The sequence below is a fragment of the Aulostomus chinensis genome, chromosome 16 (assembly GCF_037954235.1).
Source record: "Aulostomus chinensis isolate RoL2024-O1b breed Wild chromosome 16, RoL_Achi_v1.0, whole genome shotgun sequence".
Taxonomy (NCBI): domain Eukaryota; kingdom Metazoa; phylum Chordata; class Actinopteri; order Syngnathiformes; family Aulostomidae; genus Aulostomus; species Aulostomus chinensis.
The window spans coordinates 17,186,386-17,247,333 of NC_141335.1; the positions used below are offsets into that span (position 1 = coordinate 17,186,386).

Sequence of the window (60,948 nt, forward strand, 5' to 3'; positions counted from 1 at the left end):
ATCATTGTTTTTTCCTCTGGACTATTTCATAAATTTCTATTGCTCAAATTAGTCTTAAATTTTAATAAATAAATAAATATATATATATATATATATATATATGTGTGTGTGTATATATATATATATATATATATATACTGTATATATATACTGTATATATATATATATACGCCCACATTCCTAGCTCTCTGTAATGCTTCATTTTGAATTAGCTTCCATATTAGTTCATTGATACTTTTGTATTGGGTCTATGTGGACCTTATGCTTTAGTATCTGTACGCAAGTACTCTTTTGCGCATTTATATACAAATGCACTACTATGGCTGTGTTGAATTTTTTTGTATACTTAACAATGGTGTCTGAAACTAAGAAACTATTTTTGGACATGAAGCAAAAAAAAAAGGTCACTTAGCAAAATAAAGGAAAAATAACTGAATTGTAAAGATTAGGTAGGTTGAGGAAAAATACAAACATTTAGGAAGATCTTCACCGGTTAATTTCTTTTTTCAACCTTGAATACCAACTTAGACATAAACAATGAAGTACATGAAAAATCTTTACATAAATTATTGTGTCTGTATTTTTCTGTCTTGATATATAACTAGGCTGCACAGTGGTGCAGTGGTTAGCACTGTGGCCTCACAGCAAGAAGGTTCCGGGTTCGAGTCCCGGCTCGGGCACGGGATCTTTCTGTGTGGAGTTTGCATGTTCTCCACGTGCCTACTTGGGTTCTCTCCGGGTACTCCGGCTTCCTCCCACCGTCCAAAGACATGCAATTTGGGGACTAGGCTGATTGGATTCTCTAAATTAACTGTAGGTATGCCTGTGAGAGTGAATGGTTGTTCGTCTCTGTATGTTAGCACACAGTCCTGCGATGGACTGGCGACCTGTCCAGGGTGTACCCCGCCTCTCGCCTGTAGATGCTGGGATAGGCTCCAGCCCCCCCGTGACCCTTACTCGTAAGGAATAAGCGGAAGATGATGATGGATGGATGGATATATAACTATAAGAAAAATCAGCATGGTAGTGCGGTGGTTAGCACTGTTGCCTCACAGCAAGAAGGTTCTGGGTTTGAGTCCCGGCTTGAGCACGGGATCTTTCTGTGTGGAGTTTGCATGTTCTCCCTGAGCCTGTGTGGGTTCTCTCCGGCTACTCCGGCTTCCTCCCACAGTCCAAAGACATGCAAATGGAAGCTAAGCTAATTGAATACTCTAAATTGACTGTATATGGCTGTTAGTGTGAATGGTTGTCTGTCTATATCTGGCCCTCGATGGGTCACCCCGCCTCTCGACTGAAGGCTGCTGGAATAGGCTGTAGCCCCCCCACGACCCTTAACAGGATAAGCGGTAGAAAATTGATGGATGGATGGAAAAGCTGTATATTTTTTGTGTGTATATTCTATGCATGTACTGATGTATTTCCTGGTGGATATCCACACTGTAACAACTTACATACTGTTTATTGTTACATTTATGTAACATTGTCCCTAAAAGTATATTTATGTATTCATATTTTATATGGCTCTGTGTTTTCACTTTGTAGTTCTATTTATGTACTCCATTAGAGGTTGATGGGCCTTAGCTGTGTATCAGGTGTACAGTCGTGTGTTCATTAAAGGTGGCAACCCACTGATTTTGCAAGTCAGAGACATGCACCTTTGCTTCAAACGTCACCAAATAATAAGTTCCTTTAATGGGAGCTTACGTGTGTGTTGATCTGTACCTCTCTTCACTTCATGCGCAACCTTGTCAAAGACCAAACAAAACAGCTGAAGTAAAATAAACCTCCAAGAAAACTTGTAGAAAGGAGATAGGGGAACTCATACAAAAACTAGAAAGTAACATTGAGATGGCCCTCATACCCATGCCTGTCAGTTTGTGTCACAGTTCGGTAGATGTTGCAAGTCATGACACCAACAATATTTGGAACACATAAAGGAGCAGACTAATGTGTGAACTGTGCTGCACAAAAGTTACTTCCTTTGCCCAACAGGTGGCACTAGAAAACAGGCACTGACCACTCATTATTTTACTGTACATCATATGAAGACAGCACAGTGCAATTTTGATGTCAGTCTGATGATGTTTGCTACATCAGGTCAATTTCCTGTCACCACCAGGTGGCACTATGACTAAGGGTCAGTTTTGACCTGTAGATGTCTTTAAGGGGGGATGTTTAGCAAATATGAAGTTTGAAAAAGATCCAACCATGTGGGGAAAAGTCTAAAGAGTTGCAGTTTCAAATTCATAGGGGTGCCATGATCAGATACTGTGATGAAGCCTAAAAAGCTTTCCGATTTTAGAACAAGTTTCACAGTCTTTTAAATTTGTAAGAAATACTGCTACAAGTCACACCCTTGCTGTTACTCTATTGGCAGTAATCTGAAGCTTCCAGCTATCTCTGGGAACTGATACTAAGTATTTGAGTAAAGGGAATTGTTGTCATTTTGATAGCCTATGCATTTTTAGACTAATGTGAAAGGGTGATTACCAGCTGGGCAAGGTGGGAAAGTGGCCCAATTTCCCTACATTCGGACTGCCCTAACCACTGACACACTTTGGGAAATCTGGTGTCTCTGTCTTTGAGGCCCTACGTCACATAGTGCAGTATAAAATAATAGACCTCAAAGTTACATTTGCAAGTTACAGAAAAATGTTTCTGTCCCTGCATTTAGACTGATATCAGTTAGGCACATCACTTACTCATCAACTCACATTTACATTTTTTTTCTTTCATATTGGTAGTCCTGTGGACTGCTCGTTGTGTCAACCAATTTGAGATTCACCAGAATGGCCAGCTTTTAGAGCCTTGTCACCTAACACTGGCAGTGCTTTCATTCTTATTCTTTAGTTCCTCTTCTTAATAAAAATACATATTTTTCAGTTAAAAATCATACACCTCTATGACTTTTCTTTAACTTCTTTCAGCTTTCCCACTCCAACTTCTCTCTTCTTTTTCTTCATCAATTTGACACCTCCATGGAAAAATGTAATTTCATTTTCTGTCAGACTGCAACTTCATCCTCAACAATACTTTCAGTATTCTCAAGTTCAAATGTGCACACATTATGTGAGAGCCAATATGGGCAATGAAGGTATTCTACACAGGTCTTTTTATGTGAAAAACTATTAAACTGAATGCAAGCAACTTCTGTTTTTGTTGCTCAAAAATAGTGGGGTTTGCTTAAACCTAAAAGTCTAAAATATGGTAATAATACAATTAAGCTACCAAACAGCAACCCTATATATCTCTTCAATCCTGATGGACAATAGTGCAGCAGACAAATATAAAGCTGCAGGGAGGAAGAGATGAGAGTGTTTGTAGACACAGGGCTAGTGGGAGAGAAGGAGGGCGGTGAGTGCCTCGTGTGACTGCAGAGAGAGAGAGGTAGAGAGAGAGAGACAGACAGGGAGAGAGAGAGAGAGAGAGAGAGAGAGAGAGAGGGCGGGCTGTCCATTCTACAGTGAACCTGTCACACACAATATTTAGCATGAAGTCAGCACCCCCCCCCCCCCCCCTCCACCTCCCTATACTCTGTGTGGAGATCAAGCCTCACTCCTCGACAGCCCTCATGTCTGACAGCCACTGTGTCAAGACGAAGGAGAGGAACACGTACACAGACTGATGCTTTTGTGACTTTTTGATGAACAGGTTAACTTTTTGTCCATGTCACCAGCAAACCTGAGGCCAGGACACACATTAACCGGCATTGAAGCTCTTCGCCTCTTCCACGGATTAATTTAACCACACCGGGATCTGATGTAAGTGCCAAAAACCTCTCTCTCTCTCTCTCTCTCTCTCTCTCTCTCTCTCTCTCTCTCTCTCTCTCTCTCTGTCTCTGTCTCTTTAGCTCTCCTTTTGTCTTTCGCAAGAATTACCATGGGGCTTTAAAGTTGACAAAATGTCTACATATTAAAAAAAGGGGCTCCGTTGCCATTCCACATAGTAAAATTTGCCTGTTTAAGGCCCAGGATACGAAGCCAATTTCCTATAGAATAAAAAGAAAACCTGATCTGGTTGTTGCTGGCAACGATGAGCAGCAACGCATCAAACTATTAGACTTGTAGTAGTTTGTTTGCACCCTGACTGCAGAGAAAAATAAATTGGCCGTCATCACAAATTATCCTTATACGACTTTAACTGAAACACACACACACACACACACACACACACACACACACACACACACACACACTCACACACACACATATATATATATGTATATATATATAAATGCCAGATTTAGGGGCTTAGAGGCTCCCGTTATGTTTAGATTTCATTAATTTACTTAGTTTTAAAAGCAGCTTGAGTTTCTGAATCTCAGTCCTTTCTAGTTCGTGATCGTGCTGTATCTAGTGTTTGATGAGACCATAAATAAGACTGAACAGAGGAGCGCTCATAGTTAAAATATTTAGAGGACGAAAATATTTGGGGATGTGGGGAAAATTGATAGGTAGCAGGTGGCTGCCGGGCCACAAGAGACAGAAGAACAATCCCCCCCCTCACACACACACACACACACACACACACACACACACACACACACACACACACACACACACACACACACACACACACACACACACACACACACACCAACCCTCCCATAATGTGGGCTATTTGTACATTATGTTTGTAAATTAGAGGATCGAGGATGTTTTCAGTGTGTATTTTTTGAAACGGTATTTAAAAAAGAAAACACAAATTAAACGAGCAAACATAATAGGGTAGTAAAGTACCTTCAGGCTCAGGCCCTAATAAAAGAACAAATACGTCATTATTCCAGAGCTTTCATAAGGCCTCTAAAAAATTCTCACGGAATTCAAGGAAAATCTTCGTTGAAAACAGATGTCAAAAACATTTTTTCATATTCCTAGGTTTGTCCACCTGTAGCAATAGACCGAACCAACGCACCTGCAATTCCCTCTGTATAGACTATGAGTAGCTCACTCAATATTTTATCAGATGAATGCAAAAATAAAAGCACGGCAAATTGGAAAATTTGGGATTATGAGCAGAGGAGTTCATTATTTTTTTCCACTTGAACACATTTTACAAAACAACAAACGAAATATCCATATATTATTGTATGTACATGTGTGTTTTACCAAAAGATTCGACTTTTCTAAACGCTCTCACGCTGGATTTTATTTGAGATGATAGCTGAATCTCTGTGTTGGATTTTCTCAAACAAACCTTGACAAGTAGACTCTTTTGCATGTGTTCCCAGATCAGGACATATGAAAATAAAATTTGTTTAATTGTTGTTCACGTTTGGCCTCAGGGTACCATGTAAATATTTGTATTGGTAGTTATAATCCAGCCATGGAGGGGAGGGGAGGGGGGGCAAGTCTGAGGGCCACGGCCTGCTCAATTGAAAGGAAAATACAATTATGGATGGGTCAGAAAAACAACAACAACAACAATAACAAAAACAGCAATAATAATAATAATAATAATAATAATAATAATAATGCGTTATTGTTGTTATTATTATTGTCATTATTATTATTATTATTATTATTATTATTATTATTATTATTATTATAGTATGACTAGACCAAATGGCTTAAATGTGTTCATTGTGCAGCACGAACAATGATTTAGTACAAGTCGTATGCTTTATTTTTTTTAATTCTATCTTTTTTGTGGCTTTAAAACGAACAGGCAAAAGTTACAATATTTCTATTGGCTAATGGCATGGCTTACACCTTGACTGTGACATTGATAATTTAAAAAAAAATCAATTATCCCATCAACTCGACTTTACTATCTTAAAAAAACAGCAAGCTTGACTTGTGATATCACTAATAGCCTAAATCAAATGGTCTCCCATTGTTGTTTTACCTTTTTTGACAGAGCAAATTCAATGAAATATATTTTGCCAATACCAAAAATGCTCGTTGTGGGAGGGCTCATGTGTTCATCATCACCGTGGACTGCCATTGGCTTGCCCAGCCAATTATTTGACCGAGGTCTTAACATGGAGGCTGTGATTGTGCAGCAGGACTGGCTCGGCCTCATTCGTTCAGTCATATGCAAATTGCTGTTTTAGGAGAGCAGAAATTAACATCTACAAACATTGGACTGAAATTCCATCTGCCGCCTCTTCGAGGAGGCCCTTAATAAGTTCTCAGACAGCAAAGTGACACACATCTTAATCAACTCTTAATCCTGGGAATTAATTCTCGACGCGTATATGAATAATTCGCGGGCTAATGCCTGCGGTCCATGGATATACAAGCAGTCTGCTGCTCGGACGGCCAGATGGACACGGCAATCTCCCGAAAAGTTAGAGGATTTTTACTTCAGTTCTTTTTATTTTTATTATCATCACCAGATGATATCATATTTTAGTGAGAATGGTATCAAAGGCTACTGCTTAGGCCAAGCACTCAAGTTTATGCAAAGTTTTTACTTTAATTTGGTGCTTGATTTGCGTCTATTTCTGAACACCCCCCAACACACACGCACACACACACACACACACACACACACACACACACACACACACACACACACACACACACACATCCTTGTACTTATATCTTTGTGAGGACTTTCATTGGCGTTATACATTCCTTAGCCCCTCACTCTAAACCTAACCATCTCAACTGACTGCCTGATCCTTACCTTGACCCAAAACCAAACCAGAACCCAATTCTAACCTCAACCGTAAAACCAAGTCTTGACCTTCAAACAGCCCTTTGAAGATGTGAGGACCAGCTAAAATGTCCTCACTTTCCAAAAATGTCCTCACTCTGTTGGTTAAATACGTATTCTAGTCCTCAATATGTAGCGAGTACAAGAAAACACACACACACACACACACACACACACACACACACACACACACACACACACACACACACACACACACACCACTCTGGTAGTGTCACACACAAATACCGGTTGGGTCTTTAGCTTTATCTAAATTAGGAGGTTTCAGCAGGAAATGTCATAGCCCCTTTTGTAGATAGAGGGGATGCAAATTAACTCTAGTTGATATGCGATTTTCATAAACCTCCTTCAGAAGTTAGGTGAGGCCGGGATTTACCCACACAGAAGGAAATCCACAATCTCATCATTATAGGAGGCCTACTGTCAGTTCCTGAGCACCCACCATGCTTGTTAACTCAGTGATAGCTTGTTGGCCATATTGAGCTTAAAGGGAGGGGAGGAGGGCTCTGGATTTTGGAAATATTATCATGTGGCGCCCCTGATGTATGTGTAGCAGGGTGAGGAGGGGTAGGTATGGCGGTGGTGGTGGAGTAGATTGGTGTGCGTGTGTTTTGGGGGGGGGGGGGTGGGTAGGGTGGTGGTGGTACTGACACCTTGTTCTGGACAAAATGACTGGCTTGCATCACTGGCACGCCCTGCGCTGCCAAGCCAGCCAGCCTCTCAGCACCACATTGACACTAGTGTGTGTCCATCCATCATTGCCAGGGCAGATATAGCTCACTGGATGGGCTCGCATTCAAATTTTTGACCAAAATACTGGACCTTACTGATACTAAACCTTGGCTTCACATTCAAAACAGCTCAGGTTTCCTATGTCAGCCACTGACTGAATTCAGCCAGCAGTAAAATGACTACTTTCATAGAGAGTCTCTTTGATTTGAAAATACAGAGAAATGATTAAACACAAAAGTCAGGGCTCTACTATCCAATTTTGTGAGAAAAACAAACATAAACTGCCCGTGTGCTAGATTATTTAGCTATTTAGCTATTTTGCTGCACATATTTTCTGAGTTTTGTTTTCAACAAAGGAAAGGCCTCATCCAAAAGGAAATAAATCCGTTTTGCCTTATCTTAAAAAAGCCAAAACAACCTTGCAGCAAAGGTCATAGAATGCAATGAGATGTCTTTGCCAGAAAAGTAATTTGCTGATCTTATTTATGATGGAATGAACCGAGTCAAATGTTTCAAACAGATGTGAGTAGTCACGTTGGGCATAAAAACCGAAAAGTTTATTTATAAACAACACTAGATACAGCACAATCACAAACTAGAAAGCATTGAGATTCAGAAAATCAAGCAGATATTAAAACGAAGCAAATTAATGAGATCTAAACAAAACAGGAGCCGCTAAATCGGCATTCTCTCTCTCTCTCTCTCTCTCTCTCTCTCTCTCTGTCTCTCTCTCTCTCTCTCTCTCTATATATATGTACACACATATATAAAACTATCTATTTTTGAGTAATTTGGACAACCCAAAAGGGACAAAATGAAACCATATTTATGTGGTTATATCAACATGGCAAAAATTGGGCTCCCTGACCTAAAAGTCAACTTTCACCCACAAATCCATATCAGAGGTTCATTTATCCAAAGCCACAACAGGGAGGCAGTACGCTTACTGAGGTAATCTCTCTACTGGGAGACTTGACCTTATGCTCAGTCTCACATCTTTTTTCCCAGGGATGCAACGACAGCCTCTGGGAACACCAAAATACTCATTTTCCTGTCTTCTAATCTTTGAAAAAAGGCTCTGATCATTCTCACGGATGCTGAACAGAAAACAGATGCAAGTCTCTTTTCAAAGTCTTGGCAAATGTTTGCAGTGTTATGGGGTGACAAATAATAAATTGCTCAGGCAGCATTTTTAAGATGTGAAGTACTGTTTGTCTAGACAGCAGCAAGACAAAAGGATGCTGGCAGATGTGTTCGATGGAAGATGTTTGCTGTATAATAGATATTCATTGGTAATAGGTTGCTGCATTGTTAACCGGCACATTTAGATTGGTTGGAGGGCAGCATTATGCTCTGTTCCGTGAGTCTCAGAAGGAGATTAAAATTAAAACTTAGAAGTTAAAAACGTATGTATGGTGAAATTGAAATCGTTAGTCCAAGAAGAGGATAATTGAAAGCTGGAGCTCATAAAAACTGCTTCTACTGCTTTTAATGACTTTTGCTTTCGTGGTTGAGACACGTAGAATGATTTTCCAAAATTGCTAAATTGCTTTAAGTCTGCAATTTCTACAACATAAAATAAAGTTTACATTTTTGTAACCCAAAGAAAAATGGCAAAAACACAAAATATAAGGAAAGAATCTCATTAACTCTGGCCTTATTTACTGTGTTATACATACAAATAAATAATAGAAATAATCTAAATAAAGAAGGCTTCTCTGTAAGAATTCTTTTGCCTTGGGCACAGTCCTGTACTTTTAGACCATCTTTGCTTATCTCTTTTTATTAACTCACACTTTCAGATATCTACTTTTCAGTGAGACAGATATTTTTTCCATATTTAATTCCACTTAAATTATATACCTTTCTTTCTATGTGTGTGTGTGTGCGTGTGTGCGTTTAAGTTCAAGAAGGAGTTAACAGCCTTGTCAGCTCTAAAAGTAGACTGGCTGGAACAGTTTAGTGTATACACTTACGTTCAAAGCGCGCCGGGGAAAATAATGGCATTTCAACAACTTCAAATGGTGACAATGAGTCTGGTTCAATAGAGCAACCACGTTGTAATATGTTGTTGGTTGGGTTGGGGTAGTGTTGTTGTTTTCGATACCATGCTATGAGTCCTGCCCTCCCCATGAGGCTGCAAATTTAACTCTAGCAGAAGTCACATGTGACTAGCACACAAAGGACTGGTATGGTGGCTAACAGGCCACATGGTAACAGTGGGAGAGCTCATTCTCCCGAGGTGAGGAGCGGGAGCAGGGACTTACAAACACACATGCGCACGCGCACACAAACACACACACACACACATACACACACACACACACACACACACACACACACACACACAAATACATCATCTGCCAAAATAACTATACTTGCTGCCTTTTAGTATAAAACCCGTAACCACACTCCTGATATAGGCAACACAGAGAGGCTGTCAGTGTCCAAACAGTCAACAGGGATGGTTTAATCCCACCTCAAACTCAATGTTTGATTTGCAGGGATGGGGTTATCTCCCTTTTAAATCTTTGATGACACAGATTCGCTGGAGTTGAAGCAGCCTTAAGACTTTCCTTTAAACCATCAGACTTAACACTTTCTCACTGATGTCTGAAAACAAATGAAAAAGTAGGGTAAACAACACTATCAGGTTGAGTCCAGGGGACCCTGACCCTCACTTAAAGCCTCCTTTTTTCTTTTTCCTTTTTAAAGCTGGAAAGAATTCGAATGGGATTCACATTCAAGTATGACCATTTAAATTACTGATTTCTAAGAAAATATGAATTCATCAACTGAGGCTTCTTTTTCTTGAAAGAATCAGGATGCATTATTTGGTCAAATAAGATACATATAAAGCTTATTTCTTACATTACAGCGAGTGAGGTCATACATCATCCTAAATTTCTCTCAGTTTGGTGGTGCCCCCCCCCCCCCCCCCCACACACACACACACACACATTTGAAGGTGTTAACTGCTCTCAGATAAATAAACCATCAGTTATTTTTGGTCTCCATTGAGCAACAGTTCTCACCAACTTGCAATTTGGATTGGAAATGTGAGCATGTATTTTACAGCAGTGATTATATCACTCCACATGCAGCCCAAAATAGAGGATAATTTATGGCTGGTCCTGTTACCTGATTATGTCATGCTCCCACAAAAGGGTTCAGGATTACAACCACAGCCAGAGGTAGGAATGGAAAGACTGAAGTGGAGACAGACAAATAAAAAAAATACAAAAAAAACCAACATTAAATTGTGTCTATGTTGATTTGAAGGAATGATTTGCAGAAAAAAAAATTCCTGATTAATAGTCAACAGTGGTCCAAATGATGTGGGCTTGAGGTTTGTTGATTCGGGTCACCTAATTAAAAAAACAAAACAAAACAAATCATATATTTGGAGCCAAAATACATCATTGTTTAAAACTGGTAAGATACTAACAAATAGCTCACAAATGATTGTGCTGCTGATCCACAAAGTTTTAAAGTGAATGAAAGATTTAAAAAAGAATCACCTGAAAATTTTGAATTTTTGTATGTCCTCACAAGTTCATCAATTTAGCATTAATTAAAATGATTCATATATTTTAAGCATCCTGATGAGGCATGGCAACACACTATCAATCTTTGAAATGTTATTGGAAGCATAGACACAACATCATCTATGTCAACTCTCTCTGAAACCTTGAATTTGTATTTTCAAAATGGGAAACACTGAAAGCATGAGAAGGGAGAGGGATATTCTTGAAATATGATGATGATACTAGAATAATGGTGGCTTCAGTGAAAATCCAAGACTGTCGTTTTGCTCTTACAGCGGCTCTGAGGCCCATGATGATTTATTACTGCTAAGGTGGATGTGTGTGTCTGTTAGCACTGACGTGTGTTTGTCTGCATATCCCTTTGCAGAGCCTGGTTATGGATTTTAACCTCCTGACCGACAGTGAAGCCCGAAGCCCGGCGCTGTCGCTCTCCGACTCCGGGACCCCGCAGCATGACCAGGGATGTAAAGGCCAGGACAACAGCGGTTAGTGGCACTCCAACATCGTGTAGCCTATATTTACAACCTCTCTGGAGTAGTGCTATATCCTACTCCCTTGGTGAAGTCCACGTGATCGTGAGAATGAAAATGAAATGCAGAAAAATTATGAAATGAATACCTTTTCACAGCCAGGCTAAGAGTATGAATCTGTTATAACTATTATTATTATAATTATTATTTCTAAATGTTTTCTTATTCTGTGTAATAGCCTACTTTCGTTTTAAATAAACTGTAATTATTTTTTAATTAATATCCGATCAAACACGGAGACTTCTGAAATCATGAACGGGCTTCCAAGTCGGACTAATTCAGTTCACCGGCGGGTTTTAATTTTTTTTTAATCTCAATCGGTTTATTAATAAAAAGAAAACATGCCATTAACCCAATGTTCCTGAGCTTGTATTGTACTTTGAGAGGATTTAAACGCATCCAGACTTACGTGAGTCAGCAGCTCAATCATTATGGAATCAAAGCCTCTTTAATTGGAGTATGCTGGCGCTGTCTTTACTAAATACACTGTCGGGCTCAGGTGAGGCGCTGTAATAACATATAAGTCATTCTAAGCTACTTTGAATATGGAAATGATTTGCAAAAGACCCAAGGCTATTTCTCCTGAGAGTATCCGAATCCCAGCGCGGCGGCTTGATCTGATCCAGCCCGGATTTAATTCATGAAATAGCGTATCTCATCAAGATGATCTGGTAAATAATTGGAATGATGATCATCATAGACTGCTTTTATTCATCTTATTTTATAACCCCAAAATGAAGATAATTGTCTTGCGCTGTTCTGTTAGTTTTTATATGCGGATTTCTCTCCCTTCTAAAATATAAATGCAGACAAAACAATAACTAAGGGTTTATTTTTAGGTGTGTATTTTCCTTTTTTCGTTGACATCCGCTGACATGAGTTGTTGCGCCGTTGTGAAAGAAATGTGAGCGTGCAGGCGTTTATCATTGCTGAATAATGATAAATGTTCACCTTGATTTCCTCCACATTTCTGCTTGACCCATTCAGGTCCACATTAGCCTGCGAAAAAGAAGCCTATTACATATCAACTGCATGAACTTAAATGATGTTGCCCCCCTCCGTTGCTTTAACATTCGGGGGAAACAAGTTCTGACACTTCATTCAATTTTCGCAGTAAATAAAATTTACTCTGGAATATCCAATACTATCTAATCTATGTCAATTTTCCAGTGACTGAAATAATTTATTCAAGTAGTTTCAGGCTGCAAAAGAGACTCGAATACAACACTCTGTTACTTTCATGTGGTGTATAGTGATGGCTATGGTACGTCTTTACCATACATAATTAGTCAAATTAAAAAACAAAAAAATATTCATTTCCATTTACTTCATAATTAATTTCTTCTTAAATTGATACATCTGTAATGTTCAGTTTTAACTAATGTAATTGAAAAAAAGAGAGGCATGGAATGGTATACCTCTTCAGAATAGTAACCTAGACCTCAGAGACATAATTTTGACCCAAACAATGACAGATAAGGGAAAAAGATATGGTTCCCACTGTGCCTGCATCGGATGATCATACCAAGATTTTTTTGTTTGGTTTAAATTCTCAAAGAAAAAAAGTTGGTAACAGCATTCAGAGCAATCAGATTCCTGAGTCTTTTTCTTTATTGGAGTTAATTTTATACACTTTTTTTCTTACCTTATTATTTATTAAGTTGGCCACATTTGATTAACAGCCTTCATGAGGCACCTACTAAAATATAAATCAAAGTACTTGGGACTTTGTTATAAGCGTCTCATTATTCCCTGCGATGTTTTAACCTCATGTGAATTGACAACTAATTTGACATCGTAGTCATTTCTATGTTGGGGAAGGACAGTGACCATTAAAATACTTTTTGGGATTTATTTGTTGTTAGGAAAGAATTAAAAAAATACATCTGATAGAGAAGTATGTATTTTTTCCTAAAATGAATGAATGAAAAAACAAAAAAATTAATACATAAATAACTTTGTAAATGATCTTATAGTGCGTGTGCAATACAAATGTCATTACTGTCTGTGCCTGTTTCCTTTCACCTGGCCTCAAACTTATCTCAGCCATGTATTTGTCTAAATTGAGTGGTGTGTATGTGTTTATGTGTGTCTAACATAATCTAATTGCTTAAGTATGTGTGATTTGATGTCCAGTTCTAACAAATTGTCAAATACATATTACTTTGGACAGAAATATGGAGTAACAATGTTTTCACGGATCAACCTACTCTACCAGAGGAGGAGGAGTTGTCTGGCTAGGTCAGTTTTTAAGAATTGTTTCACTCATTCATTTGATATTCTGAGAGGGCCAATGACAGATATGTTGAAGATATTGAAATAAGACTAAAATGGCATAAGAGATTCAAATAAACAGAGTAGAGTTTTTAAAATTACATAAACATACAATATATTTCAGGTGTGCCTGTCTTACAAAAAGAAAAACACAAGGAATGTGTTGGTGAATGGTGAAATGGTAAAATTGTTTCAATAGTAAAGTTACGTGAGTTCATCCATCCAATCATTCATTTTCTACCGCTTGTCCTCTTAAGGGTCATGGGGGGGTGGGGCCTATCCCAGCTGCCTTCAGGTGAAAGGCAGGGTTCATCCTGGACTGGTTGCCAGTCCATGGCAGGGCCAACACATGCAGACAACCATTCACACTCACAGCCCCGCTTACGGTCAATTTAGAGTATCCAATTAATGGAAAAATTTTGTTCCACTATCAGTTGCCTCAGTTTCTTATAGTTCATAGTTCTTTATTCAAGTTCATAGGCATAATTTTTTGTCCATTTGAAGGTTTTTAGCAAAACACACAACAAAAATTGGCATTTATCTGTTATCTAGGTTATAATATTGTTCCCAGAGTTTTACATTCAATACACAATTTTGAATAATTTTCGTTTTAGTCTTTTATCTAACAAAATATAGATAAATATATGTCTCAGCCTTTATATCACAATGAAGTTCCTGGAAGATTTTTATGTCGGAAAAGCAAATCTATAAAAAGTGAGAGAATAAGACAATAACCTCAGTATAGTCACATCTTGATCTGACTGTTGTTTTCACATTTGCTTGCACTGATAAATTTGAGTAACACAAATAGGAGAACAGTGTCAAAGAAACACTGTTGCACAATTGTCCCCAATGAGATTTTTTAAAAACAAGATTTGCATGAAACACCTTTTTCTTAAAAAAAAAAACATTTGTTGACCTTTATTCTCCTTTATGATGAACACATTCCTTACATCTGGACTTGGTTACACTAAAGAAGAATATGGCTGCCACACCTTACCACAAAGATGACGCCTGTGCCACAGGCAAAGTACTAAGCTTTCTATCTAACTCCCATAACTGAGCAACCCGAATTTGTCTCTGCATAAATAGCTTTCTCTTTGAAAACAAGATGAAGCTCTTGCACAAAATGACTTTAATCTGACCACTAAGAACAAGTAGAGTTTTAAGAAAAATGTATGAATGCTTGAAATGTATCTTTTAAAAATATAGACAGAATTTTTTTGTTTTTAATATGTAATCATGCTCTGAACTTTGCTGTTCTTCCTGAAAACTTGTGTGATTAAAAGTCTCTAGTTGTTTTGCAGATTAAGCCAGTGCGTGCAGCTGACCTGGAACAGCTCTGTTTTGTCGGCACATTATCAGTCAGATTGCTCCTATTGTTGGTCAGCGCATTGCACTAAAAAAGGGCTGCCCTTTCCTTTGTATTATGTTATGGACTTTGGCCTTAAGTGACAGCTTACGCAGTGTCAGTTTACTGCCAGATAACAGCCTCAGCCTGGTCCTTATTGGTTTTGACGGTGGCCCTGCAGAGCCTCTTTTTAAAGCCTGCTGATCATTTCGAACTGCTCCCAGCGAGTTAAACCCTTACCAAACAGAGCCCAACCTGCCCCAGTCACAAAAGCCTGATCCGCAGGATTAGCTGGCCAACTAATTTCACTTCTTTCTGTGAGGTCCTCAAATTGTGGGAGTCAAATCTGGCAGAGAGGAGCCCTGGCAGACATAACATGGATGTGTGGTCTTTTAAACATGCTGTGCTGGGGGCCAAACGCAATCACTCAGTGCTTCTGCACATCTTTGAATATACTGCAGTGTTTGGAAGCAGTCTTCCTTGGCTCTGTCACATACGCTTGTAATTTTCCAGGATGAGGGATGGAGAGATTTCAGATTATGATTGATCTGAGAGTATTGTCTGGGGAGTTGTACTGGTAATTTTGCTTCTCTGTGGATGGTTCAGCAAATTCAGTTCCACAGCATTTAGATGAAATGGTATAGGAGCTTTGAAATGCTTCTTATATGACTTTTCCAAATTCAGTACATGTGTGTTTGTGTGTGTGTGTGTGTGTGTGTGTGTGTGTGTGTGTGCGTGTGTTTGTATGTGCTTGATTTTTGTTATCTGTTGGAGAACTTTTCTGTTATAAACATTAATTAAAAAAAATTAGGACCAAGTCTTCATTGGGATCATCATTGGGATCATTATCATTTTACATTTTGGCAATTTATCTTTTATTAAGGGTCTGATTACCCCCCCCCCCCCCCACCGCCTATGTCATATTCTCATTCTCACCAAAAATCCTAATATGTAATATTTTAATGTGCTATCACAGGACACTGTCCCATTTCCAAATGATTTGTGCCAAAATTTAGAGTTGACTTATGGGCCTTATACAATAATTACAGAATCAGGGTTATTGTCACCTAACATTATTATAATACATACAAATAACTGGGTACTTTAAGAAAATAAAGTAATAAATAAACGTGGGCAAAAATTGGTACTGTAGTGTAGATATAGTTTGATGCCTAAGCCAAGAAAAAAATTGCAATGGAATTTTGGAAGAAATGACAAAAAAATATTTCTAATGGAGATTATAAATGAATGACAGAAATTATCTGGAGCACATCTTTTTAATGGAAAAAAGCGAGACAGTTTGTGTGGCATACTTAAAGAATATAACACATTGGTTAAATATACAAGGGTTTTTGTTTTTATTTTAAGATGATCGGAACATATTTCAGTGTTATAAGAAAATCAATATTGTTTTTTATTTTTTGATAATCCCTGCTTTAAGGGTCATACCATGATCATTTGTTAAGGCAAATAAATTCTCTCGGACCTCAGAACCACAGAAGGTGGGGTGGCTTTGCTTTGTGAAAAATAATTGACTAGACCATCCATCCATCCATTTTCTTCTGCTTACTCCTGTTAAGGGTGCGGGGGGCTGGAGCCTATGCCAGAAGTGACAGGTGAGAGGCAGGGTACACCCTGGACAGGTCGCTAGTCCATCACATATAGACAGACAGATAACCATTCACACTCATAGTCATACCTATGGTCAATATAGAGTATCCAATTAGCCTAGTGGACAGTTTGGACGGTGGGAAGAAGCCAGAGTATCCAGAGAGAACCCACGCAGACACAGGGAGAACATGCAAACTCAACACAGAAAGATCCTGTGGCTGAGGTGGGACTCGAACCCGGAACCTTATTGCTGTGAGGCAACAGTGCTAACCACTGCACCACTGTGCTGCCTGGCTATTAGACCATATAAAATGAATTTGTTAATACAAATTACAGCATCACTGAACATTATTAACTGAAAGATGACACCACCAATGGTATTATGTGTGTTTTCTCCCCTGTCCTGTCGTCATTCTTCCCTGTTTTTACCACATAGCATGGCTAGCGCCAGGATTTTTTCTCTCTCAGAGCTAGGCTAAAGGGGGGCTTGTGCAACATGTGCAATGCTGAGAAAGTAGTTGATTTTATGAATTCAGAAGAGTTTATTGGGTGGTTGAATCACAGTCGTGCAAACAGAAAATGCTATGGTGGCCCCTTAAGTTGTGGTTCTTCTGTATATCTCAATCTTTATTTTTTTACCATCAAATTGTTTTGTGTTCCTTACCTTCCCCTTAATTAAGAACTTTAATTCTGTCTACTGTACAAGCCCGCACTCTTGCCAATTTTGATTTGAACCATTGTGTCATTTATGGGGGGGGGGGGGTTACACAATCCTCAACTGAAGTCATACACATATGCAAAGCTGTTTTTGCCCCTATGTCCCAACCAAAGCTTTGGCGGTAACAATACAGGTGGGTCAGCAATAAAAACTGTTGCTTTGATCTATGACGATATAAGATATAGCCTTGGGCAGCACAAGCTACATCTATCACTAAGCTTTAACATGGAAATGTATGAATGAGATGTCACTCTAATTGTAAAGAAAAATCAAGCACTTTTTGGTTTGAACTGCAGTCACCCACATTGTATAGGGAACTTTTTTACTTTTTAAAACAGCTTGGTGACTTACGACAAGAGACCATCATCTTTAAATTATGCGTTAGTGTCTGAGCCAACAGTTGAGAGCATAACTCAACATCTATCTATCTATCTATCTATCTATCTTAGGTAGCTATAAAAATGTATCCTTTCATTTCATATAATTCTTGTTATTAACATCAAAACGATTGTCAATGACCAATTTTTTAAAGTTCAGGAATGGCCTTTTACTGTCTTAGTCTGTTGATGCAATGATTATTTCTCTCAACTTTCTGTACAACCTTGGCTGTATGTCTTTTAATTCTAATAAAATCATGTTTTCCATCTATGTGTTTTCAGACACAGAGAAATCCCACCAGAACCAGCTTGATGAGTCCAGCGCTGACGATGGCTCATTGAAGAAGAAACAACGGCGGCAGAGGACTCACTTCACCAGCCAACAGCTCCAAGAGCTAGAGGCCACGTTCCAGAGGAACCGCTACCCTGATATGAGCACCAGAGAGGAGATTGCAGTGTGGACCAATCTCACGGAGGCAAGGGTCAGGGTGGGTACAAACTCTTTTCCATTGTGCGAGAGGGTACAAAATTGTACTTTTCTATCAGCAATTGATTTCAGTGATGAGTTCTTGCATTTTTGTTCAAGGTATAGTGCTTGTTCAGAATAAATGAATGAATAAAGGACTGCAGATTAGTAGATTGTGGCTGTATATTAATTAAAACATAAGAAATGTATTTCTGTTGGATGGTTTGTGTGGTATGCTGGTAACTGCTTGCTATACATTTCAGTCATCTTCTAGACTGCTGACCTAGCACCACCATTTCATAAAGTAAATTGTAAATCTGCTTGTTCATTGGGAACAGTATCTTCTGCTTTCAAAATTTTAAATAAGCAAGTAGATAAGAAAGTAAGTCAATAAATAAATAAATAAATCATGAATTGGTTCAATTGAATGCTCATGAATAAGTCCCGATCTGGAATTGGCTATAGCTAGTATGTTCTTAGTTTTTTAAGTGTTTGTGGATACAGCGGGATACAGATGATATGGATTAATTCAGATGATGTGGTTATAGTTTGTAAATGGACATTTTTGGGCATTTTACTCTTGTTTTGTCGCTGTGGCTGTTGTCAGCCATCAGTCACTATTAGCGTACAGTTAAATATACTTGGTTGGCTCTTTCAGCATTCTGTTGATACAGCAGTGAAAAAAACATCTTTGTGAGCCCGAAACACTAATTATATTTGTAAGTACGTCAAAGGCAAAACTCTCTTCCTGGGAGAAGTATTGCTTTAATCAAGAGAAAGAAACTATGTTGAGATGTTAAGTGAGAATAAGAAAAATGGGTGAGTTTAGAAGAATTTTAAAACATGATACAATCACAGATTATAATTCAGTCTCTTTTTGTACTGTTTACACTCTGGTTTCCTCTAGGAAATGTGTAAGATAGTAACACAATGGCCTGAAGCATTTATGCCTAATTATTTATTATTATAAGGAATTTATCTGTGTAAGCATGTCAACATGACAAAACCCTGCTCATTCGTTCATTCTTTCTTCTTTGTCAACAATTACACAGAGAGATGGACAAAACATTTACAGGTCAAATGCTCCTCATGGGTGGGACTCATTCACTTTTGGCCATTCAATTAGCAATCTTCTAGCGCCACTCTCAGGAAGATCTCCATGGCTCTACAGCGAGCACCACCACCAGCAGCTTTTCTTCTTCAAACTAGTGACTCTTTATGTAAAAGTTCCTTGTAAGCACTATATAACAATTTAATAAATGGGATACATACAGTTATAACACTTCATCATAGTTGTAGTGTTTAATGATACATGTCTGATGAGAACAACAACTACAAAAACTATGTCTTCATATTGTGTCATTTCTGCATAGTGTTGTATGAACCACAAATAAATTGTTTATATACTGTTTATAGATGGTACCAGGGGCTGCATGGCTTGAAGGTGAGTGGCCATCCACCAACTGAAGGGTCCCTTCCCTTAGTCCTGATGGAATTTATCTTAGAAGATGTGAAATTGATTTCTGTAGGATTATCGGGAGACAAGTGTGGTGCTACATGCAAAAGGATTCAACTGTACTTACACTCAGCAATGGATTAAGCAATGGCATATTACTGATATGGGGCTACTGTACCTCAGTGAAAATAAAATGTTCTGTTAGATTAACAAAAGACAGTTTATTTGATTATATGCCCCTTTTGCCTTATTTTTTTTAATGCAGGCAAAATAAACATGGACAACCTGATGAAAGCAATGTATATTTTCTGAAGATATTCCCCCCAGCAGAAACAAAAGTGGTGTGTCCCCTCATTTACATGAGACACAGTTCACATTTACATGAAGCACAGCAACATTCTCCATTGATGATTCAAATCTTGAAACACACCTGAATGAAGCAGCTGTCCTTTTCATCTGATATGTAATGTTTGTCGTATTGGTTTTGTTGGTTCTTTGCAAATTTGCTCAAAAGTTTAGAAAGTCTGCTCTCAGTAACTCTCAGTGTGTCACTGAAAGGTCCAAGCAGCATGTTTTGTTGGACATTTATGGACCAAAACAATTAACTGCAGGTCAAAAATTAGTAGGACAGAGGAAACATTCCCAAGTGGAAAACAATGAATAATTTGATATTATTTAGTGTTGTTTTCTGGATTTCGGGTGCTTTTTTGGAACGGGGCGTGGAGGGTGTCGATCATATAATACATATACATATAAGCATATGTAATCTAATCCATCCATTGTCTTCCACTTATTCCTGTTAAGAGTTGCGGGGGGGCTGGAGCCTATCCCAGCAGCAACAGGTGAGAGGCAGGGTTCACCCTGGACAGGTTGCCAGTCCATCGCAGGGCCAACATATAGAGACAAACAACCATTCACACTCACATTCATACCTACGGAGAACATGCAAACTTCACACAGAAAGATCCCGTGCCCTAACCAGGAACCTTCTTGCTGTGAAGCGACAGTGCTAACCACTGCACCACCATGCCGCCTGTAATCTGTAATCTAATCAATTTCTCATATTAAATTTATCATCTGTTTTGAATTATGATCATCCCATGATAAAGCAAACAGAAGGAAACACATTTTCAAATGACCATTAACTAATTTTCATAATAAATCGCGACTCAACACTCTTCCAACAATAATAATTTTGTCGCTTGTACTTGTTCTATGCAATTTCTGATCATCAGAATGTGGTTTTTTGATTCAGAAACTACTGAAAAACTTTTTTAAAAGGATTTTCAGTTGAAATTTTGGATAGCAATAACATTCATTAATTTTTCAGAATTGTTCTATTGACTATGTAAGATGTTTACATGTGAGAGTGAAATGTCAAATTTTCAGCAGTGTGGTCACCCCTGCTGGTATGGCCATTGCAGCTATATGGGGCAGGAGGACATACATTCTGGTGGGTGACAATGCAATTGCTGGCCTTCCTGACAAGCAGGGTTGGCTCATAATGTAATAAAATCATGAGCGCATAACATAATAACGTCTTTGCGCATAATGTAATAATGTAACAATTTATTACATTATGAGCTCAATTATGTAGCACCTCATAATGTAACATTGGCTTATACTGTGAGAAAAGTGTTGCATTATCACCATTTTTTACATTTGCCATTCCTGCAGGTTGAAAGGTCATGCTTTCACCTCTGCAAAACGTGGTGGAGCATTAAGTCCATAATGACCACACCGGCACACTGACTACTTAGAATTCACTTACAGGCAGAGGCCTGTGTTTGACGATGATTTGTACATAGGTGGCACTACAGTACTAGGGTGGATAAGGGAACAGGGAGGGGGACTGTAGTTCATGTAGTTTCAGAGCACAGCAAGAAGGTTCCAGGTTCGAGCCCCAGGTCGGGCATGGGATCTTTCTGTGTAGAGTTTGCATGTTCTCCCTGTGCCTGCGTGGGTTCTCTCCGGTACTCCGGCTTCCTCCCACAGTCCAAAGACATCAAGAGGGGACGAGGTTAATCCATACTCTAAATTGACCATAGGCGTGGCTGTGAGAGCCAATGGTTGTCTGTCTATATGTGTTGGCCCTGCCATGGCGACCTGTCCAGGATGAACCCCACCTCTCACCTGAAAGCTGCTGGGATAGGCTCGACCCCCCCACCGCCCTTAATAGGATAAGTGGTAGAAAATGGATGGATGGATGGATGGATGGAAAATGCTATTAAACTTTACATTATTACTCATTACATTTACAGTATGAGCTGTGATTACAATATAAACGGTTATTACATTATGAGTTGGTACACACTCCATACAGACTGTTTACATTGCTGCAACCATGGCCTGCGCAGACAGGGCTGGTCAATGCTACTCCAAGACCAGAAGCCTCCCTGTCTCAAAAAATTTCACCCTCGGTTATAGAATCTGTTTCTAGAGGTTAAGTGGCCAGATCAAATGTTCAAAAAAAATAATGAATTATTTGGGGCTCCTTCATATTGGAAGTTCATTTTTGTGACCAATTTCAGTGTATGGGCTAATTCTGATTTCACATTAGCACTACATCACATAAAAAGGTGTGTGAAAGGACATTTGGAAAAACTCTATCAGCTAGCATCAGCTAGCATGGAATGTTTCTGGAAATTCTAATTTTGCCAATGAAGCGTTTTAAGGATGTCATATTACTATGGGGATGATGTTAAATGTTTGATCTAGAATCAGTTGCCTCAACCAAAATTAGAGTGTAGAATGTCTTTTGTGAATGTTGCCTGGCCTTTACGAAGAACATTTGGAGAATTGTTACCAGAACAAGGTTTCAGGACTAAAATTTTGTAGCTGGTAAAAAAGTTGGTTTTTTTTTTGCCGAAACCAAAACCAAGAAAAAAATATAGGGTGAATATTGGACCTGTATATATCTGCTGGCTGGAAACGCAATCAACAAAAGATATTATGGAGCTCTCTATTATTATTTTTACAGGTCACACGTTCAAGGTCTGCCATCTTCAACAGAATGTCTAAGTACAATAATTAAGCATTGTAGTGAAGTATAGGTTTAGATAACATGATAGTGGACATAGTCTAATGCTGCTCTTAATACAAAGGAAGAACTTGTGAACAAAATAAAAGTTTATGCATAACTTTTATTCTGCAATTTTCACTGATTTATTGACTTGTGAAATTTGATATACTGTTCTAATTTTACCGACGAAATTCTCATGTTAGTACATACATCATAATTTGACCCCATGGCCTAATTGTCCTGGGTTCGAGTCCCGACTCGAGCATGGGATCTTTCTGTGTGGAGTTTGCATGTTCTCCCTGTGCCTGTGTGGGTTCTCTCTGGCTTTCTCCCAGAGGCCAAAGGCATGCAAGAATGGACTATGCTAATTGAATTCTCTAAATTGACTGTAGGCATGGCTGTGAGTGAATGGTTGTCTGTCTATATGTGCTGGCCCTGCGATGGACTGGCGACCCGTCCAGGGTGTACCCCGCCTCTCGCCCAAAGTCTGCTGGGATAGGCTCCAGCCCCTCCCCCCCCCCGGCAACCTTTAACAGGATAAGCAGTAGACAATGGATGGATGGATGGATGGATGGATGGCCTAACTTGAGGTAGCTGTTGATGATGGTGGACTGACTGGTTTTTGGTTCAATTAGATACGGCTTTGCTAGCCTCCTTTAGAAAAAAAAATGTTAATTTTCCATGGTTCCCATGTTTTCATGTAACTGAAAACCATTATTAAATTGATACATATTTCACAATACAGTCTGCCTGCCGGGAGATCTTGTTTTTCTGACATTATGCTTAGAGTCATCCACTGACAGGGAGAAAAAGACCTGAAATCTTCTGAAATATTTATTATTTGAAATTGACATTAATATTAAAAAGATGTCAGGGCACTTTTTAGTATCGGTATCTTTTATCCCTTTTATCTACATTTTGGGGCTGCACGGTGGTTAGCACTGTGGCCTCACAGCAAGAAGGTTCCGGGTTCGAGTCCCGGCTCGGGCGCGGGATCTTTCTGTGTGGAGTTTGCATGTTCTCCCCGTGCCTGCGTGGGTTCTCTCCGGGTACTCTGGCTTCCTTCCACTGTCCAAAGACATGCAATTTGGGGACTAGGCTGATTGAATTCTCTGAATTGACCATAGGTATGAATGTGAGTGTGAATGGTTGTTCGTCTCTGTATGTTGGCCCTGCGATGGACTGGCGACCTGTCCAGGGTGTACCCTGCCTCTCTCCCGTAGATGCTGGGATAGGCTCCAGTCTTATTCCTTACTCATAAGGAATAAGCGGAAGACAACGATGGATCTACATTTTGGAAATTTTAAAGATGTATAAATGTGCAAACAGTACCCACATTTGACCTTGACATTCTGTGTTTTCCACAAACCTTTGTCCAGTGTTGCCTCTGAGTCACTGTAAAGACTGAGTAGTTTCTCTCTTCTGGCATGGGTTTTCCCCCCACTGTCACTAAGTTGGATTAAAAACTGGAGTCATATGTGCTTTATTCGCATATTAATGGCCAACAGTATTTTGTTACTATAATAACAGAGGATTGGATGATATGCAGCATGCATGCCAAAGGAGCAGAGAGACGGCTGGATTTCAGAGCAGGAAAGGCCTGTAAATGTTTTGTAAGGATTTGATGTAAAATTGTTTTGAAATATATCAAATATAGAATGGCATTTAACCAGGGGGGCTCTTTCATGTAGTTCTATTGTATTTGTATTGTCCTGACTAAAAGGAAAAGCTTTTGTGGTTTTTTTTTTAATTTTAGTAAAAGTTTGTCCAAAACTCATAGGAACTTGACAGTTTTCATTTCTAAAACCCATCAATTCAGATTTTCTGCTAAAGCTAATCCAATTCATAGCTGCCAAATATAGAACCATAAAATCACAAATGAGAAGATTGCCCTTCCCTGACATTTCATTCATTTGGATCTCACAATTCAAATAAGTCAGTGATTAGTTTAATAAGCCTTTCCTAATATGACGGTTTGAGTATACACCTCAATTTACTTGATGGGATCATCATACCTTTCAAAATTTCTGGATACATACACACACAATATTGCCGAAAGTATTTTTAACTCCTTTGACTTTAATGATTTCTGACATTTTTTGATAAATGGAAAGTAATTTGAAAATAAAATTTTCATTGCCCCTCATCTCCCACCCACTGTCCTTGTCTGCAATGATAACATTTGTTAAAATCACAAGTAATGATTTTCTTCCCTAAACAAGCTCCAGAAGAATTTGCTGGCTTTGTGCAGGTCACTGATGTCATTTGCCAATTTTCAGAATATGCTGTACTTGCAAGAAATAGCATTTTTCCCAAAGTTTTGAGAAAGGTTCTCAAAGTGATGTCCAGAGACCTACAGGGGTTTATGAGGGTCTTCCAAGAGATTTTATTGTTATAGCACTAAATTACAACAAAAGTTATGTCGTGACACTTTGCAATATAACTAAAATTTGTTTACACCCAACAATTCTATATGAGTAAGCACATCTTGTGACAGGGGCAATGAAAACCTTTCTTTTAGCAGGCAGGACCGTCGAGCAGACCCAGGCTTAATAGGAATGGCCATTTGCTTTGATTGGCCGTAGAAGGGCAACAACCTAGTTGCCCTTCTACGGCCTTGTCTCCTCAAGTAATGGCAGGTTCGCTGATATCTTCTCCAAGCTCTTGAGACTGTGTTGGAAGACACAACAAACCTTCTTATGACAGCACTATGGATATGCCATCCTGGAGAAACTGGACTACCTGTGCAACCAGAATGGCCTGCAGGTACTCATGCAACCAGTCGGGACAGAAGTAAAATATAAAATTAGAAAACTTGACAAAAGTAAGGCGGCGTAAAATGGTCTGTGGCCACCACCTGCAAAGCTTCATCCCTTTGGGGAGGCTTACTGTTACCTCTCCTATCTACAGTAGATGCTGTCCCTTTCATTAGCACCAAAACAGGTGAAATTTTTTCACAATCAGTTGCACTACCTAAGTTGACAGCTTGATATCCTAAAAGTTTGATTGACTTGGTGTTATACTGTGATGATTAATACTTCTGCATTACCTTGAATGTTTGCTTTTGTTGATGCCGAATTTGCAGGGGATGTAAGGGAAGATTTGAGGAGAGACAAACAATTATATTATACACTCCCATTTTTCTTCTTCTTTTGACTTTTGCAGGTATGGTTCAAGAACCGGCGGGCCAAATGGAGAAAGCGTGAGAGGAACCAGCAAGCAGAATTGTGCAAAAACGGTTTTGGTGCCCAGTTCAACGGACTCATGCAACCCTATGATGACATGTATACGGGCTACTCCTACAACAACTGGGCCACCAAGAGCCTGGCAAGCAGCCCACTCTCTGCCAAGAGCTTCCCATTCTTTAACTCAATGAATGTAAGCCCCCTGTCATCCCAACCCATGTTCTCCCCCCCCAGCTCCATCCCTTCTATGAACATGGCCTCTAGTATGGTGCCCTCGGCGGTGGCTGGAGTTCCTGCCACAGGCCTCAACAACCTGGGCAACCTCAACAACCTTAACAGCCCCACAGCACTCAACTCGGTAGCAGTAACGGCGGCCACTTGCCCTTATGCCACCACAGCCAGTCCCTACATGTACAGAGACACCTGCAACTCCAGCCTGGCCAGCCTGCGGCTCAAGGCAAAGCAGCATACCAACTTCACTTATCCGGCAGTGCAGAACCCTGTGTCTAACCTGAGCCCCTGCCAATATGCTGTGGATCGGCCAGTATGAAGAAGCTCCATGACCCCTGACCAACTTACCAGCTGTAAGTTCACTATTGCCCAAACTTACATCTCTTCAGTTCCATCTGCCACAGACTGGCAGTCTTGATTTGATGGTTCACAATGATATCATCTTCAAAAGTGACACAACAAATAGAGATGCCCAGATGGACCACTGTGCTTCAAGGGAATTCTCTCAAATATGTGAGACTTTGTCGCTGAGCTGACCAACTGCTTCAAAGATTTCTAAAGATTATTATCCATTGTGATTTTTCCTTCTTTTGAACTGCATGATTAGAGTAAATCTAGGAATCGAGGAGAAATGAAACAGGAATGCATCAAATGGACTGGTGGTCAACATCTTGGTCCAAAAAAATTAATTGCGGTCTTTGCTATTATCACAGGAAAAGGGACCTGTGGTTGTAATGTGGGTGAAATGGAGGGTGTATATAATGGACTTTTTTCTGTTTTGTATGTGCCAAAATATATGAAAATGTAGTACTTTAAAGATGAGAAAAGCCTGTTCTTCCAAAACAAAAGCCCATTAGCACATTGTTTGGGAACGTAAGACATTGTTGTGAATTCCTCTCCCATGTGAAGGTCACAGGTGAAGAGGTTAATTTAGACGAGCATGAGCTCATGCGGTTTGTCACAATTCAGTCAAAATTTAGCCACATCAGCAAACTTTTTAAAGTAAAACTAAAAAGCCATTGAGTATATAGATTTGTGTGGTGTTACAAAGGGAGTCCATGACTGTAAAAATATATGTAAGAGTGCAGTTGTTATAACAAAAAACAAGCTTTTTTCCTGGTGTAGTCTGCTTTGTCTCATTAAAAAAACAAAACAAGTAAAGCCCGTTTTTATGAACTACAAGGGACTTTGACATTTAACAGTACATGTCCATCCATATATATATATATATCCTATGAATTGAGTTGATTAAACACGGGCCAAAACATCATGTTCTCACAACAATGAATGCAATGCTATGGAAACCTCTGGTCACATCCATGACAACACTTATGCAATAGTGAAAGAGAGTAGTTGGAAAGAGAGAGAGAGCCAGGGAGCTATAGATGTTCCTGATTCCTGCTCTCTGATATGTTTGACCTACACTCTGAGTGGTAACCACAGGCTATCCAGTAACAAAGCAGGAATTCACAGATGCCCATGTTGAAGCAGTGCCAGCATTACATAAGGGCCTCAAGGAGTGAGGTGTCCCAGCAGAGCAACAAATGAAGGGTTAGCAGCCCATCAATCTCATCATTTCCTGCAATTGTTAAGTCCACTGACATTTCCATGATTGTTATAAATTTTGTGCTAATTTCTAGATAAGTTCAATGAAGTCACGTTTTCCACCACATACATGAGAATTCTACTGCTACTACTACTACCATGCCAAGTCTCTTATTTCAAAAGGAGAAGTTTGCAGCATGTATAGGTATTTCATGACAAAAAGGTATCGGTAGTGAACTCTACAAGAACAGTTGGAATAAGTAGGGAATAAAATAACAATTATATAATTAATTAATGATGAGAAGATAAGACTTGCTGGTAAGACCCCAACAACTGGCTCAGCATTTGCATCCAATAGATTCAGAAATTAGGATGTCCATCTAGAAAACAGGGGGAAGAGAGGAGGAAAGTGAGAAACAAATATGCCAGAATTTCCAATGGAAAGTGAAAAGGAAGATCTTTATTGAACCTTCACCAATATATCATTACAGAAACTCTTGCTTTGATGGGTCAGTAATGCTCGAATCAGTTAAGTGAGTCAAGTTAGACTTATCAATAAATACACTGCATTTTGTCAATGGATGACACAGAAAGAGGAAAAGATTACAATAAAATGTTAAAAAGCAAAATAAAAGAGTAGAACAAGAATTAAAGACTGGCAGTTTCATTCTTGAAAAGGATAGAGCCTTTCAAAGCCTTTGAATTAAATTCTAACTTAGTAGCTTGAAATTAAATTCAGAGTGTGCAACTTCAATTGCCTGGATCTTTTTGTTGGCACCCTTTGAGCCTGCCAGTTCTCTTCTACATTTCCCAAGGAAAAGTAAGTAAGTGGACAAGATACTATTGTTTTTTAAACAATACATTGTGCAGGGAATGAAATCAAAAGACATAATAACAACAATTCATAGACCTCCGACTAAAGCCCCATCTAAATGAGTAAATAATTTATGCTAAGAATCAATACAGGACATCGAACCGATTCCGTCATCCTCCACTAAAGCATAAACCTGAATCCTGAATACCTATAGACAGTAGACTCCACCATTTGGTAAGCAAGGGACAGCAGGAGGAAAAACAATATAGCATAACAAAAATGCCAATAATAACTGTCACCATGATCATGATGATGCATTCAGCAAAGAGAGGTCAAAACTACGGGAGAGAGAAGATGCAGAATTAGTGACATCGGTTCATGGGATATCATGCTTACAGGTAAGGTTGAGATAAGTGTAGATCAGAGTTCAGTGCATCATGTGATATCACCCACAGTATTGTTCTGTAGCCTATGGACAGTTCAAGGCAAGCCTAAGATGATAGAATGCCTTACTCCCTGAATGTGTGTTTTAAAATATGAGATGATTGAACAATGCATAACCAGCAGAAAAGAGGAGATATTCAGAGTGCAAGGTAAGCCTCCCTAGGAGGGCTCCACACAGTTTCAAGGGAGATTCCATGGATGAGAATTAGTTACCAAAGGACATCATGTGGAAGAGCCTAGATGTATGTAGTTAACTATGGATAAGAGATGTAGACATCAGAAACTAATAAATAAGGCAAGACGGACTGTTTCATGTATTTCGTGGTGTTTAAAATGATGTAAAACAGCAATATGGGCTGGCTTGGTTGAATGGAATGTCAAAGGGATTAAATAATATAAAATGAACCTATATGGTATCCAGAAATTAATTTTGAAAATAATCAATCCATCCATCCATCCATTTTCTACCGCTTATCCTGTTAAGGTTCGTGGGTGGGCTGGAGCCTATTCCAGCTGCCTTCAGGGGAGAGGTGGGGTTCACCCTGGACAAGTCGCCAGTCCATCACAGTGCCAACACATATAGACAGACAACCATTTACTCTCACAACCACGCCTACGGTCAATTTAGAGAATCTGATTAAACTTGTCCCCTTTTGCATTTCTTTGGACTGTGGGAGGAAGCCTGAGTATCCAGAGATAACCCAAGCAGGCACAGGGTGAACATACAAACTCCACACAGAAAGACCCTGTGCTCGAGCTGGGGCTCGAACCTGAAACCTCTTTGAAAGCCCCATAGTTATAATAATTTAAAAGTATATACTGTAATAAAAAAAAACATTGAGTTCGTGAATGGAAGCCTCTATGAAAGCATGAAGCTCAGCATGACTAAAATCCAAGATCTCTTGCACACATTATTGTCTAATAGGGTTTTATTTTTGCCTAATTTCATATTTTCAACTTAGTTGAAGGATAAGAAGTGTTTCTTACTTTTGATATCTTATCTTAAATATAAATCAATTTACTAGTATAAATTTTCTGGGCAGAATTAAAAATGATTGGAAAACAACTCACAACAAAAGGAGTTGTTCTGAAACTATAAGTCAACAGTATTATAAACATGAGAATACACATAGGGTTTATTCCAAATAATCTTAGCATAGACAAATGTCAGCTTTTCTTTACTGTGAAGCACTTTGGTTTTAAATGTGCTTTATAAATTAAATTTACTTACTTCCTTTTCATTTCAATATCCATAAAAAAATGAGCCCTATATCCTATTTTGATTAATATCCACAAAATTGTTAGTCAGAGGTTCCCAGGCTTCAAATAACATCTATTGTATTAATACTTTCAGACAGTACTACCGATGTGTTCGTGTTTCAATCAAACCTCCCGAGAGAGAAAGAGCCTTCCAGACTCTGAAACAGGCTGTGAGGAGCTTTCCAAATCAACTTGCTGATCTGGCAGCAGCTATTTTCCGTCTCCCTGTGGCCCTCAACCAACCTGTTTTGTGGACTGAGGTGAAACGGTCACAGTATGTGAACTTCACTGCCACAATACACCACAGAATCAATATTCCAGTGGAGGGGAGATGTGTGCAGGTCCCTGATGTTTACTCACACTGCCAAACTACAGCAAGCAAGAAGAGAACACAGGCTGCGGTCTGGAACAAATACAGAACCCATGGAAGTTCTAATGATTACCTCAGAGGAAAGAGCTGCGGAAAAAAGTCAGAGACTGAGATGGTGGATTTAAGGTGGATGGATGATTCAGGGGTGCAAATATTTGTAGGGATATACATGGTTCAATCAAACACACATTGTAACAGACTATACAGTTGTTTTACTCTCACCTAATATTTCCAAAATGTGCCCTTTTGAAGGAAGTATTCAACATATAAACCTATGTTTACAATAATACAAAAAAATTTGCAGTGCAGTTGTCCTTGCGTTTTATGAAATAGGAAAGTAGTCGTTTATTAACACTCAAAAAATATCCATATTGCAATGTCATTGATAAATTTATATTTACAAAATGTTTGTAAATTTACTTATTTTCTTTCATTTTGTCAATGGGATGAGATTATAGCTGTAAATCAAGCCCTGGTATGACATGGTATAGGTTGAAATCTGGAAGCGAAAGAAAAGAGTTCAAATCAGGCCCTAACAATCGGTTGAACATCAAACGGGTGGCTTTACTATTAAAATAATTCTAATTATTTTCTGAACTAACAAGGTTATTGCACCACCAGCAGCAGAGCAAAGAATGAGAATAAACTGCCACATTTATGTCTCACTTAGAACCTGATACAGACAATGCATGTCAGCCCTGAGCTGAAAACTCACAACTGACAAGCCTCACTGCAACTGGATCGGCCTGTAATCCGTCACTGAAATTTCCTGGGGACCCACATTTCCATCTGCTTCCAGTCACTGATATACACCACCACTGACATTATGATGAATGAAGCACAGAGTAAAATTTAAGATGAGATTTGAAATCCAATAAGGTACTGCCCACAGCTATTTTGATGTACCAGCAGCCCTGTGGCAACCAATAATGCGATAACAGCCAATAACATATTACCTGCAAATAACGTGATAATTTTGGCCATTTTAAATGTAATAAAAGCAACAGCATAAAAACTTGCCAATTATGTTTTAAAATTTTGAGCCATTAATGTAATAAAGTTTTGCCAATAATGCAATAAATAATCTAATAACTAGAGCCTTTAATTTAGTAATAATAGGACTGCATTTCTTGGAATAAAAGATTTTTTTGAAGTTTTTGTGGATATTATTCCATCCAAAAATCTTTACCAACACAACAGTCTATGCATAATACCAGCAATTTTCTTTTGATTGGACTAGCTATTTGTCCATTCACTTCAATGTTTCTCAATATTTGTATAACCCTTACGTTTATACGGGAATGTATGAACAGGGATTCCACAAAATTAAGAATTTTAAATTGTAGTAAATATGAGAATTATCTACCTTTCAACATGTTGGAAGTATGGAATTTTAAAGACCACTGAGGAAAATCTAATCAGGCTGGTCAGTCACATGACTTTGCCAGCTTGACATCAATTAACTACACTATTGTCATCTAGTGGTCAAATGTGGGTGTTGCAAAAGAAATCTTTTTTTTAATGTTTTTTGTTTAGTTTGTTCGTGTGTTGCCAACTTCATTTGTAACAAAAGTGTCTAATAAGCAGAAGGAAGTTCTGGAGATAACTTTAACAATCAAGTTAAACAAATAATAAATAAAAAAATTAAAATAACTTCAACAGTGGAAAAATAATAGTAACAATGTGTTTCTCTCTGTGTTTGTACATGCCTGCAACATTTCTACATGGTCTCTCTGTAATAACTTATTACATTATGGACAAAAATTGAATTACAATGTTGGCAAATTATTACATTACTTTCTTTTTTATATTTAAAATGGTCAAAATTATTACATAATTTTCAGGTATTATTTACTCCCCAGCAAGTTGGATGACAAACAGTTGAGGACCTCTGAGCCAATAGCATAAACACATTGATATTGGGCATGATTTGTGTGTTATCACCTGCTTCAGGAACTCAGGAGCTGCCAGGTGATGGATTAACCAGGGAAACGGTTGAGAAACATAAGGGTTCTTTCCATTATCTGTCTCAAATACTGATTGACCAACAAAAGACAAAACGGGGAGCAATATTGGTTCAGCATTTCTCTGGTGTTCTAAGCTAAAACACAGGGGCTGAAAAGTCATGCCAAGGCTGCTACTTTTCTGCTGGCCAGGTAAGCTTATATTTATGAACAAGCAATTTTCAACTTACGCCTCTCACAGGTTCATGTTGTTGTTAGTATGCAATAACATCAGGAAATGTATCCTGATGAGATAGATCACATGAATTGTCTGTCTTATTACCACTATTCCAACTCTGGCCGTATGTGGTTTGTTGTGTCAAACTAGCAACCAGTAAATTAAATTAATGTGGCAAGAGTGAGCGCAACACCTACTGACTGGGAGGTATAAATTTTGTCCATTGTACCTTTAAAAAGAATGGGGGCCTTCAAAAAACAATGATGTTGTGACCAGCATCTTCCAAGGAAGGTGCAGATGGTCTGTACACATATTTTTAAAGAGTAATTCAGCTCCATAAAGGGTTACTACAATGGCTCTTTACTTTTGACCTGTGCCTTTAAATCTGTTAGCTGCACTAAGTACCTCTTTATAATTTAGGGAAATACCATTTATTTACATTTCATTATTCCTCACTGAAATGGTAGATTATTGTCTCAGGGGAGGTGGACTAAATGAAAGTGGAGAATTTTAAAATATAATTGGGACTCAAGCAGAAAACACCTTCATGGTAATTACAGTTTGATACAGAGTGACAGAGTAATTCAGCACACTCTTTTTACTGTTTGTTCCTAGTAGAGGATTAGAAAAATTAGAACTGGCTGATACAAGCGTTTCAAAGTTATTAACTAAACAAAGTGACTTTTGATGACACTTTTTATGAGCAGTTTGTTCAACCTATTTAAATTTGGATAAATCTTTGGGGTTAATGCAAGTGCTGATTTAGGAAAAAAGTTTTATGGATGATGAGACAAATGAATCCTATTCAACTTTTTTAACTCATCACCTTGGAGAAATCTGACATTTATTGTAGCTGTTGTCGTGCACTTCTTACATTGGTTGTAATAAGCTATATGGGAGGTGACAGAAGTTCTCTAGTGCCATTATCATGACCAGAGTGAAGGGTTCAGTCATAATACATCCTGTGGATAAAAGTCTGTACACGTCAGCTGGATCATACAAAAATGACCTCGGAAAACAAATGTTCAAATCCCATTTGCAACCGCCAAGTTTCATGATTGCAACAGCATTTTAACTGAATTGTTTTTAACATAATACAAAACTTTTCAATGCGAGAAAGCTTGAACCCCATTTGAAATTTATTACTGTTATCATGACAATGAAAGTCACATAATACCCAAAATACCATAAACTCAAACTTTAATTTTATTTGAACACACCTTACTACGTTAACCACGAATATCATAAAGAAATCCTCATCACAGCATATATCAGTGAAATAACAGAAATGACAGCATAAATCATAGCGTAAATAACAGCATAAGTCGTCACATAAATATTTTTCAAGACAGAATATGCTGCTTCTGTAAGTGGTAATAATCTAGCGGTAATTTATCAATGGTGTTATCTGATGATGAATTTATATGGTTAACCTATACATCAACAGTGAGGAAGTGATAGGGAATGAGATCAGAATTATTTTTACCTGCCTTATTTATTGGGACAGTCCCACACAACAAGTTACATTGTCCACAACTCTGATCACTTTAGTTGGTAATATATCACACCCTAATTTTGCATGCTTGCATAGGCAGAAGGCCAGTTACTATTCATTGAAAATACTTAATTGAAACTCTGAAAACTGTGAATTTGCAAATGACCAATATATTAGCTTTGGAAGCTAACCTTAAGCAGTAATGAATTCATAAATGTCCTCTTTGAGGCTGTGCCAAACTTCACACCAAAGCCATGGTGTATGCCAACCTTTGCTGGGTAGCAAAGCACAAAATGTACAGCTGAAGCTTATGGGAATCTGTAGCAGGTGTTTGGTCACAGTGAAATAATGGGAAATCATGAGCGGATGACGATGCTAGATGAAATGTCAAGACATCCAAGGCCTAAATCATTTTGGGAACATGGATAATAAGGCAAAGATGTTGATGGTTTAGATGGCATAGATAACGTACTGCAAAACATACTGCAAGTTCACTCAAGGTATCATGCTAGTTTATGAGTTATATACTTCTAGCACACTAGTTAAAAAATGCACACTTTATCGCAGTTAGTTGGGAACATTTTTTCTTAACCTCATCATTATGATTATTGACCTGCTACAGAATAATGACTCTCACCATGCACTTTGGCAAAGAAGAACATTTTATTCTATATGATAATTACACGATACATAAACTCTCTGTGTAAGGCAAGAATACTATATTACATTTTCTTAAGTATATCTTGAGCAAATGACTGTAATATTCATATAGTGGTGGTGCTTTAGGAGTTTTAGAAAAAAATGTCCAGAGGAGCAACCTTGGTAAGTGTACAGGTAGAAAGTTACAGAGGGGGAGGGGGTGTAATACTAAAGGCTATGTCACTAAATGTTCACAGTTTGGGGTCAAAAGCAGAAAAACTGTAACTATAAGTAAATTGTTTTCTTTATACTTTTCAGTAAATAATGTAAGTATACCCACCTACATACATACCTATGCCTTAGTACAAAAAAGTATCAGAAATGTGCACTTTTATTTGTAATTAAAAGATGAATATTCGTAGCAAAAAAAAGAGCTCTTTATAAGTGTATTAAATGGCATTACCTTTCAATAGGAAAATATTAGTGGTTTTGAATGTGAAGCCTTTCCACAACTGCTAAAATTCTTACTTAATATTCATATGAAAGTTTCTTAATCATAATAGTTCATCTCTGGACATGCATGTACACACATTCATATAAGTAATGGAAAAATTGAGGGTTAAATTTCAGAAACGTCTTGTGAAGACAGACATACATTGTGGTCTAAGCTCAATGCTAGTCAGAAATGGAACACAAACAAAGGTATCCTGCGGTATTTTGCTTTATTTCAGTCATCCACGAAGGGCTTGGGGTAGAGCCACTGCTCCTTTACATTGAAAGGAGCCAGTTGACGGCACAGAAGGCAGTTAGTTGAAATTTAGACTCAAGAAAGTGAAGTTGCCTAAAAGGTTGTACTAGCTCAGTGTATCGTCCCTATGACATGCCCGCCTCCCCCCCCCCCCCCCCCACACACACACACACAATTTTGCAGATGCCTAACCTTAACATTAACCTTACCTCAATTCAGTATACAGAAGCGCTTTGCATTAACTGGTTAAAAAAATAGACACCTTATCTCGTAATAACTCGTAATTACGAGAAAATGTCTCATAATTACGAGATAAAATAAAGTGCTGTCTGAAAGAAATCAGCGCGTTCTCTCGAGCCTATCCCACGCGGTTTGGTATTCACGTCGCCCTTTACGTAAGTCTTTCGTCGTAGCTCCACCGTGCGCGCGGGCTTTGCGTCACGACGTAACGCGAGCGCGATAGCAAGGAGACGGCATGTCGGCTCTTGAACGGCAATGATAGCGCTTCCGCAGTTACTACCTTCTTAGTTTGAGACATACGGAAGCGCATTGCATCATTACATTTATGGATGTGCAGTTAGTGGTTCTGAGTGAAGCAGTGGCCAATGTGGCACCTTTCCTTATCTCGTAGAGATCCTTATCTCGTAATTTCAAGATAAGGTGTCTGATTTTTTTTTCTTCCAATGAATGCAATGTGTTTCCGTAATTAAGAACCTAACTTTAACCATCAACTCAGACATGATGGTGTGCTGCATGTGACTGGTCTTAGATCCCCAGGAGGACTAGGGTTCTGATAAAGTTAGTATTTATACCAGAAAAGTTTTCCAACAGGTAATAAAAACCAGGTGTGTACACACACACACACACACACACACACACACACACACACACACACACACACACACACACACACACACAGAGTTTCTAATTACTAGTGAAGTAAATGTGTATTGTGAGCTCTCCTCCATTTTCTCTCTCACCTTCTCAGCTTTGTCCTCTACTCTGCTCCTCCCCTCTTTGCTCTCCTCCTCCTGCCCTGAGGGCGCAGTTCAGCCTGTGGTCCTACTCATCCTCCAACTGTAATACATTAGGGGGATTAACATTCTTCTGGTAAGCCTCAACAGTACAAACCCAAACTACCAAGCTTTTCTGTCCTCTCTTCCTAGCCCCTCCAGCTTGTGCTGTCTTGCATGTAATTTCCCGTTTGCATTAAAACTGTCCCACCATCCTAATAAAGGATTCCAAAATGAATGCCACATGCTCAAATGGAAATTCTTTGAGTATATCCTGCAAGTGTACAGGTGGACACACATTTTGCAGACAGGCAGCACACGTAGTTCATATCATTATGTAGTATTTCATTTTAACAGTTATTAGTGGGGGTATTAAAAAAATGCATGATTAATATATCATGGCATGAAACTTGGACCTGGGGTAAACTGTACCTCTGGAGATTTATACAGAGTTTTTAGTTCCAGTGTAGCTGAATTGAGTTAAATTCAGTCAAATCTGACTATGCACAGCTCTTGCTCAGTGAATGAAAGAAGCCATCCTCAGTGGACCTTCAGTATCATAATTCACTGTCACAGCAGGTAAGAAAAAGGTAGAACCTCCATTCAAAGCTGAAGAGATGTTGATTTGAATGATAAGCCTCCACTAATTACTCTGATACAAACTGAATGACTGAAGAAATTAACCAGCATTTCTGGCTCTGTAAGAGGAAGGAGAGAATATTGAAAATAACTTGCCAATGAGCTATTCAAACGATACGACTTGTGTCATTACTGCTGCATGGCTGCTCATATGTGGTCTATCAAAAAATTTTAATCACAATAAATTGATGAATTTTTGATGAGCTCTGTTTGTCATAAATTCAAGAGTTGTATTCATGATACATAATGCAGGTTTTCATACCAAAATACATTAATTGTAAACAGTTGGAGCTAAAATAGACTTACAGTTAGTAATTGTATACACACACACACACACACACACACACACACACACACACACACACACACACATATATATATGTTCTTTTTAAATTTTTTTTACTGTATCTGGCTTCTATGATGTTGTCCCACCCAATACTAAGGAAATGCCAATCTTTAATATAGCTATAATTTAAAAAAAAAAAGTCAATTTTATTTAGTTATTTTTTACTTTAGACAGTTGATCTGAACAATCAAGAACAGAAGACTGGGACAAAGTAGTCTTCAAATAAAATATAACCTGGAATCAATTGCTGTCTGGATTTAAAATAGGAAAGATCATTTTCATGTGCATAAAAGAAAATAGGTGAAATTAGCTTAGTAATATTTCAAGTAGCTGTTTTTATGCATTCTTCTATTTACACTTACCATATAGCAATCTAAACAATGTCATGATTATTTTAAACAAATAAAATTAGTAAATGAATCCAGAGAGATTATTCACATCATCAAAACTAAATTATCAAAGTCAGTGATTGTTTTACCTCTAAATATCTTGTTACAATGCACAGAGAAGCAGAGGCCAGATAGCAAAGTGTGAAAAAGAAATTCATGGTCATGTGAGAAATTGGAATAGGAGAAAAAACAACCTAACAAATTTATTTTTTCAAGAATAATATAGAAATAGAAATTATGCATTTATGTAGGAAAGGCTTATCTGCCATTTGTTGTCTATCATTCTAATCATAAACTCTACATAAACATATTAGGGATCAGAAATCCCAATAATTCCCTTCCAAAACAACTGACGAAAAATAAAATTAAGAACATTTTTATTTCATAAAAATTCTCCATAAAATTTTGGTGAAAAATGGAACAGTCATATCTTTGACTCTATGGATTTATCATTTCAGGTGTGGGGATGTCACAACCCATGGGCCACATTGACTTCTATCCCAGTGGATGCTGGCCAAAGGCTACAACAAACTAGATGACATCTGGCAGGGTGAGATAAAATTAGACTCCCTTAACACATTTTATTAGATGAAATGGAATCTTAATGATACTGTCACACTCAATCATGCAATCAGACTCTAGTACACACACACACACACACACACACACACACACACACACACACACACACACACACACACACACACACACACACACACACACACACTGTAGCTCTTGTCTAAAACCTATCCCAGACACCACTAATTGGCTGATATTTATCCAGGAGCCTAGAGGAGCAGAGAGTGCAGGCAGGGCTGTTTTCACATGGGATTAACCCTGCTCCAAATCCCAGAACACTTCACAGAAAAAACTGCAACACTCTTGACTGCATCATCTGGCAAAGATTGGCCCCTGCTGTCCTTTTTACCCAATCTGCCCACTCTGATTTAGCTCAGTGTTTCTGAACTACTGCTCCACTTGCAGAAAGTGACTCAGTGCCTCATTTAGTGTTTTAAGCATTCATAACTTGATTCATCAGGTTTGACAGCTGAAAACAAATTTCTTATACAGAAAAACTGCCGACTCTTAAAAAACCCTCTACTGGCCAGCATTTATTCATTGATTTTTTTTTTTTTTGAATTGGAGCTTCATAATAAATACCACAATAATTCATGGCTAAATTGACTTAACAGCCGTTACCATTTTTAAGCTCAGAGATAGTACTTAAAATCTGAAAAATCCCTGCCTGCTTAACATTAGTTTGTATAATAAACTGAAAAAATCATCCACAGTGGAATATTGAAATTATCATTGTTTCATAACTTTCATCAGAGATTTAAGTTTTAAAAAATCTCTCCCTTTCAGTCTCTTTAATCAAACACGGAGGAGAATTATTAAGCAAAGTGAGGAAAATTGATCTTCTTTATGAATGGACCCTGACAATATGAGTGGATTTTGGTAATGGCTCATATTCCTGAGAATCAATGAGTTCTGAGTTGTATCTTCCAATAATGTCTTCCCGTCATGTTTTTGTTGTTTTCTTTCCTGTTTATTGCTATTTTCCTTTTTGTTAATTCTAAGTATGTGTTGCCCACTCTATATACCTGGATAACATGAGCTGTGCTGTATGCTTGTCTCTTATCTATTATATTGCCACATGATGCTATTAATGTTTTGTTTTGTTGGGGAAAAACAATAGACTGACCACAAAAAAGAGACCTATCTCCCATAAAAACTGAGGAATCTGAAAATCTTAATGATCAAACTTTTCTACATGATTTGTACCATATCTGATGTTCCTGATGCAGAACTTTTTCATTTTGTAAATGTTTCAATTCAATTATTGATAAATATTCTTGTTTTAAGAAAAATAGAGTAAAAGTCTTTTTAACTGAGTTAGAGCAAGATCATCCAAAACGTCTCTTCCAGTGGCATATGTTCAGACAATTTAGGAATCACTTTACAATAGGAAAAGTTATTTCTGACAACTATACACACTACTTCAACAATTCAGCCTCCAAGTATTTTTTTAAGCAGATGAACCATGGGAAGGGTTAATGAAAAGAAATATGAACTGCTTTTAACAGAAGTTTTGCTGCTGTTAGACATCTTGAAGACAGAAATGATTTATGACTAAACTGAACCAAACTACAATGTAATGTTTTTCACCAAGTTTCAGTCCATCCTATCGTCGTAAAAAATTATAGATGTTCCTCCTGATAATAAAGTCATTGAACACAAGTATTAACAACCTCACAGTCCAAGGGAAGGCTTTCTTTTCTTCCAAAAACATGACTTGAAAAGGTGCCAATCAGTCATATTTGTCTAGTAATAATTCATCCATCCATCCATTTTCTGTAGCACTTATCAGTTAAGGGTTGCGGGGGTGCCATGACACTCTTCAAACTGTAAGACTTTTTTTCATGCAGATGCAGTCATCTGTTCATTGCTCCAATACATTTCACAAGAACTGCTTTTTCTGCTTTCACTATAGATAGGCATTTAGAGCAGAAATACTATTCAGTTATTAGTGAGTACTCTAAATGCTATTTGCTAATTAGTGAGTATCTTCAACAATTCTTCAAATGCACACATCCCCTGCCACACCCATAGCCATGCAGCAACAATCAACTAAGCTAAACTAAGCTACACTCCAGCTATATAAATGTGAGCTGCAATTTGGAAAAAACTGCATAAGTCAGAGAGAAGGATTGTTTTTCTTGTGAATGCAACTGAATTCTGTGCTCTGTAATGTGGATGAAAAAGCCTATAATGATGGTTAACAAGGTGCATTAATGAGTAGAGCCATGTTTCGTTGCCATTTCAAATCTGTACCTTTTGGATGTCTTACAACATAAAGAGAAAACTACCTGAGAACAGCTTTAGCACGTATGAGCACTGACAAGTGTGAGCACAGACAATAGGACAGAGGAAATTATTGCGCTTGTGCCAACACTGTCAGCTGTTTATCAAAATGTTGCTGTCTTGTCCTGTTGTTTTGGTTTATTCTTCTTTAAGATGAACTGTCCTGTCTCAGTTGCGCTCCATTAAACGCATCAACCTCCTAGTGAACAAACACTGTAACTGGGTACCGTCATCTTGCCACTCCTGCTCCTGAAATCTCTCATGTTTCCCTTCAATGTCTGTTGTCTCACTTTCTTATAGCAAATTCTATACTGCCCTCTTTTGGAAAATAGCATAACTGCACCAAACCAAAAAACAACAGTCATTATAAAGACAAGTCATGAATAGTCACACAATTTTTGTTTTTGTTTTGTTTGTTTTTGAGTAGATGACTATTTGAAAATCAAGAACCATCCCAAGTACATAGAGCAGTCTTTTTTCAATTTTTTCACACAAGCCCCCCCCCCCCCCGTATAACTTGAAAAAATGTCATGCTCCCCCCCACACACACACTCACACACACACCTGGTCCCTGCCTGACTGTATATAACTGTTACGTATTAACAATTTATCATTTACAATGATAATACAAACATTCAATTAAAAAATGCAAAGATTAAAACTAAAGTTAATTAAACTTTTGTAAAGGCTGAATATGATGTAAACAAGTATTTGACTAATGAGCGCAGGCCACTGAGACATAATTAATGGAAAAAGTAGCTGTACTTTCCAAGCAGTAGATTATTTTAATTCAGCTGCCAGTCTAGCTGACTGCTGTCATGGGATTGGTTAGAGGGAGGGCAGCAGGCCCTTTAAACCCTCAGCGCTCTCTCCTCCTTCTGAGTTACATACGTTCTAGCTCTTCATTATATTAAACTTTGAGGGAGTAATGTGGTAAAACGTAAAATGTTGACAGATCTGATCTTTTTTTTTTTAACTGGGTTTTAAAGTCATCATCTTATATATATTTGCAAAAAATAGAAGCAGTGAGTGAGAGAGAAGAGTTTTTTTTATTCTGATCAAGAAGGCTTTATGAAGCCTTTTAAGCTTTCTCCTGTTTTCCTGAGTTGGGAGGTTTTTTTTAGTTCATTTGTTATTTATTTACATTTGTATTTCTTTACAGAAAGGGCAGGTTACTTTTGAGTTGTGTTTGGTTGTTGTTGTTTTTGGGGGCAGCATGGCTCAGCGGTAGAGTGGCCATCTAGCAACCGAAGGGTCGCTGGTTCCATCCTCATCTCCTCCGGTGACTATGTCGAAGTATCCTTGAGCAACATACTGAGCCCCTAATTGGTCCTGACTGTCCTGCAATGGACTGGCTGATAAGTGATGCCATGCCAGGTGCAACTGAAAGGGGCCATTCATTTGAGGACACCAACGTTCACATTCTAGACAGAGAAGACAGATAGTTTGAGAGAGGTGTCAAGGAGGCCATCTATGTTCATGTTGAGAGACCCTTGCTGAACAGAGGTGGGGCCTATGGCTCATCAGCCACCTACAGTGCTCCTTTGAAATCCCTCACCAGGAGATTTAACCAGTATCCCAATCAAAACCCTGATGACCCCAGTCTCAATCTGGGGGTTAATGGCTCTTGGCGAGCTACTCATCTGGTCCTTTGTGTTTCAGTTGACTCATAGGCTGACTTGGGTACAAACAACACTCTGGCCAACCCCTCACGTGATCCCCTAGTGGTTATATACCTGGATTTCCTCGGCTTCCTTCAGAACTGAAGAAGCCTCTTGGTTAAGAGGTGAAATGTCTTCTACACCCAAAAGAAGTCCAGTTGCCTACACCCAACTTACCATGTCCTGGATGACCGAGAGTCTTCAACGACATGAAGCTTTATCCAGGGTTCCCCTGGACACACAATGTTCAATTATCAATTTTTAACACAGGAACATAATAAAAGATTTAAACAGTGATGGCGGCACAGTGGTGCAGTGGTTAGCATTATCACCTCACAGCAAAAAGGTCCAGGGTTTGAGCCCCGGCTCGAGCACGGGGTCTTTCTGAGTAGAGTGTGCATTTTCTCCCTGTGCCTGAGTGGGTTCTCTCCTGGCACTCTGGCTTCCTAGGACATTCCAAAGATATGCAAATGATATGCTAATTGGATACTCTAGATTAATCGTAGGTGTGGCTATGAGTGTGAAAGGTTGTCTGTCTATATGTGTTGGCCCTGCGATGGACTAGCGTCTCATTCATCTCACACTCGAAAGATGCTGGGATAGGCTCCAGCGCCCCCCCCCCCCCCGACCTGTTACGGGATAAGTGGAAGACAATGGATGAATGAATGGAGGATGAATTTAGCCAAGGTCCAGTTTCAAATTCAGTTTCAAGAATTCTGTTCAATTCTCTTTCAAAAACATGTTCACAACAGTAAAAATTCGACAATTAACAGCACTGCCTTCAGTAAAATCAAAGTTTTTTTTGTCTCAGCATCATCCATTCATCTTGTTTGCATGTTCTCCCTATACCTGCGTGGGTTTTCTCCAGGTACTCTGGCTTGATTTTTTCTTAACGTCATCTGTTAAAAATGAGCCAAGAAACAAAATGACATATATGTACTGTATGGTACAATTGAGCAATTAACATCATGTGTTACATGTAGATTTTGTTGATTTTGTATTTTAAATTTAAGAATAAACATTTCATATGATTTTAGAGGGTTGATTGTTGGGGCATGGATGTCACTCACAAAGATTTCAAGTTTGCAGTTCCTAAAATTGATCAGGTCCAGTGGTTTGTTAACATCTGGACTGGTCTACTGAGTTGTGGAGTAACTGACCTGTTAGATGAGCCATCCTTCACTGTATACTTGACAAGTGGGTGACTGTGTGTTGCCTTCAAAGGGCATGCTACAGGCCTGTATGTCTAACCCCTAGAGTAAGAGGATCTCCATGGTATCTGGTTTTGTTGTCCCTTGTGTATGTTCTATGCCTGATTTCTTCACATGCTACTTAAGTTTAACTTGTTACATTTTTGTTCTGTTCAATGATAAGTTATCTTTGTTACTGTCATTGTATGTTTCTGGGTCATGTGCTTTCAAGTTTTGAGCGGTGATATGAGCTGCATTTTGATCAAGACTGCCTTTCTGCTCTGCACACATATACTGGCTTAAACACTGTAGATTATTTAAAAAAAAAAAACTGCTGACACAACATTGGCTTGTGATTGTGAAAACATGAACACTGAAGATATATCTACTTTACGTATCATGTGTTTATCTAGAGTCTTCTGTTATACACATGTATTGACATTTGGAGTCACTCATAAATTGTGTATTCTTTGACACCTGCCCAAGCCTTTCTGGCTGTCACCTGCATGTTTCCCACTCCCTTGTGTGCAAAAGGGCATCTGGTTTCAGTATTTAAAGCAGTCCAGAAGTGAAGCCTCTCTCCACGTGTCAGACTTTGAGGTAAGTACACTCCATGATCGCATTTGTAGCCTTGATTCACCTCTTAAAAAATGAAAAAATTCTCATAGCATATTATGTTCAACAGATGTCCCCTTTGCAGAGTTTGGGTCTTTTATGTGTCCTCATTGGCACATTGTATGGTAAGTAGTCTTATGAAATATCAAATCGCACAGAGAGAGTTAGACTATGTAACGTTAAGACATTATATCTGCATACCCAGCTGTTGGTTATTGCACCTGGTTGTCTTTGATCAGTGCAGGTGAGTCTTGTTTGATTCTAAGCATTGACAAACAGAGTGGTTTAAAGTGTGGTTAGTAGAATGATGTAACCAAGGCCAGGAATAATGAGGGTAGTTGTATAAATGTAGAAAGTAAGCTGAGTGGCATGTATATTTATAACAAGCACATTAAACTCAATTTTGCTTCCTCTATGCCCACAGCGGCTGAGGTCTGTTTTAATGAACTGGGTTGCTTTAATGACCTGCCTCCCTGGGGGGGCACTTCCCAGAGACCCGCTTCTAACTTGCCTTGGCACCCTGACGAGATCGGCACCCGCTTCCTCCTCTTCACCCAAAAGAACCGATACTATCAGGCAAGACAGAGATTTTTTTTTAATGAAAGATGAGTCACATACATAGCCTGTACATTTTATTTGGAAACCGATTATCAAACAGGGATGCATTCACAATTACTCTTTAAACTCTCAGGAGATCAAGACTGACAAAACCATCCAGGCATCAAACTACAATGGAATGAGGAAGACTCGATTCATCATTCCTGGCTATCTTGAAGAAGGAGATGAGGACTGGCCACAAGAGATGTGTAAGGTAACTATCCCATGCTCTGCATACGGCCCCAAAATCTTCATGCCAACTGCATGTTAATTGTTTTCATGGGTTAGAGTAAAGGGTAATTAATTAACATTTATGTCATGTTCACATGGTGCATATACCAAAGGATTTAATCATATAATACAATATCCATCCATCCATCCATTCATTATCTTCCACTTATTCCTGTTAAGGGTCGCGGGGGGCTGGAGCCTATCCCAGCAGCTACGGGCGAGAGGTGGGGTACACCATGGACAGGTTGCCAGTTCATCGCAGGGCCAGCATATATAGACAAACAACCATTCACACCCACATTCATACCTACAATCAATTTAGAGCAGGGTAGGCAACCATGTACCATGGACAGCCCTGTGTATGCAGGTTTTCCTTCCAACCAAACACTTTAACAGGTAATTCCACAAATTAAAACACCTTCAACCACATAAGAGTATTAATCAGTGGAATCACCTGTTAAAGTGTTTGATTGGAAGGAAAGCCTGCATACACAGGGCTGTCCATGGCACATGGTTGCCTACCCCTGATTTACAGTATCCAATTAGCCTAGTCCCAGGGGTGAAAGTAAGCCAGAACGGGCTGAAACGCAGTTCCGGTAAAATATTCACGGCCGGAACGGAGTTCCATTAAAAAAAGGAGGAGAAGGGAGCTGTCAATATCCCATATTAAATAAAGAAAACGACCTCTGAAGGCGGTTTCACACTGAATGCGGCAGACATGGCGCGCTGTGCGGGGTGGGGCGCAAGCACGCGCAGCACTGCCGAGTTTCTGGGCTTGGTTTGCGCTCATGTGACGTCACAGCGCGCCCACATTCACAATGAATGGACTTACCCCGCGCAGCCTGCGCCTTGCTCGTTCAGTGTGAAACCGCCTTGACATGGAGTCGTGCCCATGAGCGCATCTCCGCATGCGAAGCGTTTCTGGTTGGCTGACAGACGGACACGTGGGTCACGTTACCAGCATTGTTAGTTTTGATTGGTTAAAACCGCACGTGTTCTGCTTTCACGGAACGAAAAAAAGAGAAAGAAAACAAAACAGAGGGCAAAATCAAAGAACTAGGCTGCTGGCTACCCTCTTCGGCAAAGGGCATGCACACAGAGAACACATGCAGATCATGCAGACTGCACACAGAAAGATCCCATGCCCGAGCTGGGACTTGAACATGGATCCTTCTTGCTGTGAAGTGACAGTGCTAACCACTGCACCACCATGCCGCCTATAATCTAATCTAATCTAATCCAATGTAATCTAATCTAATATAATAGAATATATTATATCATATTATAATAATATCTATCGATCGATCGATCGATCGATCTATCTATCTATCTATCTATCTATCTATCTATCTATCTATCTATCTATCTATCTATCTATCTATCTATCTATCTATCTATCTATCTATTCGGCTGTCTACCCCCTCATGTCATATCAGCTATAGTTACAGCTCCACCTGCTGGCACCAGGAAATGACAGTTTCTATAATTTGATATGATCACTCCCAATTTTTGTGAGAAAAATACAAGACCTTGATGACTCGTACACATTTCGAGCTAAAAGCAGTTATTTACTAATTTTTGCCTACATTTTCATCATACCTGAAAGTTTTGGGTTTTTTGTGCATTTTCAACATGTTCAGCCAATGTGTAATAAAATATATAAATAAAATGTGATCCAAGTTGTCAAAGAAAATTTGTAGCGATACATTTGGTTCCTGGGCTCTATGAACAACAACCTTATGAAAAACCGTTCTGATATCACGTCATTATTGACCAAAATATACTGTCTGCATGGGCTGCACGGTGGTGCAGTGGTTATCACTGTGGCCTCACAGCAAGAAAGTTTCGGGTTCAAGTCCCGGCTCTGGTGAGGGGTCTTTCTGTGTGGAGTTTGCATGTTCTCCCCATGCCTGCGTGGGTTCTCTCTTGGTACTCTGGCTTCCTCCTACTGTCCAAAGACATGTAATTTGGGGACTAGGCTGATTGATACTCTAAATTGACCATAGGTGTGAATGGTTGTTTGTCTCTGTATGTTGGCCCTGCAATGGATTGGTGACCTGTGATAGGCTCCAGCCCCCCTGTGACCCTTACTAGTAAGGAATAAGCAGAAGATGGATACCATCTACATTAGGCAATTTACAGTAAATGTATTGATTAACATTCATTGTTCACTTATGTTGTGCAAATTCCTTGCAACAGGATGGGAGCTCATCAGACATATGCAGTATGTTCAATATGTTTCTCCATTCCCACATACTATACTGCATGGAAATAAAATTTTATCCATGTAATTTATAGCCAGTAATTCAGAGCTGTGTTAATTGACAGCAGTAATACCATACCTGTTTCTCCTTTTGACATCTGCAGTGTTTGAGGGCTGGTTCAGTTTAAATATTCTTTTCATGATCACTAATATCTATATATATATATATATATATATGTGTGTGTGTGTGTGTCGCAACAGGTGGCGGGTGGACCAAGGAAGCAGACACAGGGTTAGCTCAGAAACACAATTTATTTGAATACTGGGGGGTGAATGGTGGAGGGAGGACGGTGCTGCTGGAGGTCCTGCAGGACAAGTGACGGTGGGGAGAGACAGAGGAGGAGGTCCAGGATGAAGGCACAGTGAGGATTGAGGTCAGGGTGGGAGCGGGTCCTTGAGACAGCTGACTGGCACGGCCGGAAATACTAGTAGGGCAGGAGAGCAGAGTGGAAACGTGAGACAGGAACACAGATGATCAAAAAAACCAGAGGAAGCAGGTAGTCAAACAACATTTGAAAAGCCGGACACAGTTACCACATGGTAGACTGTAAAGATCCGGTGGTGAGTGGCTGGAGAACTGGAGCATTTAAGCTGGAGAGTGATGAGTTCATGAGTAGCAGGTGTGCCAGTCAGCAGCAGCCAGCGTTGGGACCCGCCCCTGAGGAGGAAGGAGGAAACACACACAGGGAGGGGAGGGGGCACTCAGGGAAGACCAGGGTGTGTGTGTGTGTGTGTGTGTGTGTGTGTGTGTGTGTGTGTGTGTGTGTGTTATATTATAAATGGGACTTTTTAAAAAACCTAAATGAATGTAATAAATCTGACAATGTTGCTCCTGTGACTAGGTCACACTGAGGGAGAACGTGAACTGCATTGCTGTTGAGTGGAAGAAAGGTGTGCAAACTCAGTATGCTCAAGCTGCCAATAATGCCAGAGTGGTGGCTGCCCAGGTGGCATCCATGATCACATTTCTCATGGTAAATACATCATTTCACTTCAAGTAACTACAGCACAGGTTATGTCCAGTGTCTATTCTTTCTTGGGAACTTTTCTGTATTTTTATTTTTTTAAACTTTTAAATTAGCTAGGCAGTTGAAGATATGGTAATAGATAAGACACCATGTTTTACATACCAGTGGTTTATGTTGCAAGAAAGATTAACAATATCCAAACGACCAAAATGCATAGTTTATATTCAAACTATTGTTTCTAATATTCCTCTGAAATGTGTTCTAGTGAACAACTCTCACCTAATTAACAATATGTGACAAAGGTAGCCCTGCTCCATTTTACAGGTCAAAATACTTGACTGTCACTGCACTTGACACAGAGAGAGAACAATCGGTTATTTGCTCATCTTACATTTACTATTGTATAACTGTGATGTAGATGCCCTTTATGATTTACTGAATAACACATAGAAATGTTGGATTCCACACTTCCCATTCTGCAATATAGACACATTTTATTCATAAGGGACTCCCAAGAAAAGAAAAAAACACTAGATAGGTTATGAATGCAAGAGTTAAAATCTACCTATATATTTACAAATTTGAGTGACAGGTACCTTTTAGTACCTTTCACCTTTTAAAATCCTCTAGTCTCAAATTTTCATGTTACTGCTTCCAGCTGGCTACCAGTGTAATTGCAGAGGTCACATAGGATTTTGAAATACACAATAAACAAAAGTATTGTAGTATATCTGAGGTGAAAACTTATTCGAGCATTAGCCCATTATTCATGTACACAGGGCATATAATCTATTTTTGGGTTTAACATACAGTATGTATTGTATTATCCAGGCCCATTACAAGCAGAAGGCCGATAAGTTCCATATTATCGGTCACAGCCTTGGTGCTCACACTGCTGGGGATGCCAGCAGCCGCATCGGTGGCCTTGCACGCATCACAGGTGAACGTGCCACTCTATTCATACACACACACACACACACACACACACACACACACACACACACACACACACACACACACACTCTCACAGATGTATGTATGTATGTATGTATATACTGTATATATATATATATATATATATATATATATATATATATATATATATATACAGTATATATATATATAGAGAGAGAGAGAGAGACAGAGACAGAGACAGAGAGAGATACATACACATACACACCATATATACACCATATTTTAAAATTATTACTTTACATGGGCAGCATGATAGCGCAGTGGTTAGCACTCTCGTTTCACAGCAAAAAGGTTCTTGGTTCGAGCCGCGGCTCAAGCACGCGATCTTTCTGTGTGGAGTTTGCATGTTTTATCTGTGCCTGCGTGGGTTCTCTCCAGGTACCCTGGCTTCCTCCCACAGCCCAAAGACATGTAAGAGGGGACTAGGCTAATTGAATACTCTAAATTGACCATAGAGTGAGAGCGAATGGTTGTCTATATGTGTTCGCCCTGCGATGGACTGGCGACCCATTCAGGATGTACCCCGCCTCTTGCCTGAAGGCAGCTGAGACAGGCTTGAGCCACCTCACGAACTTTAACAGAATAAGCGGTAGAAAATGAATGTATGGATTACTCTACTTTATAAAAATTTCCTTTGAAAATGTTTGCCCCAACTTCCATTCTGAAGCTGCATAAATGTTATATCTCACCACCTTAATGCAGGTTTTATTATTCCTTCTCAATATTATTTGCAACATACTCAATAGCTTTTGCCACAGCTTCTGGTTATAGTGCAACTTTGGCTTTGCTTTATATGAATTGGCATTTGTGAAGAAAAGTGGCACCCCAATCTGACATGAAAATTCACCTTTGGGTAACAACACCAAGTAGGACAATATATTCTAATGATTTGATATTTGGCAATTTAATGTTGACATAAAAATGAAAATAGGATGCTTAATCAACTGGTACAGCATCCTACCATGGTGGCATATCTTTCTATGTCTTCACAGGACTGGACCCCGTTGAACCCTATTTCAAGAACACTAATGCTTCCGTCTGTCTGGACAAGAGTGATGCTACCTTTGTGGATGTCATTCACACTGATGGACTCCCTTTTGACACCAAACTAGGTACATTTTACTGTTGGTGAACACATTCAAAATGGGAATGCAATCTTTTATCAAAAAATGAATGTGTGGCAGCCATATACCTCAGTAATAGTTTTAAAAGCAGAGTGAATTGTCCCCACTTTTATTTTCAGTTTCTGTTTCCTGAGATAGTGACACAATTAAAAAAAGGGGGGGGGGGGGATAAGGCAGGATCATCCAGGAAATTTTGGTTAAATGTGGAACACTCATATCTTTGATTACATGTGGTTTATCATTCCAGGTCTGGGAATGTCACAACCCATAGGCCACATTGACTTCTACCCCAATGGTGGAGAACTGATGCCAGGTTGTCAGGCCAACAAAGGCCGTCCAACTGAACTAGATGACATCTGGCAGGGTGAGATAATTGAGACTCACTTAACACATTTTATAACATGAAATGGAATAACAATGATGCTGTCACACTCTATAATACACTCGCAAACTGCAGTTGAACAACTGCAGTTTGCACACACAAACGCATGCATGCACGCAGGCACGCATTCACACACACACAGTCTGTCCAAAAAAAAAAAAACTCAGCAATGTAGATGTTGGTCCCCTTTATACCGAGTTGTAAAGTAGAAATGTCTCAAAAATGTTAAAAATTGCTTGTTCTATTAAAAAAGAAGCAGGGTTGGTGTGATGAATCAACAGCCTTCAATGCATGCAGCATGGAGAGAAACCATTGTCATCATCTCTGTGGTTTACAGGGATGGCTTGTTACATACCAAGATGCTCACATAAAAACCAATTGCACATACACAAATGAACACTTGTAAAACCAAAAAACACTGAACTCTCATGCAATCAAAACACAAAAACAATAAAAGAGTAAAACATTCCATGTGCCTTAACAAATGTTGTAAAAATTAAACTAAAAAAATTTAACTATATTCAACTTAATGGATGTTCATAGTCTTCTCCCAAAAAGTCTTCTACAGCTGTCAATGTTGGGTCAATAAAGTTAGCAAGATTCTTACAGTTATTTCAATACTTCAAGTGATCCAGTCATGAACTGAGTAACTGCAACTATCAGCAGCTTTTCTTTTGAACCAAGTCTTATGAGCAGGACTGATTGGCTAGTCTCGGGTCAAGCAGCCAATTTCAATCAAGAAAACTGAGTAAATGATAGAATGATATAAAAAATATTATTGCAGTGTTGACAGTTCTGTTCAATAAAGATTCAAATGTAACATTGCAAATGGAAAGAAAACTGAAAGTTGAAGAATTGAAATTTGAGCCACAATAACTTATTGCTAGTATACTTAAAAAGTACAGTATAATGTATTTGGTACACATGGAAGTCTGGATTATGGTCAGTGGTGACATTTCATATGAATGAAGTATTTCTGTGTTACTTGCAAGATAGGGAGGTGTCCTGTGTGATGAGTGGATCTACAAATTCATTCAGCATAGATCTGACCTGATGAAATTTGGCTTACTGCATATATTGATGGAATCATGTTTCTGTCAATAATAAATTACATTTTAGAAATAAAATTACTGGTAACATTGAACCTCAACCAAAAATTAATCAGTTATTGGTAAAAATGATATTTATTGCATAACCTAGTGGTTTGCTGAATCATAATATTTTGATTGGTAATTTAATTTTACAATGACATAAAACAGAACATAATCATTAAATCCTCCCATGGGAAAGATTACTGTGACACAATAATCAATCGGTAAACATTTTTTGGCAAATGACATAAAAACAGCAGGAACAGTGCAGCAATTGTTTGGTTTTAAAACATGAAATGGACATGATTAATTGACCCTGACAGTCTACACAGTCCTGGTCTTGTGCAGTCAAGGCCACTCATCATATATCTTCATATTCATAACACGATAACAATGACTTATACCCTATTTTGTCATCCATGAAACTTACAATGCAGAGCTCCTCTATTTGAGTTGTACTAATGGAAAATCATAAAGAAACTCCAGCTGGAGTTATTCCTGCTGTACCTATCTGAGCAAATATTTTCTACAATGGATTACAACAGCTTCTTTTGAAATGTGCCGATGAGTAGCAAGGCTCAAGTGGAAACATTGGTGCCATGCCTGGGCCTGGAAGAGGGGTTGTGTTGGCACAGCTGAATCTGCCTCTTTTGATCCTATAGATAAGAGAGGAAGAGTGGGAGCCAGACCTACATAGCTGGGGGTCCTGGAACGTCTGGTGTTTGCACTTACTAGAAAAGAAAACAACAAAAGCCAAGACCTCTTACTATGTCTGTCTCTCAGTAACGCTATGCTCCTCCCTCAACAAGACTCAAACCTGGATGGCCACAGTAAAATATCTAAACTTTTGCCCCTTTTTCTTGTATCGGGAATAATTTTAAAAATCATGTCTCAATAATTTTTTTCATTTATTCTGTTAAATGTTCAAAGGTTTTTGTAATTTCTAAAAAAAAAAAAAAAAAAAAAAAAAAGAAGCATAGACTTGGATCAGAAGGTCATGAAGGTCAGCCACTTTTTTGGACCATATCCTCCCTATCTTTTTCCAGGTACAAAAAAGTTTGATGCCTGCAACCATCTCCGAGCCTACCAATACTACAGTGAGAGTATGGTTAAACCCCAAGGCTTTGTTGGATACCCCTGTTCTGATGTGGCCAGTTTTGAAGATGTAAGTGTTTTATTTTCACGAAGTATTTAATTAATACATGAAAAATCCTGCCCTAAATGTAGCGACATTAAAGTAATACAGGGTATGTGCAGTTACCTGCCATATCTGCCTACAGATTAAGTTACCATTGCGTGTACCTAATTCTCCATGCTGTGAACAAGCCATAGGAAATAATTGGTTGAAGAGATACAGTATGTAGTAAAAATGTTGACACAGAGTTGCTAAATGTTAAAATATATTTATTTTGCAGAGAAGTAATCAGCTGATCTGAATCAATTGGGAGTCTACCATAGCAGTTAGAGGTTGCCATGGTGATGCTGTTAAGTTTTTACTGAATGAGATGAGACTGAAGAACACCTCCTCTCAAACTGTAGTTTATTACTTTGAGGCTGTACTGCTGCCTTCATCTGATACTGTAAGAGATGTGACCTTTGCTAACCGTGAAGCAGGGTGCCAAACATTGTGTAACAGAGCAAAAAAGACCTGCATAGGTCATTTATGTAATTAATTTCCTTTTCATTCGGAGTAGATATAAATTGTTTATATATTTTCAATTTATTTTTTGACTTTCAAAGGGGTATTTGTTGCCGTCTAATTGATTTTAGGTATAGCCAGGAACATGACTCCAAATTGAATTGCATAAATAATCAGGTAAGGTAATGAGGATAGGTACTTAAAGTGAACATGTGTTTTTTTTACACTCATTTTGTGATGTAGTATACTTGGATATAAATCTAAAGAACCAGAATTAAATGTCTTGGAATACCCCAAATCAGGATAATTGAATTATATGGGGAAAACGTGTGAATGTGTGGTGTGCACTTAGCGAAAATCAAACAACTCTATGAGGCATCATGAGATTCAAAATAATATAAATCATTCTTTGTTGCAGCATTTAAGTCCTCAGAAATTGTACGTAAAATGGAGTCCAGAGCAGCTTGTGTATATATTAAATATGTTAGATGTTGGTGGTATCTTGCGTTCTGTGGTTCAGGGCATTCAGATTGTTTAAAGCAAGAGAAGAGACTGGATAAGGAGAAGGGGCCCATGTCTCTACAGCATGTTTATGGGGCTGCCACCTGTTGCTGCTGTGTGACATTGATATGGCTGTGAACAATTTCTTTGGTTTTAGAAGTTGATTCAGTAAGATAGATTTTTGTGGCAGTGGAGGGGAGATGTTAATGGGCTTCCCTCATGTCCGCCATGGGGAGGGTTGTATCTGCAGCTGTTGGTTTTAATGACAGTTTATCCCTGCTTTGGACACATGTCCCGATCAAAGGAAGACTGGGAGCATTGTGTATGACCTCATGACTATGGCCCTGTTGAGAGATGACAACACCTCCTTGTTGTTCACATTATAAATGCTCTGGGGTGTTACGCAGCCATAGCTGTCAGCCACAGTGTCCCACACACAGTTACTTACTATAAAACGAATGGTGTTCTCCATCCTCATATATGTATGGTGACAGGCTGCAACATTTTAAAGAAGAACAGGAGAAACATGTATCAGGGTTGTCCCTTAATGTTCACAAACAGGAGGTGACTCTCCATCATTGGTTGAGCTCACTTATCGCATCTCAACATATCTTTATATTCACAGGGCAAGTGTTTTCCATGTGCAGACAGCAAGTGTCCTCTTATGGGACACTATGCTGACAGGTTCACTCTGACTGATGGTGCATCAACGACAAAGTACTTCCTCCACACAGGCAGTGAAAAGCCCTTTGGTCGTAAGTACCCTGTCCTCCACACAGTCAATTTACCTGAGTTAAAGTAAGATTTAAGCCCCTTTCACACTGCACCAAAAATGCAGATCAAAGCGGGTTTTTCGGCACTTTCAAAGGTCGACTCGGCATTTCGACCCACATCGACCAACTTGCCAAGCGATCTGGGAGTTTAGCGGCTCGGCTCCCCTGCAGAGTGAAAAGGGCAACCCGCGTTGTCTCAGGTTTCACGCGACCTTCCTGTCTCATCCTGATTTTGTCACTGTGTCGCCTGTCAAGCTGTAATCGTAGAAGCTCCGGAAAAAAATAAATAAATGAAAAAAACTTCGGCTGGGCTGAGAGCACTCATCTCTCAATAAAGTTTTGGCCTCTGCCGTAAGATCAGTCCTCGTGTTGATGTCCCGCGAACATTCGACTTGTCTACGTCCATGTTGTCGAGTGTTTACCTCTCAGTGTTCCAGTGCACGTTTATGTGTAATGATGACGTTGTCAGCGCAATGACGTATGCCGGGTTTTTTGGAAGCTTCAATGCGCCCCTAATACCAAGCAAATGCAGGTCCAAAAACCCGCATTGACATGCGTTTTTCAGTGTGAACGGGGTATTAGAGAGTTAAAATTATCTCTACTCCAGAGTGTATTTAATCCCAATAGGAAATGGTATTAACTTATAGTTATAATTATCACATGTATCAACAGTCTGATGTATTCAGACACATATAAGTAAAATAGACTTATCCAAATTTTGCTGAGGACCCTTTTGAAGAACTTTATGTACTCTGTGTCCGCAGACCACACTTTGGGAACCCCTGATCTAGATCTAGAGAATAAATAGATTTTTTTGTTTTATTGTGTTTCATAATTCAACCAAGTGAACTTTTTATCTATGGACTGGTGCTATTCTCCATTCAAGTGGGAGACTGCATTCAAATGTGTTGTCATCCTTTTAAACAAAGCCATATTTTAAGGCTCTGAAAACAGTAAGTCTTGGGGTATAACTCAGAAATTTAAGTGTGGGTCTGGACCTCCAGGTATATAAATCTTAACTGCTTCCAGAATTAAATTTTTTAGGCTACCTATGGATTACCATAAATGATCTCAAGGAACATATAAAAATGTAGCCATCTATGAATCACTATTAAGTGATTCATAGATAGATAGATTAAGTTAAGGCATGGTAGTCATTAAATGTAGAGCACATAGGAGAAAACAAAAGCTTAGTCAAATTGTGTATGCAAGGCTGTGGCTACTTTCTGGAACTGTTACATATTAGTGCAGACTTCAAAATGTTTCAGTTAAAAAAATGAGTGCTTCTTTTTTGTTTTCTCTCTGTGTTCTATCTGTTAAAGTGATGTTTGGACACTATACAGCATATGGTGGAATAACTTGAAAATCTGCTGTTTTTGTATATTTCCAGGGTATAGCTACTACATAAAGCTCACTTTGGATGGTCCTTCTTGGCCTAACCCTGGCTTAATGTATGTAGTACTGGCTGGCGAAATTGAAAGCACCAAGGAGTTCAAGCTTCATGTGTAAGAACAATCATAAGTTTTAGTTGTACACATCCAGGGTGAACCTTGCCTCTTACCCGAAGACAGCTGGGTTAGGCTCCAGCCCCTTGCAACCCTTAACAGGATAAGCGGTAGAAAATGGATGGATGGATAGTTTGGCAGTTGCTCAAAAGTAAATTCATGATCAGAGCTAAAATACTCCTGCAGCCTGCTGTACCTGTTATGATTTTCTGATGGTTTCACTTTAGCAGCCAAGTTTTTTTTTTTTTTTTTAAAGAAACAAGTTACAAAGTATTTAACAAGAAATTAATAAAAAGATAAGTGAAAAATTGGTAAATAAAAGTAGAACTCGTACAATCATGCCACAATAGAGCATGAAAGGAAAGGAAAATAATATATAATTTACAAAGGAAAATAAATATGATTAATTTAGAGAAAATCCCTGACAAAGCTAATTTGAAAATGTGTATTTCATAGCTTTGATGTAGGAATTGGTGTCAGCCTGGTAGGTGATCTGATCTGAGGTCAATTCTGAACATTTTTTAAAGGAGTCTGATTATTAAAAAAAGATAAAATCACTTACAACCGGGGACCTAGGGACCCATCCACGGTGTGCCCCACCTCTCTCTGAATAGGCTCCCCCCGTGACACTTAACACGATAAGCAGTAGAAAATGGATGGATTGATGGATAAAGTCACTTACAGATAATTGAGGTAGAGATGATAAACATATTGTGAGTAGTGGAGCTTAGTGAAGACGGTATATGACAGCAGTATATATTCACAGCAGCCTTGACGGGCATAATTTACCGTATTAAATGGATGGATGAAAGTTTTTGCAGATGAAAAAGATACCATTTGTGAGTTCTTACAGAGTTTCAGAAAGCAGGATTAAATGATTTACCTGTGGATCCAAATTAAGTTTGCTATTAAAGACCAATCTCAATCGAGGTTTGTGTCAGTGGTAATGGCTTTTTGCTCTTTTGTTTTTTCATTACAGCAATAAAACATAACCAAGATGAAGTGTCCTGATAACTGAATAGTTCAGACATAAACCACTGCTGTGTTGTGTCTTCCTCCAGAGGTACACTGAGGCCTGGACGGACCTACGAGTTGCTGTTAAATGCTGAGGTTGATGTGGGGAATGTGACAGAGGTGAAGTTTCGATGGAACAACCACATCTTGAATCCAATGAAACCCAAGTATGGTGCATCCAAGGTGGAAGTGATGAGAGGAAAAGACAAAAAGATGTAGGTCTGCCTATTTTGTAAACACTAGCAAGATTGTAACCAATTTATAAACTGCCAGAGATGTAATTAGACTGTCTCAGCAATAATGAATAATTTATTAACTGTATGGTTTCTATTTCATATTTTCTATAAATTTGGTGGAGAAATATAGATGTGCTTAATAGGCAGCCTTGGATATTTTAATATAAAACCTGTTATATTTAAAGCCTGTTATTTTTAATTTTAGCATGAAGACAAAATAATTAAGTCTGAGCAAAAGTGACCTTCTCTTCATAATCTGAGCAGGATTTAGCATAAATGTTTGGTCAGGATTGATGAAATGTTCTACCATCTTCCGCTCATGAAATGTATGCAGATGTTCCATACAAACTCATATCTCATATCAGATAACAACTGAATTGATTATCTCCAGCATCAGGGGAGGATATTGATTATAATTATCATTATGGATAGAAAATCATAGCAAGTTCTCTGTCATGAAAGCAATTGTTTTAGTACTATGGCATAAGCAGTGGAATCACACACATCAGTGAAATAAAAACCTGAATCCTGAATTTGAAAAACAATGAAACATGGGCACAATCTTATAGATGAGGGCTAAATCAAATGACATCATCCCCAACTTGTGTCCTATTAAGTACACTGGCGTGTGCTGAAAGATTATCTTGAGATGACTAACAAAATAGCTTACTGTGACTGCTAGGTAGGAATAAAGTTTATTTAAAATTACTTGCTGTGTGGAGGGTGGCAACAGAAAAAACAGAAGTAGAGAGTTTTCATGCCTTTTCCTCCTGTTTGTTTCTCTTACGTCTTTTCTTAATGCTGCTTTTATGTCTGTAAGGGATGACTGCTGTGGTGGCACGGTGGTGCAGTTGTTAGCACTGTCACCTCACAGCAAGAAGGTTCTGGGTTCGAGCCCTGGCTTGAGCACGGGGCCTCTCTGTGTGGAGTCTGCATGTTCTCCCTGTGCCTGCATGGGTTCCCTCTGGGTTCTCCAGCTTTCTCCCACAATCCAAAGACATGCAATTGGGGACGAATTGTATACTCTAAATTGACCGTAGGCATGGCTGTGAGTGTGAATGGTTGTCTGTCGATATGTGTTGGCCCAGAGATGGACTGGCGACCCATCCAGGGTGTACCTCACCTCTTGCTTGAAGGCAACTGGGGTAGGCTCCAGCCCCTCCCGCAACCATTAACACGATAAGCGGTAGAAAATGGATGGATGGATGAATGGATGGATGGATGGATGGATAGATGGATGGATGGATGGATGGGATGACTGCTAGCTCCATCACTTGCTGCTGAATATTGTCTGACATTGGATAACAACATGCACATTACCCAGCAATCATTCTTGCATATCTGCATATGACAGAACATGAGAAATCAGTCATTTAATTGAATTTGTTATACATTTGTATGTTATCTTTTAATAAGCACAATCATCATCTAAAAATTTTAATCACAATGAAGATGATTTTAGTTGACTTACAATTTTAAATCTGGTGGTGGTTTATTTTAGAAATTTGTGTGTGTGAATGTGAAAAGTTGCAGTTTTAGAAAAGATGAGAAGGTAAGGTCTTGGTGGAAAAGAGAAAAATACAGGTCAGATTCACTGTTACAAATTGTATGGGGAAACAAAGTGCTTTTCATTTTATTTTCAATAAATGTATTTTTTTAATTTGCTATAAAGATTGGATAGATTGCATTCCCAATTTGTTCTGAGTTAGGAATCATGCTCAAAATATTCTTGATCGCCTATTTGAGCTTCCCAACAGAAATTCCTATCTCTGCCTTTTCACTTCTGTCTTGGTGGTCATTTACCAGTGGTCCTTTTCTCGAGAAAACACAGGCTGTTTTTGGTTCTGCATAATAAGCTACAGGGTTTCTTCAAGGACTTGACGGCAAAAGGTTGCTCTGTGTTGTGTTTTTCTGTTGTTGAACTGCAGCTGGCCCCAGTATGGTTACACTGGGTGGCCACTAGAGGACAGCATGGTACTGCCGCCCTCTAGTGGTAAGGGCAGCAGGGAGGGGGGATTTGGATGAGATGTAGCTCATTCTTCAGGTTGTCACATAAAGCTTTGTCATTCCTTCCCTCTAATATTATTACTTTACCTAAATTAATAACTTCTTTTATTAAAGTGGTTTGGGATGAATATTTAGCTTGAGAAAAAAACTGAAGCACACGTCCAGATTTATGGAATAATTTAGGAATTATTTGTTTTCATACATTTTGACTGGTCAGGGCTTTTTGATTTCAAGGACTCATTCCTCTGCACATATGTTCTGTGAGTATGGGTATTCTGTTCTATCTGTCACTTAAGTTAAACCCTGACACTCAAAATATAACATAAATTTGCATCATGTTATTATTATTATATTATAGCTCTTCCTTTCTCTTTATCTTTTTTCTGTCCTTCTCTTGTAGAACTCTCTTCTGTGGAACAGCCAATGTGGTGGAGAATGCCATCCAGACTGTGTCTCCATGCCAAGCTTGACCAGCCCCAATGTTGCACACAGTCTTTCAATAAAGATGGTTAATCTCTCATTGGATCCTTTGTGGTGTTTGATGATCCTTTGTTGGATTTAGTTGTTATACATTGATCACACAATGATATGTGAATGAAAAGACTATTAGGTTAAAGATTCAAAAGGCCAGTTTTTTTTGTTTTGTTTTTAAAGACATTGACAGACACAACTTCTTATCAGCTTCAACTTTTGGCCTGTTGAGGAATTTGATAATTTTGGTTAAAAAAAAAACAAGCCCATCTATCCATCGTAGCCAAGCTGACATTCAGCGAGAGGCAGGATACACCCTGGATGCGTCGCTAGTCCATTGCAAGGCCATCAGGAGAAATTAGGGCCTCAGTCTCTTGTTCAAGGATACCTCGATGTGGTCACCAGGGGAGATGAGGATTGAACCATGCACCCGTTGGTTGCAAGACGGTCACTCTACTTCCAAGCCAAGTTAGCATACCCCATACTTGGGCCGAATATGCATACATTTTCATACCACTCAGGCATTAAATAGTAATTAGTAATGTGTGTGTGTTTGTGTGTGTGTGTGTGTGTGTGTGTTAAAATGGGGGTGCCATACTCTTTTGACTCATGTTCATTTAGTATTACCTGTTGTGTCAAACCATTTTTTTACTCATAATATTCTTTTTATAGAATTGTAAATTTAACATTTATATATTCACAATTATTTTAATCCCACACTAAAATCAACAAGCACTGCTGTACATAATGTAACATTTAAAAAAGGGAGCAGTAA

General features: G+C 38.8%; 2 protein-coding genes across 2 annotated transcripts; both read left to right on the forward strand.

Moving 5' to 3' along the window:
- Positions 1-3,572: 3,572 nt before the first annotated feature.
- pitx3 (paired-like homeodomain 3) lies at positions 3,573-28,485 on the forward strand. Its single transcript, XM_086179909.1, has 4 exons — positions 3,573-3,761; positions 11,329-11,446; positions 18,105-18,310; positions 25,932-28,485. Exons 2-4 carry the CDS (start codon positions 11,338-11,340, stop codon positions 26,499-26,501), a joined length of 885 nt encoding a protein of 294 aa, XP_086036035.1. The 5' UTR covers positions 3,573-3,761; positions 11,329-11,337; the 3' UTR covers positions 26,502-28,485.
- Positions 28,486-36,206: 7,721 nt separating this feature from the next.
- LOC147247696 (inactive pancreatic lipase-related protein 1-like) lies at positions 36,207-60,172 on the forward strand. Its single transcript, XM_086181352.1, has 16 exons — positions 36,207-36,523; positions 38,524-38,615; positions 44,316-44,381; positions 44,467-44,521; positions 44,821-44,972; positions 45,088-45,207; positions 48,330-48,461; positions 49,287-49,395; positions 50,423-50,542; positions 50,802-50,918; positions 53,074-53,192; positions 54,793-54,922; positions 56,331-56,445; positions 57,507-57,674; positions 59,624-59,688; positions 60,123-60,172. Exons 2-16 carry the CDS (start codon positions 38,601-38,603, stop codon positions 60,170-60,172), a joined length of 1,533 nt encoding a protein of 510 aa, XP_086037478.1. The 5' UTR covers positions 36,207-36,523; positions 38,524-38,600.
- Positions 60,173-60,948: the final 776 nt, after the last annotated feature.

Bases quoted from the DNA above. Each gene is read 5' to 3' on its own strand.
- pitx3 (XM_086179909.1), top strand. From the start codon at position 11,338: ATGGATTTTAACCTCCTGACCGACAGTGAAGCCCGAAGCCCGGCGCTG. The intron at 11,447-18,104 runs GTTAGTGGCACT...ATGTGTTTTCAG, and splicing joins TAAAGGCCAGGACAACAGCG to ACACAGAGAAATCCCACCAG. The intron at 18,311-25,931 runs GTGGGTACAAAC...TGACTTTTGCAG, and splicing joins TCACGGAGGCAAGGGTCAGG to GTATGGTTCAAGAACCGGCG.
- LOC147247696 (XM_086181352.1), top strand. The intron at 44,382-44,466 runs GTAAGTACACTC...TATGTTCAACAG, and splicing joins TCCACGTGTCAGACTTTGAG to ATGTCCCCTTTGCAGAGTTT. The intron at 49,396-50,422 runs GTGAACGTGCCA...ATGTCTTCACAG, and splicing joins TGGCCTTGCACGCATCACAG to GACTGGACCCCGTTGAACCC.